Genomic DNA, 53,789 nt, shown 5'->3' on the forward strand with positions numbered 1-53,789 from the left:
AACGTTCCAGAACACATTGCAAGCACTTCACGGCTTGAGCTCGATCTACAAGGGTTTTAGTTACTGGGCCACCATCCGTATAGTCCTGGAGTAGCGGAAATGGACTTCGTCATTTTTCCGTACATAAAATCTCAGTTGAGGGGTACCTGAAGTTTTAGATTCGGATAAATAATGAAATATGCAACACGGACAATTGTGTCTAGAATAGACAAGAACTTTTTTAATGCTTTTCAAACATGTATAAGACGCTATACAAAAATGTTTAGACAGTAAAATAAAGGTGCATTTTGTTGCTGCAAAATTGTAATGCTGACGCAACCGCAGACTTGGCTGCATGGTTATAATACGCAGTTAAAAAATAACACACACACACAATAAAACATGCCATGAATTGTTCCATTTTTTTAAACTTACATTGTCCAAAACGAACTAATTATTAAACGTTTATGAAATGACGTTATTGATTTTCAACTTATACTGGTTGTTTACGAATTTATGGACATCCCTGATTTAGGCCTGAAGTAAATCAGTAATTACTTATGTCCATATTTTTACGAAATATAATCATTCTTTCTGCAAAAAAAATCATTTAGGAGAAATTATTTCCCTATACTTTCGAAAAATCTGTTTTCTTGTCAGTGCTTCGAAACGAACTTTCTATATCATATGTAAACAATCCAATGAATTCAAATGTATGTACATTTCATAAAAATCGGGATCAAATTTTGTCTGTGCTAAGAAAGCATTGTATGAAGGAAAACGCAGTTAAAATAGCTTTATAAACAATTCTAGATTTTTTCCTGAAAGTTTAATCAAAGAATAGGCGATGTGGCCTTTTTACAAGTAAGTTTGGTAGAAGTGAAGCTTTTAAAGATTATTAACATATATTTTTCTCATACTATACCCTGCTCAAAGATATGTCATTCCAGAAACACGTAATATTTCTCTTTTTTGTCTTTATATATATATATATATATATATATATATATATATATATATATATATATATATATATATATATATATATATATATATATATATATATATATATATATATATATATATTAGGGATGTCAATTTTGTGAATAATTCATATTCGAATATTCAATGACAGTATTCGAATATATTCGAATATTCGATAAAATAAATAAAATCTGGTATATTTTGAATGCATCATCCTACTCTCATGAAAGGTTTAGTGTAGGTATTTTTATATTTTAAAATAAAATTGTATGAAAACTTTTGTAGGTGTACAATAAGGGATTCCATTTTGTACTTGTCAATGTTTGAAATAAATAAGTGATTTAAATGTAGAAAAGTATAATTTTTACAAATGATACATGTGTATTTATAGTAGCTCCAAATGAGGAACCAGTCGTCTTAACTAAGGCAAGATAGTCGTATACTGTTCAGATTTCAATATGTGTAATTAATTATACTTATCAGCCTAATAAGAGATATGATATGATTATAATCTTCGATACAATGTTTTTAAAATATAAACAAACAATTCCACAGACAATTTTCCTAGGTAATTGACTAATTTCCCGATACTGAATATAAAATTCAGGATTATGTACAACCTGAGATAATCAAGTAATTTACTCATTTATTCTAAAATTGAGCCCTTTACAATATTAATTACAGACTAATTCTATCGGATATTTATTTGAATGATCAATTAAATTTGTTTTGATAAGTGTACTGTTCACGTCTTGTAGACATTCTAAGACGGTTTTCATTTCGTTGTCCTCGATTCTAGATTCGATCGTATTTAACTAATAAAAACTATGAAAGTACGTTTTGTATTATACACCTTACTCAAAACAAAATAATATAGTAGATTTATATAAGATAAGAAAATAGCAAAAGAAATCGGGCGATCGAAATTGATCGCTAGTAGATTAAACAGGGATAATTTCAGCACTGTTCCAATCAAAATTTATTAATCACAGTACTTTTTGTGAATATTGTCATTTATTAGATGACAATACATCAAATATTATCATTCTATATAATGATAACAAAAACAATCTAAGGGGAGATCCAGACAATACTGACATCACAAGTTGCTTTTATAAAATCCCTGAATATGACAAAGTGATCTCCCCTGTTACATAACTTTACAAAACTTTGACAAAATAAAATACAACATAAAACTTTTCACCAAACTATCCAAAAATGATATTTTAATATATACAAAACAAAAAAAAGAGCAGCCACCAAAGGCAAACAGAATGTTTGCAACCCCCACACAAGGAAGTAGCAACACGTTTTCTAATTTCATAGAACAAATATGTCTTAAAAACATTGCACATGACCATGTGAAATGAAGAACCAGTAGGCACATTATTATGCAAAATAAGTAATACATAACAATAAAATTAAACGGTGACATTAAATACATGTTAGGTAAGACTTTTTGGTCAAGACCTGTATTCAAAATTAAAGCATTAACAGTAATTCTATGTACACAACTACATGTAAAGGTGTAGTGAGCAATACTGTACACAGCAGTTGACTGCTGACCTGTGTGCAGTTTATAATGGAAAGGGACTAGAATATACACAGCAGTTAACTTCTGACCTGTGTTTTGACCAGGTAAAAAAGGGGACTAGGGAATACACAGCAGTTAACTTCTGACCTGTGTTGTTTTGCAACAAGGGACTAATAAAAATACTCAGAGACACAGCAGTTGACTTCTGACCTGTGTATGAACACTAGACTATGGCACAGTTGATTGAACACGGTATTTTATAAGGATCTAACCAGAGGTTGGAATTCAAACTGTAAAGCCTTGCAAGGGTATACAGTACCCGCATCGTTATTCTTTACAGGATACACGATACGATAGGATACACGCACGATACGATAGGATAAACGCACGATACGATAGGATACACGCACGATAAGACCGGATGCACGCACGATAGGATAAACGCAAAACACGATAAACGCAAAACACGATAAACGCAAAATACGATAAACGCAAAACACGATAGACCTGATAAACGATCTTCACGATAGGATAAACGCAAAACCTGATAGGATTGTTTCAAAATGCTAAACGTATTTTGACAAGACGAATTATTTCCTTGTTAGATACACTGTAGTATGATGATTTTTTAAAATTATTTACAAAGCCGCAAATCTAAATGCTTAAATATATTAAATGTATTATGATTAAACATTTGAGGTAACTATGCTTTGTACAAGAAACTTTTTTTTTTTTTTTTTTTGGTCAATAATGGTTCGTCACAAAATTAAAACTGTAATTATTTTAGGTAAATTGCACTCTTTGGTAGGAATTATGCGATTGCTTGTATAATAATTCAAATGTCGAAATTCCCTCGAATCGTTAAATTTGAATTTTAGTCGTTTAGAAACAGAGATTTTAATGATGGTGGCTCAAAAATTCCGTAGTCAATCGAAGTTTAAAACCAGGTGCAATAATTCATGAAACGCTATAAATATATTCAGATTTTAACAAATGAAACCTTATAAATTTATTATCAAATATTGAGTATATATCCGGAAGAACTCTGTTATAAATGAAATATTTGGATTCAATATCTTCTGCAAGAAATCTGTGATGTATCCAAAATCGCATTAATTTAAATTATCGGTATTTAATAATTCAAATCTTACGAAAATAATTTACTAGTCAGTTTAAAGGGGGGGGGGGGTATTTTATGATTTTGTTTTTATTTATATTATTTTTTTTTTACGTTTTAAACACGTTACTTGCTGAAATAAGCTAGTTGCGTTGACACAGGCTGTGCACTGGACTGTGATTATACAATCTCTCCTCTTTAAATATACATGTATATGTCACAAATATATAACCGGTACGAAAATTAATCATTTACATATTCCAAGTACATACATTGTATATGTATGTACATACATTGTATATGTATATATATGAAGAAGGATAACGGCCGAAAGAAATCGAATTTAACAAAATTAATAAACGTCACTAGATCATCTAGTATCCGAAAAGAATATCGCATTTCCATTCTTTTGTAATCATTCTCTGGTATTTCCAATGTCATAGGCCTGTATAGGACCCAGAAGGGAGAACGCAGTCGTGTACCTAAAAATGTTACAGTGTACCAACATGTTTAGTATAGAGTAAAATATAATGCTTATATAATATCGCCCGTCAACAATAATGTCTTTAGCCTCTTTTGTTTTCTTGTCAAAACATTTCTTTTTAGACCCCCCCCCCCCGCCCCTAAAGAAATGAAAATTCTTTCTACACAAGCCTCGCCCACCTGCTTTTCCGCGATTTTATTTTTGCAACCTGTCTGCGTTTTCGCGACTACCCTATACTGCTTTTCCGCGATTGAATTTTACTATAAGTTGTATGTTTTCTCCTTTTTTCGATACTTCCTTTTCGCGATTTTTAAATTGTCACGGTAAGTACTTTACATCAAACTGATATTTACCGGATTATCATGTATCTCCCTGTAAAGTTCTACTCGATAGTACCACACTGTGATAAAAATTGAATGAATCACATACTACACTGGTCGGTGATGCTTTAGGTGCCATGGAAATTGTTCATAACGAACCAACTCGTGGTAACAAATATATATTTCAAACGATGGATTTACGTATAGAAAGGTCAATATTTTAAATAATGGCGATGTGTCTTACTGATAAAGATAAAATATGCAAAGTCGCAATTACAGATTGCCGAGATAGAAACACAAAGAATACTGACAAAAATCTCAGTAAAGACCAAAAAAAAATTGAAGCCGGTTGATAGCAGGGAGAAAGAGTATTTACCTGACTAGCGGAAAGGATAAGTGCTAAATTAAATCCCAGAAAAGCAAAAAATAAAATCGCGGAAAAGCAATGTAATTTGTCGCGGAAAAGCAGGATTCTTTTCGCGGAAAAGCTGGTTATAAATATTCACATTAACAGAATTTATATCTAACATAGCTAACCGTATGCTAAGCTGATTCACACACAAATAAATAATAATGTAAAATAAATTTCCACAATATGACAAGCAGATTTTCGGACTGAATACCTGTAAATAATTTCTATTAGACTTTGCATTATTTGTTACTAAACTTATCTTATTTATGGCTATATCGGCAAAATAAAACAAAACTTTGTAAATTATGAAAGTCTTAATCCCACCTGAGGCACAGTCAGCGGGGGGGGGGGGGGGGTGCACTAACCACTAAAATAAAAAAAAAAAGATCCGATTAAAAAAAAATTAAAATATATATTGACTTCTTGAATATAGTCAAGTATTATATGTAATTGATAAACACTTATGAAATTAAATTCAAGGCATTTACATGTCTTGTGTATGGAAGCAAAACCGGGCGATTTCATATAAATTTTTGCATATATTGATACCCAGAAGGGTTCAAGGTAAATATTTGACACCAGGTGAAAGAGCAGTTCAGGTATGTTGATGTTGAATACACACGGGCTAAGGTGTCATGTAGGGGTAGGGGGTTGGGTCTTGACCTGACAGGAAGACAGTGTACTGATTAGGCAGGTACATATAGGTGTCAGTTCTTTAAGTACTGGAGCGCTTCCGTCTGTCAATGTACACTATATACTCAGTTCATTTCCACGCCGAAATAGGTAAGATGTATACTGATTTTTTTCCCCCGATTTTCTAAAGGTAGTAGTAAGTAAAAATGGTTAAACATCTACATTATAATATATAATTATAATTATGGTGAATTGAATAGAACATGCACATGCATTATAAATTGTAATTTATTTTTTAGTTAGACACATAAGAGAAACAAATAAATAGAAAAAATAAATAAATATGAACTACATGTACATACTTTCACGTACAGACAAAATTTGTAAATGTTATCAAGATCATGCATTACATTGTATATGCCTTTATGAATCATTTGGAAACAATCCTTTAGGTAATTGATTGTGCATACATTTAGAATAGAGGCATAAAAATTTAACTACATGTACATGTGTGTTACCAAACGATGCTTTTCAAATATTAATAAAAAAGTGCTTCTACTAGTGTTTCTGAAAAATGAATAACTTGTTATTGATTAATTCCATTATTGATAAAAAAGATAGGCCTTATATAGATGCTGATATTTTTTCAATTTATTTATTTTTGCACACATACCCACTGTTTTATGTTTCTATAATTATCAAAAGAAAGTTAATAATGGTCTACCTTTTGGTGACTCTGACTATTTAAAGAAATTATCATATTTCTATTTTTGACAAATAGTATTTCTTACAAATCGACAATCTGAATTAAAAAAAAAAAAAAAAAAAAAAAAGAACGATTGACTTGTAGACCGATTATTTTATGTGCTAAATAGACTTAAATTTCGATTTACGCTCTCTGCTTGGTTACGGCCGGTACTTGACGTTTTTTTTTATTTATTATGTATTTATTTATTTAGTAATTTATTTATTTATTTTCTTAAATTTATATACCAGAGAATCAGATAAGTTATTAATTTCTCTCTCTCTCTCTTCAACAATTAAATGGATCGTAAATAAAATAACAAAACGAAAAATGAACTCGGGATATCTCGGGTGTTTCTTCTCAAGGTAAAGATAAAAAGCGAGGGTTTCCGAATGCACACGATAAACACAAAACACGATACACGATAGAACCTGATAAACGATCTTCACGATAAACGCAAAACCTGATAAACGGAAAACACGATAGAAAACGCAAAAACTGATAAACGGAAAACACGATACGATAGGATATGATAGGATACACGCACGATACGACAGGATACACGCACGATACGATAGGATAAACGCACGATAGGACACGATAGAATTGTAAAGAATAACGATGCGGGTACTGTATATCTACGAACAGCATCAGATTTCCATCTGCCCATTTTCTGAATGCAGTTTTCAGAATAGCCTAAATATGCTGCGTGTGTAGCTGCCCCTATTCTGAAACTATGCCCTTTATAAAGAGCTGGGTTAAGGCCAATAAAGCGAATTGTATTTTGTAAGTTTTTGGTTACAAATGCATATGTGACTGGTTCACCCCCCACAAATTGAAATAAGGGACCCGATTCTTGAGAAAATGTTTTTAGGTAGAGACACAGTGCTTGAACTGGGCACATATCTTCGTTGCCTGAAGCCTGAAGGTTAATTTGAAAAAGATCATTTGTTTTATTTGTTTTGAAGTTCTTCAATACTATTGTGACTGCACAAGGTGTTTCATGTTGAAATTGAAAAGTCACATCGTCTCGCTGAATGACTTTGGATTGGTCATCTTTTGATTTGATAACAAGTTCCCCAAAACGCAAGAATGCATTTAACGCTAAAAGGAAAATGGACTTGAGTAGGATCCTTGAATATAAATTCTGTACTGATGAACTGAGACCTCTTACTAATTTTGACAATATGAGGGCAGTAATTGGCAATCTTGAATCTTTGTTTGGTGCAGAATGATAGCACCCTTGGAGAATGTTTCTGACTAAAAATGCCTCAGCAGTGTCTGGGAGATACAGTATCTTGTGCACATAGCTATTTGCTGATACATGTGAGGATATACTGCTAGGGGAATACCCCTTTGAAAAAAGTTGTGCTATAAAATTTGATAAAACTGTAACAGTAATCGGAAGGGAATCGATTGTAGGATATTCTAAGGCAAACATGTCCCATGTTCTTTTGTAAGAGGCCTTTGTACTATTCGATAAAGCAGCTGCTAGAAGTTGGCATGCTTGTGGATTCAGATTTTCAAACAGGCCTGTGGAATGTGTGTTGGCTGTCGATTTAACTGAGGCATGAACTGGAAGGCTGCCTGAAATTGGAATCGAGATAAGCGGTCAGCTGCAACATTGTGTTTTCCTGGTATATGTTCTGCTCTAAAGTGTATGTTCCATTTTAAGGTTGCCAACACAAGGCGGCGTATCAATTTCATGAGGATTTTTTCTTTGGCAGTTTGCTTATTTATAACTTGTACCACCGCCATGTTATCCGACATAAAGAGTACCCTTTTATTTTCCATCTCTTTGCCCCAAATTTCAATGGCCAAAACTATTGGGAAAAGTTCTTTAATTGCAATTTGATATTCCCCCATATTGTCTTGCCAATGAGAAACAAACCACTGGGAGTCTAAAATGGCTGCAAACCCCATGGACCCAGAAGCGTCTGTGTATAATGTGAGGTGGTTAGAGGAAAACCATTTTTCTGACAAGAAAACAGATTTTCCATTAAAAGTGGCTAGAAATGTTAGCCATGTTTCTATGTCAGCTTTTGTTTCATGAGGGAGTTCAATCAAGTCATTGGGATGTTTTACACCACAGGTCAAATCGATCAAACGTCTCAAGAAAGCACGCCCAGGAACAATTACAGAACATGCAAAGTTCAGTAACCCGATTAGGGCTTGAAGATCACGTAGATTTGTTCGGGTTTTTCCCAGCATATCTAAAAGCTTTTGCTTTACTTTCCTAATTTTGTCAAAGGGAAGACGAGCTTCCATTCTAGTAGAATCTATCTCAATGCCATAGATTGTAATAATTGTGGTCGGAGTTTGTGTTTTTGACATTTTGAGAGGAACCCCAATTTTCCTGCATAAGTAGAGGAAGTTTGTTAGATCTTTTTCGCAGTTAGGAGAATCAGCTGGGCCAATAAAGAAAAAATCATCTAGGATGTGAGACATACCCCCCGCAATGTACCTTGACTGCATAATCCACTGCAAGGCTACACTTAACTGTTCAAAAATCTGACATGAACTGCTTGCTCCCATCGGTAGACATCTGTCGAAATAAAACTTATTCTTCCAAGAAAAACCTAATAAATGATAGTCAGATGGATTAACTGGGATTATTCTAAAAGCATCTTCTATATCAGTTTTTGCCATCAAGCAGTTCTTGCCATTCTTCTGAACTAGCTGAATTATCCAGTCAATGGTATCACATTGTACTGCTGAGTTTTCTCTGGGTATGTTCACATTAACAGAATTGTCTTTCGGGTAAGATAAATCATGAATAATCCTGAATTTTCCTTGCTCAGATTTTGGTACTACTCCTAGTGGGGAAGAAACAAATGGGTCAAATGGTGGGTCTGGAAAGGGACCTGAAATGCGTTTAAGCTGTAGACTCTTTGTAATGTGATTTTCTATGATATCCTCATGTTTAATATCTATCTATCTATCTATCTATCTATCTATCTATCTATCTATATATATATATATATATATATATATATATATATATATATATATATATATATATATATATATATATATATATATATATATATATATATATATATATATATATTTATATACATGAAGATTTTTCTTATCGTCATTATATGATTATAAACAAACTGGGTTTACTTTTACATGCCGTTTTATTTTAATCATAATTGTATTGTAATAAACAGATCATTAAGTATAGACATACAGCTACATCCGTGAGTATGTTACACAGAGTATTTTTTAAGCAAATCAAGTCGACAGACAGTACAAAAATGTATATCCTTCGGATTAGAAAACAGAAAAACGTATCTACAGTATATATCTCCGATTGCATATATTTGGCACCACGGTATGAAATTATCAATGTTCAAGCGCGTTATTGTAACAAAGACAGACCTTACTTTCCAAAACCGGAATATACTATTAAACTAATACTCATAAATTACCTTAATAATATAATATTACATGTATAATACAAATTATATTACGTTCGTGGATATCCTCTTTGAAATGGATCAAACTTGATTATCTTCAACTTTTGTTACTATATGCATTGTGGAAACCTCAAGCTACTATATGTAAATTTTGCACTGTTTATCAAAAGTAAGTTTGCGTTTGGTATCTTTACGAGAAAAAAACTTGTTTTCTGTAATTAAGACATCATACATGTGAAAAGAATACAAACCCCAAGAAATTGTTTACAAAATCACGAAACAGAAAAAAAAATCTCATAAACAAGCAGGCAACTACTTTTTTTTAAATTTGTTTATTTCAGGACAAATATCATCTTGGAATTATATGACAATCAAATTTTTTAAGATGTTTTAAATTTATGACAACACACTGTGAACATCTCAGTGGCAAGAATTAATATAGAAGTAGTGAAACTACATATTTCGTTGTTTTTATTTCCTGTTTTAAAATTTGGAATGCATTTTGCGTTAATGCAAATTATCACAAGAAAACTGTTTCATTACGTCATAAAACCACAAATCTATTTCATTATTTTTAAAATACAGTTTTGTCTCTATTCTATTCTGTACAATAGGTATTTTTTCCAGCGTTAAGACTGAAGATACAAAGGCTTTAATATCTTTTCGATTATTTATTTGCTATAACCTCTATTCCTTCCAATTCAAGATGATATGTAGCGAACTTTATAACAAACAAGCAAATACTTTATTTTTGCCACATCATAAAAAAAAATAATATTGACTCATATCCTCTTGTTGATAAATATGTTTTCCAAATATATATTGGATTTACTGGTGATATGTAAATAACACTTTGTTTCACATGTCACAGGTCCAAAAAATCTAAATTGGTTCAAAGATGTTGCATTTAGCTTAAACTATATAAATGAAATAAACTGATTATCAAATAGTCGAAAATCCACAAAAGACAAAAGGTAAGATTATTTTTTAGAATACTTATTCTTTTGAATCTCTCTCTTTTTCTTTTTTACTTTTTCCCTTATAATGTACACGTGAGAAGCACTAGATATATTCTTATATAAGGTTACACTGAAACTGCTTATTATTATTTTAAGCTTTATTTCACTCTTACAAAGACGTGTTTTTCATCTCCCATACCTTTTGCAAATGCATTATAGTTTATCGGATATAAAGAAAACCGTTTATAACAATTTTATTGGTCCCTGGCATTGTGTTATAAGTATGTTTCACTTAAGTGATCAGTAGTAAAAATGAAGAGCTATATGTATACCATGTCGATTAGATTTGTGCTTTTTAATGACAATCAAACTTCTAATACAGAAAACCCCGAGAGGCTTCAATGGCATTTTGAGTTATCTGGCTTAGCTGCTCTGGAAATTTTTTTTTCAGATTTTTCACCCACTGCATACGTGAATATGTTAGCCCTAAAGCATGTTTATTCATTAAAGATAATGTACATATTTCAACATTGATTAATAATATTCTACATTATGTCCTTATGCAGTGTTACATGTATGTTTTTATCATAATTTGTAAAACTCAAGAGCCCATGAAATTATTTTGTACAATAAAAATAAATACTTTCTCATCTTGTACCTATAGATTTTTGAACAAGCGGGAGAAAGTTCAGTGATTTAAAACAAAGCACTTAGTTGGAACAGAGTCATTGCCCGATGTATTTCGCTTGCACTTTTTGTTGCAAAACAATGACGCCGCTTTTTTTATTATTATGACGTAAAATTCTGTAAAATTACATGGGGGAGGGGGGTTGCTTGGAACGGCTCAAATGCAGTCTTATTATGAAAAATACCGAAAAGTTTAATTCTTAACTTGAATTTCAAGTTCAGCTATAGAAATATGACTAGATGTAATGTAAAACGCTTTTGTACTTTTTTTTATTTTAAATTTTAGAATCTGTAGCTCCGTTTACGGTAATATTTTGTGATGGGGAAACTAGTTTTTTTTGTCTGTCAGCCTTCACAAAATATACAAAAAAATACTTGCATAAAGTAAATTTATAATAAAAATGAACAATAAAAACTTCTGTTATGTGAGTTTTGTGAATAAAATTGGTTAATATGTGTAATAAGATGGGGGAAATCAAATTATACTGGGAGGCAAGTTTCTTCGTTTTCGCCGCGTCTCCCTAGCTTTCTTTGCCGCTATTTTACAGGTTTTGCTGATTTTTTTTCTTTTGACAATTCAAAAAATAAGGTCGGATTTCCAAATTCATGTCGAAAAAAAAAATCAAGGATTTGATCGTCCAAAACGCAGAAGATCCAGATTGTATCGCGTATATTTTAGTAAGATTAACATGAAGACCTGGTCAGCCATTGTCGTCTTTGACGTCACGAAGTCATGTGATCAATATCTAAATAACTTTTTTTTAACTGAAGGGTTTTTATTTGAGTCAATAACTGTTTAATTACGGTGGTATTTCCGCAGGAAAAACATAAAATTTATAAACTCTGATCATAAAGAACGTAATACGTTTTTAATTTTCAATTCCTGTAAGGACTGATTTTTACCCATTTTTTATATTTTTATCACTTTTGATTTTTCTTTTGTTTTAATACTTTTTTGTAGGATGAGGACTGTTATATTTCTTTGCATTGTTCTTTTTACCTATATTCTGATCTTGGAAGAAGTGGAATCGAAGAGTTGGTGGCGGAGGAACTGTAGATGTCGTTGTGGTCCGAGGGGCTGTGGATGCACGTGCAGTGCAGGGAAAAAGAGGAATGCGGTAATTACTACCCACTGAAGACAGGGACTTAATTTTTCGTGTTAAGCATATCCATCGACTGCTTTCTTTTATATAATATAACATTGTCAGAGATAGCAGAATCTTATTGTGATCTTTACTACCAACCACTGTAATTTGTATAGGCAATAATATAAACATTCTGTCAATCTTGGTGAATACCGTGCTATATGCTTAATAAAAAGCAAATAATGGTAGTTTGTGTTACAAAGTAGTTTCATAATCAATATTGCTCTTTTTCTTCAAATACATGTATATTTCTGTCATCATATGAAAGATACATTTTGTAAGAAAATAAAATTTCGAAGCAAAAAAAAGGATCAGAAATAATCTTAATTTCTTTAATTATAGGAGCAAGTTGCAAAAAGATTTCCTCAACCAGATGACGGTGCTCAGGTAACTATATCATATGGATGTTAATTCTAGGAGTGACATTAAACTGTGTTGATATTTTTCTTTTTGGATAATCATAACCATTTGTCTGATTACAGCTTGAGGATTTGACCTCGGACGAATGAAGGGATTGAAAGAACACGAGTTGTTCGCTAATACATATATATTCCTTGTTTCTTTGGAAGTTCATGTAATAAAATTGAAATTACGGGGTTTTATGTGTTTTGTAATTTTACCTCATGAAAGTGATACATTGACCTAAAATTTAAAATTCATTTAGAAAATCAAGTATTATTTTTACCTTAATGTTAATATGGATTTCTCATGTGATCAAATCCCTTGAAATTTGATAACGTACCAACCCGAACTTACATCCCGATAAATGTTTAAAAAGATATCTAATAATTATATTTACACCTGTGACTGATTTATACCAACACCTGGGCACTTTTTTTTTAAATCCATGGAATAATTCCTTTTTTTAAACCTCAAAGGAATAAATTTAATGTGCCGACTTATGACATCATTGTGAAATTATATCTATCGTGTGTTGCTTAAAAATGAATTCAATGTCATGAATCGATTTTGTTAATATACAGAATTAAATATGCCTTTTTCAAATATTGAAAATATCAGGGTGAACATTTGCAAATGTAAGCACATGTACTAGTATTCCATAATATCACGAGGCTCAAAAGATTTAACTCTTGGTGCATATGTATACTTAAAAATGGAATATAAAAATAACGAAGAGTGATCAAGCTCGAATGTCCACTGAAAAAGTACAAATTGGGAGCAGAGCAAACATGTACCTCAAAGAACATCAGACAAGGGATCAGATATTATGGATGAGTAAGCATCCCCTGTTGACCTGTTTCGCCCGGCGCGTGCTCCTTGTCATGATCGGGTTTACGGGAAAATTCGTAGGTTATTTAAAGTGAAAATAATGGCCTATTTTTTTTTCTTCTAAAAACATCAGTCAATATTTGATTTAAAGGTAGATTGTACTTGGTGACAAACAGAGGACATTAAAGGTCAAGTATAATATTTTTTTGAAAATCCAAAATTATTCATTATTATCAGCCTTTGGAACAATATGAATAACATTATATAGTCTGTTTAATTTTTTGCCACCAATTACATAACTAATCGTCGTTTAAATTTACCTGTGTGACAAGTGGATCGCTTATTGTAAATCGCTTCTTTCCCTTGTTGCGTGACGTCATAAGAGACAATGAGAAATAGAAAGTACAAACTTTATATTGCTGGGTTTGGAACATTATTGTTGGCGAGATGTTGCCCTGTGCGCTTTTAACTGTACCAATAAACTGGGACAAGACATGAGTATATATTTATTTTCTAAGGACCCGAAATTGAGAAAAATATGGACATTAAATTTAAAAAGAGATGGTGTTGAACCCAATCAACATGCGACGCTATCTGAGCGACATTTTACATGAGCAATTTACAGTTTTATTAAACATAAAACGACTCACGAATTTCTTGGTTTTATTTCAAATTTATATTGTATATTTGTTTGGGTTTTTAGGATTTTCGTTACAGTCGAGTACTGTAGTAGACAAGATCACAGGCACTTGACGAATGGTTTGTGTACATTGCCTCCCCCCTTCCTACTGAGAATTTAACTTAGCAAATATACATGAATTCCTTGTCTGTCATTAATTCAGGAATGTTTTTGCATTAAAGATAAAACATTTTTATTATTTTGGGAGCGATATTATTTTACATCTTAACACAAACTTTAATTTCAACTATAATTGCCTAGAATTTCAACTCAGTTTTATTCCTGGAAATTAATCTCCGTAACGATTAACTTCCGTAACGATGTTTTTACCGAAATTTTAACTTGATATCGGATTCATGCCAGACTTCAAGAATCATACTTCAGCGTTCTATACTGAAGATCAGAAAACGAAAAATTGGTCAAATTCAGCTTTATTAAAAAAAAAAAAAAAGACTTGCTCAAGCATTAACTTCCGTAACATTACCTAAAAATCAATGGTAAAATGAAATTGATGTAAAAAGTTAACTATACCAGATTTGTGGACAATTCTTTTATTTTTCAAGTTCACTGACATGTCCGTTAGAGAATTATGACGTTCAATTTGATATTTCAAGCAATATTTTTTTTTTCATGTTTTATACCCTGAATTGGTCCCTTTATCGTAGAATGACTGATATACTGTTAAGGAACAATCTCTACAACTTGACAGAAACGGAAAATGATATAAATATCGAAGTATTGGTATGACAGACAAGGAATTGATGTATATTTCCTTAGTTATCGTGCCTAAAAAAGCTCAGTGGGGATGGGGTTATATACACCAACAATTCGTCAGGAGCCTGCGAACAAGAATTAATCTGTCCTTCCCGAGGCGCTGATATACCCATCCAACAAATCTGTGGGATGTACGTAGAGTAGTAAATGATTCAGGAAATACCATTTGCATGTTGTTCTTGTTTTTTTTTTTTTTTTTCATGGTGTACATAAATGTAAAAAGAAATCCAAAAAAAAAAAAAAAAAAAAAAAAAAAAAAAAAAAATTAAAAAGGGTGGGGGAGGGGGTAGTCTTTTTCTGAATAAAAAATTGGATATATTGAGGTGTGGGAAATTGACCTTACTGTAAAAAACGGGGAGAGGTTTGCTACCATCCTTTCATGAAAATGTAAAAGTAATAAATTACTTCTAGAAAAAAGTAAGGGTTAAATGCAAGAAATTAATTCTAGGAAAAAGTCAGGGGAGCACCCCCTCCCACGATACTTCTTGTCTGTACGTAAGGCATTTTCCTCGGATATTATACAAAGTGATTGTTCCTCAATTTTGCTGTACACAACATTTGTTTTTCTGCAGCATTTATTTTCTCTTGCTGACGGCATCGAAACACAGTTACCACATGAAATCAGAATAGATAGTTGAATATTAATTTTTTTCTTTAATCTAAAAACTAAATAAGGGTGATGTAATTGATTTTGAAATATTCATTAATGAAAGCGTCTTATGGCGTAGCCAGAATGGAAGTGAAGTGTACGCAGAGAGCGGCAGGGGGTCGGGAGGTGAGGGTGTAAGGCTCCAACTTTAAAAAATCAAAATTTTATTATTACCAAATTACTATGATCTAACAACACTTCAATTAATGTTGGGGGGTGGGGGTAATCCCCCTTTTAAATAACATTTTGAATAGTAAAAGGTAAGATTTGGAAATAAGGGGGGGGGGGAGTGGGGTCCCCCCCCCCCCGTGAAGGCACAGAAGGTTCTGCCTTTTAACAGTTATTTCATTCATTTTGTGGCAAAATAAAAATTATGCCATGTAGTTTTTGCTTACAAAATAAAATAAAAGTATCAAAAACACGTATATATACTAAATATTAACTTTTAAATCATATACTAATAGATCATATCATTCAACGGTGCGCCTGAATTATTTCTCAAAGATCTTTTTTTTTAAAAAATCAATGTATCAAAGAACAATTACAAATCAATGAATGACTTGGCAATGGTTTAATAAAGGGTTTCAAATTTTATTAGAGTCATGATAATTTTAAATTCAAATAAAAACAGTATGACACAAAATAATTCGAAACACGAATATTTGTTGGATGGGAATGATTTTTTTCCGGATCTCTCTCCCTCTCTTCTTACTTATTTGTTTTTTGGGGGTTGGGGTGGGTGATGTGTACGCACTTGCGTATTTTCATATCTAGGCAGCTACGCGCCTGGAGCCTTCGGACGAAACAGAATCGGTCGAAGAAGAATAATCATTTTCATGTACTTTCCTTGATTGGCTCAAACATGTAGAGCCTAGTATTCTTAAATGAAAGATCTACCTCTGGTATATCAACATCTCCAATCCCTAAAATTTGCCATTTTTTAAGATAATTGAGAGCACTATATATATTATATTTATACTACTTATACTATATTTATATTATTACCACTATCAGTTTCTGATGTTGATTGTCTCTTATGACGTCACAAAAAGGGGAAGTAACTCTATTGATAAACGTTATTTTTAGCGATTTTTAAACAGGTAAATAAAGAAAACAACGAGGTTTAAAATTTTACGAATATTGTGATTCCCTCTTTTTAGCTATTATTTACAACATATATCATTTACAAGTGTTTCTATTTCCTATGAATTTGACCTTTAATAAAAATACCGTAATATCCTGCATGATGTATTTTTTTACCTTCAGTTATCACTAAACGATAATGGATTTGGCAAGATTAAAATCTGCGTTGTAATTTGTGTTTGTTTTTATTTTCATAAATGATTTCATAACTGCGTGAACACGGGTTGTTTAAATAAATTAGGGGACATACAGTTATTTACGGGAAAATAGTTGTTTGCATCCAGGAATGTTTTATACATGTATTATATAAGATGATTATCGATTGATGAAAAGAAAACAGAAATCAGGTACATTTTCCAAGAAATTTAAATATAGTACATATTTCTAACTTTTTTTTTTTAATTTATTTTTTTCCCGAAATTCGAATAATTTTTAAATCGCATTGTAAGTTTTAAAAAAGACTGTATTCCAATTGACGAGAAAGAGATTTAAATGAATTATCTGTTAGTACAGTTTTGGGTAGGTGTTCCGATTTTTTAAAAAGGGGGGGGGGGCATTGAATCCTTTTTCTTTTACACCGACTTTGTGTAAGTCATTCTTCAATCAGATTTTGTGCATAGCGAGTGTTCATTAGTGTGCCACCCCACCTTTCTTGGAAAGAAACCAAAAAAGAACTATAACAGTAAATAAAATATAATAGCAAGGAATATAAACACTGCTTTATTAGCGGCATGAATTTAAACATAATTCAAAAAGAAATATCTAAATTGAATGTTATCTGAGACAAACATAATAATGTTAAAGTAAATGACAGTATGATAAAATTTAAGATGACTAAAAAATCAGCTATTTGAATTATTTAAAAGAATATATATCAAGTTTCTTTAAGGGCAGGTACAGACCATTTTGTAAAATACTAAGCCTGATGAGGTCTTGTAAATGTTTTGACTGCTTTTATATCATTATGTACGTCACCTTTCATCGAATTTTGGTTGTGTGGCTTTATTATTGATTCATACACTTCATGCAATTAAAAAATCTATTAAGGGATCATATAAATATACCAGCTTTATCAGATATTCAATTGGATTTGATTTAGATACATATATTTAAAAAGCCCCCCCCCCCCCGGTATCTAAGTCCTACATGTGACAAAACTATTTTACTGTTTATAAAGTACCTGTAATTCTTTTTGTTTGTGGTGTCGATGTTTCTTTCGGGATTCTTCATTGAAATGTTCTAAACTTGCGTTTAATTTTTTTTATATTCAAAACATCGTGTCCACCCTAACAAAAAAGAAATACTATAGTTAACTCTGGTTTACAATAGTTTACTATAGTTAACAATAGTGATAACTTTGACACTATGAAGACTTGATTTACTTTAGTAATAACTTTGACACTTTGATTAACTATAGTGATAACTTTGACACTTTGATTTACTAAAGTGATAACTATGAAAACTTTGATTTACTATAGTGATCACTATGAAAACTTTGATTTACTATGGATAAAAACTTTGATCTACTATAGTGATAACTTTGAAAAAAAAATGATTTTCTATGATGATAACTATGACACTATAGTGATCATTTGAAAACTTTGATTTACTATACTGATCACTATGACACTTTGATTTACTATAGCTAACTATAGTTAACTATAGTAAACTATAATTAACTATAGTAAACTATAATTAACTATAGTAAACTTTAATTTAACTATTGTATTATTTTTTGTTAGGGCATACAAGGTAACTTAAGGAGATAGGGGGGATGAAGGTTCGAATATAATGGGAGTTATATTTAGATACACCGTTACCATGGAAACGGGATACACCCTTTAACCAAAACAAAACGGAACTTTTGCTGCCTTTTTGCACCCCAAAAATAACTCCTCAACAGGTGTATCGTTATATGTTTACATGATGGTCACTGCTAAAAAAAGAAAGTCAAGGCGTAGACATTTACAAATGCTGATTGCAACGTATCGATGAAAAAGTTTTCTCGTAATGAAGTTTAGACAAATAAATACGAATTACAATTAGTAAATTAGGTCTTTTTTTTCTGATTTACGTACATTAACGTGCATGTAAAAACAATAAGGAGAGGTGAATGTTTTAATTCTTTTTTTTAATTTCTAATGCAAACAGAAAAAAAGACTGATTTAAAATTAATGTGAATGGAAAAAAATATGAAATAAAAGAAGTAACCCAACGGATTATTGAAAGGATATTTATTTCAAAGAAATGAATTAAAACTATATAAAAGTTAAAAAGCTTTTCTGTTAATCTCCGATGTTATTTTTTTAATCAAACCTGTCTGGAAAAAAAATGCTCAATGTATGATAAAAAATGTGTGCATGATAAATCTTTTATAATTAAATTGAAATGAGAAATTAAAAAAAAACGATTTTTATGAGAAAGAATTTGAGAAGAAATAATTTATGAAAATGAATAAGTAATTATGTAATAATCTGAACATTTAATGGTACCTAGGGAATTATTATTTATAAATATGAAGTACCTAATTAAAGTAAATCTTAAATATCATAAACGCTTTCTCGGTCCCGATACTGAAATCGGGGTTCGTTTTGGTGTTCGCTCTGGGTCCACCCGAGGTGCGCTTTGGGTTCGATCTGGGCTTACACGGAGTCATCTGCGGAACCCGAGCCATCCCGGGGTTTGGTGAAAGTCCCCTTTTTATCACGTTGCTTCTGGTGAGTACTGTACCTGTGGTAAACGTCCTAGGTTTGACGGGCGTCTGGAACGAGAATCGAATACAGACCTCGCGATCTCGAATCGAACGTCCTACCACTAGGCTATGACTGGCCTACCAAGGGGGAAAATATTGATTTTAATAAGAAAATTAGAAAAATTGAAAGGTATATATACCTTTGTGTAAACAGACTATAAAAAATTACTCAATATGTTATCAATAAATTCAGTGAATGTAATTATAACAGATTTTTATGTGAATGAACAGTGACATCTTGTTCTTTAACAGTTTTTGCCGTTATTTTATCATATACAGATATGTCATTTTTATTCAAATTACACATGAACATGAGAAAAAAGATCGAAAGTGTACACATACATCCGTTAGTATGTTACATAGAATAGTTATATCAAACTGACAGACGGTAAAAACGGATGTCCTTGTACTTTAAAAAAAATATAGAGAGAAAGAAGTACGTGATTATATGCTCCATACTGCTAATATTTGATATCAAGGTGTCAAATTATCGAAGTTCCGTCTCCGTCTCATATGCAGCAATGGGAGAAGAACATATATACTTTTCAAAACCGGAATAAACTATTCTGACTCATACGTTACCTTGATAATACGAAATGATATGGACTTTTGCGGATATCCTCTTTGGAATTGATCACACTTAGTTAACTTTTTTAACGTAATGCAGTGAAGCATTGACCAGTTATTGTAAATTTTCTTTTTTTTTTTTTTTTACATCGCAATCCTCTTTCATATAAGGAGGAACTGCCCCATAAAATCAGTTTATAGAATGATAAGAATATCAAAGAAAAGAAAGAAAAATCGTTAAGATTTCATTCCTCCAAAATAACAGACAGATTATTATGCTGAGTTTATATTTCAATTATAATTTCTCTTCATTTCTCTTCAGCGAAATTTTGTGTGACATATCCTACGGCAAATGTTTCAGGCCAGTCTGCATTTATAACTGCTAGAGGTAACATTTTAAGAAATACGAAATGAAGCATGTATATTGCATAAAACAAACTTTTATCATACGTTCTATGCACTTTGTCCAGAATTTATAACAATCCAAACTACTGACACAAAGATGTACTGGATTAAGGAAAAGATATCGCTAATAGTAAATACTTAATTTTCAAATTATAGCTCTTCCATTGTAGGTACGGTCAATTATATGGAAAGGTATAAGATTTCTTTTTAATATATACTTGAGACTTCCACTTTGTAAGTAGTTTTATTTCCTTGATGTTTTAAAGTTTTGGAACATTTTTAAACCAAAAAATTAGTTTTATAATAAAATAAAGATTTTCTTGAAAAAGATTGTACAATTACTACATTGTATTTTTCATGAGATAAGTCATGACGGATTCAATGGGATTTTGTCATCATTGGTCTAATGTCATGTAATTGAGTTGATGTTAGCGGGTGCATAGCATTTAGAATAAGTATATTTACATATTTATTATGAAGAATGTTGTGAAAAAAAAAAAAAAAAAAATTGAGTTCATGTCCTTTTTCCTTATTTTGTCCCAGCAACCGTTTGCTATTTTTGTAATTCTTTTATATTTAATGAAAAGGATGAATCAATGAAATTTTGGGGAACAAACGTATCACAAATTTGCATGTTACATTGATTTAAAAAAAAAAATCTTGAAAGATAAGAAGTAAGTCACCTTTATTTAATATTATTTTTTTTTTTAAACTTTTCTCCGTAGTATTTTATTTTCTTTTTGTTTTAATCTGGGCTATATTTCTTGGGTGTGTCAGATTCACTGGCATGTCATACCTTCAGCTATAATCCTTGTTAAGTGTTATTCTTAATTCTTTCCAACTACGTAAGTTACTGCCCTGAATGAGCTTTACACCTCACCTCTCAATGTTATGACCTTTACTTTGACCAAATGGAATAGACCATAAAACGACACTGACTCCTAGGTCAGTATGATCCTTACTTATTCCTAATTGTGCATGTATATCCATTTGATTCCTCTTTTCTATATTTAATTTATGATACGAAATATGTCTTTGATTAACAGAACCATTGACCAATGTGTTTATTTTTTGTTGGAAAGTTCTAATTATAAATAATTAATTCAGAGATTGTAAAAACTTTTTTTTCTAATCGTTGTATCAGTACAAAAATCATACAGATTGCCTTTTATTTTGTATCAAATTTATATCCTGTCTGTTTAAATTGAACTGATTTTGAATGAAATCCTTTTTTCTAAGGTTGATAGGTTATCAAATTCTAATATATTTTCAATCTAGTTCATGTTACATGTATAATTAAATTCATGTTATCGAGTAAAAATAAAAGTGATACATATCTAGTAACATATGTTGTCACAAAACTATTATATATAAAGACAAATTTTTCTTAGACATATGAAAGAGACAAAGCCAGATTGGAAAACAATTGATAAAGGTAAGCCCGGTCTTATTTTCATACTAAATTTCAAAAAAATGCTTTTCATGAAAAAAAAATTATATATATTAAATACTTACAGGCGTGAATCAAAACTCATACTGTCATGTTTCTGTATCAATCTTTCAACGTCTTTTAATATTGAAATATCCAATGACCCCTAATTGAGCTAAATTTCCGTTTGCTCTTCTTTTGTTCATAGTTCCTCAATTTTTACACTTTTCATGACATTCTTCATGTTTTAGCAATGTCTTTCATATCAATATCTTGAATTTGTTATATATTTTTACATTTCCAGTATGAAGTCCGCATTGTTGATTTGCATTGTGCTCTTTACGTATCTTTTGTTCGTGGACGAAGCGGAAGCAGGGTGGAGGCGAGTGAGATGTCGTTGTGGGGGTCGATATGGAGCTGGTTGTGGGTGCTCATTCAAAAAGAGAAATGTGGTAATTTTAACCCTCTGAAAACAAAGACTTTTCATATAATGCATACATATTAACAGCTTTCTTCCATATAATTTTTTTTTTTATTTAAGACAAATCTAATTATTCATATACAAAATGTAAAGTTTATTCAAGCTAATACATGGTTTCATACATAAATTAATAGGAACAACTTGTGAAAAGATTTCCACAACCAGATGACGATTCCCGGGTAATTATATTTTCTATGTATGATTTTGTTGGGTAAAAACTTAAATATGTCTCTATGTTTATTCACTGTATTCTACATTACAGCTTGAGGAATTAACAAAGGCATTGAGAGATTAAAACAGAACGAAATGCTGATCGTGTAAACCAATGTATTCTTGGTATTAAAGTAAATAAAATTTAATTTGCATTTTCAATTTTTTTATTGCATTTACGGAAAAGGACCAAATACATCTGTAATTCTAAGATTCATTTTAAAAATCAAAGTCAAATCAAAATTTCAATGCATAAATCTTTAGGGAGAGACATGCATAGACAAATATCTCCACATATATTCATTTATTCATTTTTATCAATGTCAGCAAAAATATCGTTGATCAGAATGGAACACGTAATCACCTTTACATTAAACATCATTTATATTAATCTTGTAATTAAAAATATGTATCATAAAATAATTGTCTCCTATGTTTATTTATTCACTTTAGTAAGTGCAAACGGAAATATAACTTTTGTACACTAAGGAAGGAACATTTTAGATATGAAATTAATATTATTAAAAAGATAAAGGAAATAGTCAGTTACAAGTCAATTGTAATGTCTTAGTATACATATTATTCAGGTTAGATCATACAACCGAAAAAAAAAAAAAAAACAGATAGATTTTATGGGAAAATTTTAACCCCATGAAGAAATCAGTAGAATATGCATTTTCAAATGATTAAGCAATAGCAACCAACAAAGGTCCACCCAGAATGCATGACCAAAGCCCTTAGGTATATATAGGTATGAAAGGTAAGGGGGACTTAAGGATGGATCTTAGTTTTGAATAACAAAAATACATAAGAGATAAAACATAAATTTTGTCAAAGTTGCGAAACTTTATTATATAAACACAGACCCCGTCGCTCGCGTTTTCTACGGAGTTCGTAGTTGATCCTTACGTCTCGGATTCGAATCCTAAAGCAGGGCGTGCAGACAGGTCCTTAGGATGAGACAGTATAAACCAATTTCACGCGTCGGTGCTGGCACGAAAGAGATCCCTTACTGCTCAAAAAACCGTAAGCCCAGAGTACAGGTCTAAATTTACAGCATTCAACGGCAAGTGGTTACTTTTCAATATGAGTGAGAAATTCACGAAGGGACGTTAAACAAACAAACATATTTACATATACACAAAAAAAAAAAAAAACTTCTAATGCACTGACACTTGGAAGATATGATTGTGTCAACCAATTAACAATATCGTTTATGTGTATTCAGGTCTGTCTTGAGCAGGTACATTTACTAAAGAGAATGTCTGCTTTAAAAAGGGGGGGGGGGGTTGCAATGGAAAGTTATTTGTAAAATATATTTCAACGCCGATTCTGATTTCTTTGTTATATCCCTCTGGAGCTTTATAAATACTTATTTACAAATAAAATAGTCGCCCGCGTGGCGCAGTGGTTAGAGCGTCTGCTCTAGAGTCGCGAAATAAGAAGTTGATCTTTACATCTCGGGTTCGAATCCTCTGTGGGACGTGGAGACAGGTCCTTTGGATGAGACCATATACACCGAGGTCCCGTGTCGCAGTAGTGCTGGCACGAAAAAGATCCCTCACTGCTCAATGGCCGTAAGTGCCGAGTATAGGACAAAATTTGCAGCTCTCCACCGGCAAGTAGCGGCGTCTCCATATATGAGTGAAAAATTCTCGAGAGGGACGTTAAACAACAAACAAACAAAAACAAATTAAATACTAAGTGTTATAAATACTTTCTAAGTTTTAACCCGAAATTGTGTTTAAGGAAGGAGGTTAAATTAGAAAGAGAGGAAAGTTTGCATGAACGAGGACTTTGAGAAATATTTCATTATTATTGCCATGCAATCATTAAGGCAATTTTAGACTAATATTTCACTGAAAAATTGATTGAATAATTGAGAAGTACGTGTATACAGTATATTGAAATCCCAATATCAATGACATTCAAAAGAACTAATTTAAACATCTTTTATTAAATGAGTAGTGACATCTTAATCTTTAAAAGCTCTACTGGCTATATACAGTATAATTTGTCCAAACCGGCTACCCCCGGTTCCAGAAAATTGGCCGGATTAGACAGAATCCGGAATGTATGAAAAATGCAGGAAAATATTTGAAATTTAATTTCGATGTTTTATTTACGAGTGCAATATATAATATATAAATAAATGATTAAAATCAATCAATATTTTGGAGTCTAGAAATTATTAAAGAACATTGCATGTCTTACTGTATTTTTTCTTTTTCGTTCAAAAAGTTTGGGACTTAACGTGAAATGTTACCAGAGTCAAAATCTACAGACTCGTATATTATACTAAGTATATCACGCGGCTCGGGTTTTGCATGTCAAAGAGCACATTCAATATAACTATAAACACAACTATTTACGATCTGATAATTATTGGCTTGAAATTTTAATTTTTATGAAAAATTTACGCCCCCCCCCCCCCCCCCAATGTAATGGCGCATTTTTGGGACGAGACGTTTGAGTTTCGATCCCGATATATATTTTGATTTGCAAATCGTGTACCTATATTGTATTATTTTTTATTAAACAGTGTGATATGGAGTTAAAATCAAGTTAAATGTGTGAGTACTTTTTTTTTTAATTACTTGTAATCTAATCTTATATTTCTTCAAGTGGGCTGTGTCACCGCCGCGTTTTAGTTCATCTCATGGCACTCATGTAAACACACGTTAGCACATCTCACAAAAGGTGTTAATTGCTTTGAAGTAACTCAGGTTATTATGCGTGGCCGGATTAGAGGAAATAATTACCTTTAATTATGAGCAGTTGGGACCAGTATGGCCGTTCGGAATACAGAATAGACAGTATCCGGTCTACACAGAATTTTTTTTCTAATACATTTATTAAAAAAGTACATGGGACTAAAATTTATAGCCGGAATGGACAAAAATCCGGAGTACTCAGAGTCCGGATTAAACAGATTTTAATATATATATATATATATATATATATATATATATATATATATATATATATATATATATATATATATATATATATATATATATATATATATATATATATATTACATCGTTATAAACGAACTCTGAAGCGTGGACGTGCAAATACGTGTACATCTCTGAGTGTTTTATTTTTTTTTCTGTGAATCAAGCCGACAGTCAGAGAAAATGATGCCTTTGTGCTAACAATAATGAAAAGAGACGTGCATGACTATATATCTGTTGCATATATTTGATATCAAGGTATCATATTATTGATGTTCCATCGTGAATGCAGGGATGAGAGAAAATATTTTCAAAAACCGGATTTATCTATATTGACTCATATTGTACCTTCATCAGAAAGGATATTCATAATGCGGATATCCTCTTTGACATTGATCGCATTTTGTTGATTTCAACTTTGCACAATGCAGAATTGATCACCTTCTTTCTTTAAATGTATTCTTCGTAAAAGTAAATTATGCATGGTGATTTAATTGAGAATAAATACTTCTATTATTTATTTTTCTGTACTTAAAATTACATAATACATTTGTAATATGTATGAAACTCGAAAGAAATCCCATACAAAAGCATTAGGGAGAAATAATAAACAAGGGAAAATTTAAAAAGTATTAAAATCATAAAAATGTAGTTGGAATAAAAGGCAAATATCATTGAAATATTGCCATAATTAAATCGTACAAATTGGTTAACAATTGTTAATTTACTATAAAATACAAGTATTCACAATATTCAAATAAACATATCCATGTAATACTGTTGAAATCCTTTTTTCCCATACAAAATATGCTGATTTCTTATTTCTTTTTTTTTTTTTCTATATTGTTGAATTGTGTAGTATTGAAGGTTGAATGTAATCGGCATTTATATTCTTTAAAGGTAACATTTAAGACTTTTCAGTACAATTAATATTCCTCATTTACTAAGTTACGACCCTGAATGCGTTTCATACGTGACTTCTTAATGCCATGATCTTGACTTCGAATGAATTAGGGTTTTTTTTTTTTTGACTGACTCTTAGGCCACGAGCAACCTTCCTAATTCTGAACAACACTACTTCATGTATACCCACCTTCTTCTTCTCTACATTTAATTTATGACATTATGAAATAATTCAAGAAAAAGGATGTGGAAACAGAACAATTGACCCATGTATTTTTAATTGAATATTTCCGATAATACACTGTAGAAAGAGGCTGTTAAACACCTTGTTTTGTAATGGAATATTAATATTTTAACTGTAAAAAATATTTTGTTTGCCTTTAAATTTGTATGAAATTAGAATTCCGGATGTGCAAACTGAAATGACTTCACATGGAATTTTTTAAGGCTTATACATGTAGAATTAATTAAAGGTTTAGCTCAATACATACTATTTGTTTTTACTTGTTACAACATGCTGCAATTTTATTGCAAGCAGATGCTGTAAAGCTCATCTATTTGGTGATACCCAAAAAAATTCAAAATGAAATCCACCGTAACATTTGTTGTTTTTTAACTATTATATATAAATGCATAAATTTCCCTTTTACAAAAGACAAAGTCAGATTGAAAAGGTAGGTTAGATATTATTTTTTTTTTTACTAACATTCAAAAAAGTTTCATGTAGTGGTTTTATTTTATGAAATTGATTCCTATGTTGTTGTTTTTTTTCTTTTGATACTTCGAGGTGTATCAAAAGATTTAGATTGCATTAACTGTTACTATCGTTTAATCCTGAAACATTCTATTGATCTCCATTAATCGTCATCTCTATGTGCCCTTCTTTCAATAATCTTTCATATTCCTCCTTTTTTGGCGCTTTTTGATTTCGGTGTTTTCATATCTTTTTAGTGGATTTTCTTTATTTGATACATTTCCAGAATGAAGACCACAGTGTTGCTCTGCATTTTACTTTTCACGTATTTTCTGTTTGACGAAGCGGAAGCAGGCTGGAGGAGACGATGGAGGGTGCGTTGGAGGCGTGTGAGGTGTAAGTGTAGGGGACTTGGATGTGGATGCACATTTAAGAAGAGAAATCTGGTAATTTTAAGTCTCTGAAGACAATTTTTTTTCATTAAAAAACATGATTATTAGCATCATCCTTGTATATAATACTGTTTTGCATGATGAGATAATTTCCCTCCAACTCTTATTATTCAAATTTAAATTTTTTCTTGTATGTTACACTGCATAATAGTAACACCGTTCACGTTTTTTTTTAATGTTCATTTTTACTGACGAATGATGTCTTTTCTACTAGATATTACATGATTTTTTTTATTCATTAAATAATAGGAACAACTTGAGAAAAGATTTCCACAACCAGATAACAATGCCCAGGTAATTTTACTTTATGATGTATGGTTTTATTTGGGGAAAACTTAATTCATATTAGTGCAATCATTAAATTAATACACTTGAGTTTTTGAAACGATCATGTGTTAGATTGTACATGAATTACATAAGACGAAGCAGAGTAAAGCCGCTAAAATATGATAACCGCTAACATAAGTACCATTACAGTTAATCGTTTCATGATATGTATTATTACAGCTTCAGGATTTGACAGCAGACGCAATGAGAGATTGAGTCAATACGAAATGCTGGTCGCTAGTACCAATGTCCACTTTATTTTCAAAATAAATGAAATTTAAGTTGCATTTTAAATTGTTTTGTTGTTTGTCCAGCTGTACTTACGGAAAAGATCATTCATGTCAAAGCTTATTTTACAATTTAAAGTCATGTAATGAAAGCATGAAAGCATAAATTACTGGGGTAAGACATTTATTCTCACATATCTCCATACTGATGCGCGCTCATGAGATTTAATTTCTTTCGGAAGTGTATACAAGATTTAAATGAGCAATGAACTATAAAGATATGAATAATGTAACCCTTTTATCAAGGCTCTAACGTATACTTGCATTTCTTAAAAACAATGTAAGTCATATACAGTATCGATTTTGATGCACCAGGTGCTCATTTCGACAAATTATGTCTCCTCAGCGATGCTCAATCCGAAACGTTGGAAATCCAAAATATTTAAATAAAAAAGACTTGAAAAAGCTGAAAAAGATGCCAAAACCTGGAGCCAAATACGTGGAAGAATCAGAGCTATGCATGAGGGAGATAATCCTTAATTTTGAAACAAATGTCTAAATCTTACCACAAGATTTAAATATATATCCGTACTTTGAAGCTAGTACCGAAGTACTAGGTTACTGGGCTGTAGAGACCCTCAGGGACTAACAGTAAAAATCATTTAAAGGGTAATCTATATAAAGATGCTACACTATTATGAGAGTCTTGATTTTTAGAATAAATGTACTATATTTAGTGGATTTTTCCGAAAGAAAAAAATAAATGTAAGTTCATAGAATATTTTTAAACATATTTTTACAACTTGAAAGAGAACATTACATGATTAGGAATAAGCCTGTAAAAATTGACTTCATAGATATTGTAAAACATTCATTTATGAATTCAAAACACAGAGGCATATGTAGCTGTTCCAAACAAATACTTTAACTGGGAGAGGACTAAAACAGGCCGTACTAGCTGCCACTCACTTCGTGGATATATTTTTATATTGAATTGAAATGAATCTTCACTTGGGTTTCTTTTTCAATCCTCACTTTGATCAACTTAAATATCCAAGTGTACTTTGACAACATTTATTCTGAGTTATCATGATCGTAAAAACGATCAAAGAAAATTCAAATTTGAAAAGGTTTTCTGAATTATGAAGCAATACAATCTAAAATAATAGCAATCGTCTTTATACTTTTTATGAATTCCTTGAAAATTTTTACCATATTAGATTATTCTCTAGAATATTAAAGTATTGGGTGATATTAAGTTTATTTACATTAATTTGCTTCATTATTTATATACCTGCATTTCATAATATTTACAAAAGTATATGGAATTTTGAATTCCAATTTCGGAAAATGTAATATATTTACAAAGTATTATGAGGTATTTAATGGTTGAAAATAGAACGCTTTGGATTGACACCTTTGTGGAAATATTATGCAGAATATTTTTTAGGCGATGTGACTCTTTTGAATCATCTAATATTCAAATATATATATATATATATATATATATATATATATATATATATATATATATATATATATATATATATATATATATATATATATATATATACATATATATATATATATAAAGCACTAAAAACCAACAACACTGTATATCCTAAGTGTCGGATCTACTAAGTAGATACAAGGTCACGGATGGAAATTTATATAAAGCACTAAAAATGACCAACGACACGAACAATAATAATTGTCAAATTTTCGGGACGACTTGTCCCTTCCTCAGGGCAAAAAAAAAAAAAAAATTAAGAAGTCATAAAAACAAAGGAAATAAAGAAACAAAAACAACTAGCACTACTACTACTAAACTACCCTAAATATTTACAGTGTTACATGTTTAATTTGAAGTTTATAAACAGTTGTGAACAAAGAAATCCGGAGCGCTATGAATTGCGTCCGGTCTATCGGGTGTACTCTGGTGAAGTGCGATTTAAATAATTGAACGAATTAATTATCGCTAATTAATTACGACAAAACAGTATATCGTACATTGTCTTATTTTCTCAAAATAGCGTAACTATACATGATAAAAAGAAATTAAAGAAAGATAATATGGAAGGACAATTTTAAAATATGAATTTGGATATATTATAAATTTGGAAATCAGATAAAAGAAATAAACAAAAATGTAAGCTGTAAATATTTGGGTAGGTTTTCCCAGAATTGCTAATTCGAATTAACGGTATATATATATATAATTATATATATATATATATATATATATATATATATATATATATATATATATATATATATATATATATATATATATATATATATATATATATATATATATATATATATATATATATATATATATATATATATATATATATATAATTATACGAGGCTACATTTCAAATGAGATTTTTTTCATAAAGAGATGAATGTCACGTAAATATTTACACATTTTCCATAATGTTTACTCCGAACACATTTGCACGTCCAAAATTCTTCTTTAGTATATGATGAATTCTTAACAATTATACACATCCTTTCCTTTAAAGAAATTTGTGCAACAATCTTTTTTGACAAAAGTAAATGATAAAATTCTATTATATGAATTAATCAATAAACATGTAAGGGAAAAAAGGGGCTCTACAAAAACAAAACGTAAGAAGATTTTTAAGAGTTTCACTTTTTTTTCAAACAATAATAAAATAATTAATCAATAATTAATAATTAAACACGTAATAATTGGTTTATCGAAATATAACTTAGAATTGGTCCTAAGAGGATAAAAAAGGGAAAGTTTGTGCACTCTACATGACTTTTGAAACATGTGTCCTATACTGACTCAATTTAATATGACACGACATTTCAAGGAACAAGAATTAAAAATATATATATATATCATCTTGACATTTTTGGATGTTCCTGTTTGCTTTGCTCTCAATTTTTATTGTTTAAATCCATATTTCATTTAATGATTGATTTAATCTTACTGAGTCCATTCCGAAATTGAACATGCAATTTTTACGATTTTGAAAATTGCATCGTACATTTAATAGAGAACGTTTCATTAAAAAAAAAATCATAAATAAAGAATTTCATTGAGGACTTTCCTCGACCATCATGATGGTTACAAATCATAAAAAATAGAATGATTTTCAAAACAAAGTTAATGAACTTTCTCCAATCTTTTATATTTCTATATTTAAGTAGAATCATCACATTCGTAAAAGATTGCATCGATCTAAACTTCTAACAAATACAATGAAATTATATTTGCTTGTACATTTTATTGACAATATTTAAGGGAGCTTATTTGCATTTATTTTGGCACATCTCTTTTCATCTCTTAATATATCGATTAGAAATCCTTACTGTAATTACTTATTACACATCAACATGTTGAATACAAATACATTCGTGCATTTACTACAATCTAAAATATCATACAACCTCCTTCTCCTCGTTGTCTTTGCAGAAATGCAGCATAAATCAGCATGTTTTGTATTTTTTATTTACCTAATTGTCATTTGAATTTGAAATTTGGAATGAAATTTTAGAGAAATATTACAAAATGTTTATTCTTTTACAATATATATCTTTCTTACAAGTGTGTGTAAAATCATAAATAAATCAATTGAAGCAAACCTTATACTTTCTGTAAAAGGGTTCAATAACAGAAGTGTTAAAATAAACATACTGAACAAATAAAAAGTTGGCAAGTCCACACAGATATCCTTATACAAGTGCATTGATAAAGATAAACTTATTGTTTAAAAACAGATTTTTCAATGTATAAGTGATAAATTCACGCTTAGAAGCTTTTAAGGCTATAATTTACTAAGAAAAATATTGATTATAAACAAATTTATTATTTGTTTTATTGAATGAAATAGATTAGAACAATCCATTAAGTGTAGACATGAAGATAGACACGTTCGCTAGTTAAACAAGATTGTTTTTGTTGATTAAGGCAACAGTTAGTAACAAGAGAACCGATGTCCTTGTGGAAAAGATATACGTAAAATGCATGACCATATGTCTGTGAAGCATGTAATTAATATCTAGCTCTTAAATTATCTAAGGTCCGGTCCATATGGACCAAAGAGAAATGGAGCTTCTTTCTATATCCGGAATACAATTATAATGACACATTTAGTGTATGAGAGACAGCCATGAAACATCCTAGAAATACTATGAATAATTGGTCAGCTGCCCTATGAAAATAGTCTTTGTATACATGTACAAGTGATGCAATTGGGACAAAATATTCGTGTGTTTTCTTTTTTCTATACCAAGCTTGTCTTTAAAAAAAATAGATTGTAGAGCTAGCGCTGTAGCTATTATTATACAAAAGCTCAAGTAAAAGTTCATTTATTCTCTCTCAAGAAAATGATCAGAAGGCAAGTGGTAGGTGAACGGTGCATACTACACTGTAAACGATGAGCACACGCTAAAAAGTTTACTTTGTATGGTATTGTGTTACTATTTTGAGACAAAAGAGAAAGCAAATTTTATTGTTTGCTTAGGAAATGTTTAAAGAGATGCAAAAAATATAATAGAGGGGGCATCCTAATTTCTACACATGTCGCATCCTTTTTCAGAGTTCAATTCACATGCTATGCTGTTGTTGAAAATATAGGATTTGTTATAGTAAATACATGTATCTAATTTTAAAGAAAACGAAACTTTGATATCGTCAGTAATACAAAATGATCTTTAATCTCTTTTGTATATTTATATTAATTGAAAGATTTCCAATTACGTTAAATGTTAGAAAAAGGGATTTAGGAATAATTCTCTTGGTTCATACATTGTGATAAACATTGCATGCATGAATTGAACCTTTCTTATACATGTGATTAAATCAACACAAGTTTTAACAACAAGAACACTTATTATTTTTCGGATGCATGATTGAACTCAAAAATGATGAAACATTGTCTTTTAAAGTATGTCTAATGTTGTGTCATACAAAATGGACGAAGAGGATAACTACTAATTTCAGTGAAATAAAATTTAGTATAAACATCATTTTTTTCGAGAGAAAAAAAATTGGATTATAATGGGAGAGGATGCAATAAAACTACATTGTATTTTAGTGTGGACTCATAATAGAGATGATAATTACTCATATCCTCTTTTTGATACATTTGTTTTCTAAAAATAGGAAAATTACCCTTGACATGTAAATTACACCCTATTCCAAATGTTCCAAAGCTATTTTTGTGCTCACAAGCCACATAACTGTCGTACATCTACCCATATGTTGCATAAATCTCCAAAGCATATAAATGGGAAGTAGATTATTATTGCCAATAATCGAAAATATTCATAGAATAAAAGGTAAGACATTTCTTAGAATACTTTTATGTGGATTCGTCATGTTAATGCATGTAGGGTATCAACTTTTCTTTTTTGTCGTAGTCTATGTTTATGTGGGGAAGGCTTCTTTCCTAATGAATATGTTTGTTGTTAGATGAAATATATGAAGATAACGAACATTATTCAGGCTCAAAAGTCCATCAAACAATCTAAGTAAAAGAACCCTCTTTCATTCAGCCATTCACATTAATTTTAATTCAAATGAAATTTAACAAAATGTGCTTTAGAGCAATAAATGTCATAATTCGACAGTCTTAAAAAAGCATCTAAAAAGAGTATTCAATAGGTAAATATGCAGTTTTAGTTCAAACACACATGCAGTGGTGAAAGTTTAAATTAGCAGGAGGGAATACTATTGTTTCAAAATTTGATCTGAACAAGTGACTTAACATCCAGAGCCTAACACCCCAGTATATTTATGACTAATGGTAAGGAATCAAACTGACACATGCGGTATGTTTCAATCTACCTAGGAAATACTCATATTTAGCAATCAATTTCTAGCATTTGAAATAATAATGAATAATATGAATAAGGAGTATGCTAATTTGCATCAACTAAAAAAAAAATAACTCACGGTGAAAAGGGTGGGGTTAGGGGTAATTCCAAAGTTAGTAATATTTTTATACTAAAACTACATCATTTGTAATGGGTTTATATATCACAAAGAACAAAAATGTCTATTTTATAGATCATATTTTCTTTACTATAACTGACAAATCCCTATATCTGCAATAACGTTCAACAGCGATCATTCATTTTACCAATTTAACCTTACTTTAAACTTAAACATTTTACATATTTGCAGAACAAATACTATCTTGAACATTAATACGGGAATAATGTTAAGAGCCATTCTCTGTAATGACTTGAACTTTTATATAGGAGCTGTGGCACGCATAGTCTCAGAATTTCTCCAAACTCTCTATGATAAAAATCTTTGATACCGTAAACTCAAATCAGGCAAAAAATGGTTGCTACGTGTCATGGTTACCATAGCAACATGTCCTAAAATTTGAAAAATGGCATTTTTCAACATCTTGAGAGTCCCACGGTTAACGTTTGCAGCAAAGCAAATAAGTGGCAATGACTGTTTCTAAAAGTTGAAGGCCTGGTGTCTTAAATGCATGATAAACATGTTTGTAAATCATCTATATCATACGTTACTATGGAAACAAAGTATTCAAAAGTAATAATTTTGTTCATTTAATTTTATAAAGTCATACACTTAAGAATAAAAACAATTATAGGTTGAAATGCAAGCAAATAATAGAGAAGAGATCCTTGTATCATATACCAAGGACAAAATATGATATTTCTTATAGGTTGGCAATGGTTGCCATGGTTTTAATACCAAGAAGGGATTTTATATTTACTCTCTTAGTGTTTTAATCTTATCCTATCTTTTTAAAAAGTATATTTCTATATAACTGATGGTCAATTTTTAAAGGCCTTGGTGTGACCCTAATTTTCATATTTCAAAAAATTCAATTTCAATTCTTTAAATAGTCCGTTGCTATGGAAATAAGGCGAAAAAGCATGCATAAAAATCTGAAAAAAACTAGTACTCTGTTTCCTTGGATATGTACCGTTATATGTAGATTCCCAAAACTTTAATAACTGATATATGTGAACAACTAACCCGACTTTCAATTTTGACTATCACCCAATCTCTAACTGGATGCAAAAAGCTGGCACATAGGGTCTAATATTGACAAAAATTAACAAAATCGAACATTTTCTCTTCTTGGTAACCATAGCAACAGTGTTGTATTTTTCAACAACCTTTATCAATATATGATATTCAACTTTAGGTCTACGAGATAAGTACTATTCAAGGTGATTCAAATAAAATGTTTCTTGATTAAAAGGTTAGTAAATTCCTAAAGCAGCAAAAAAATATCTTTTTAAACAACTAGTACGTTGTTTCCATGGTTACACTGCAAAGTAACGATTTATCTCAATTTTTCTTATGTCGTCGGTGTTGCAAGGTCATAAGGATGCATATGTGCCAGTCATGAATTTTGTTGTTTTTCCTCACGATAGTAGCATTAACCCAATTCTAGCAACAGATTTTGCATGGTGACATTGTGTTACCATGGCAACCATGAAAGTTATTTTTAGAATAATATTGCCAATACCTAAATACATAAGGTCAAATATTTTTTATTCTTTTTCTTACGTTGATTGAGTTTGATCATGTAACATCTATCATTTGTAACTATAGAGCATTTTTCAGCATCTAAAATGTATTCCAAATGTACCCATGGTTACCACTTACTTAGAGATAAATTCTAAATAGTTTCTTTAGAGCATAAGTGGCAACAAGGTGTCAGGTTTTGGGGAGAATGGTTTGTTTGTTTTTCTTAGTATTTATTAAGGCTTAATAAAGATTTAAAGTAGCTAAAAATCTCAATTTTTCAACTTTTCTGGATGTTACCATGGCAACCAAGACACATAGCAACGAAATTTTATTTGATATATGTTTCTGGTGTCAAGTTGTAATAATGGGCAAAGTTTCATCAAAATCGGTGACCATGCGTGGCAAAGAAGTTTAAGTGGTTACAGAGAATCGCTATTAATCTACTCTGGTGATTTCGGCACTGAAATACCTATTTTTTTTTATTAAATATACCTTTTTTCTAAAATATGTGTTTGCCTGATTTACTGTAATGCTTATATGTAGCACTTTTTATGTAGATGAGAGGTGTGCTTTTCTTGGTTTTCTTGTTGTCTCTTCATTGTCTGATCCAAGTGGGTGAAACCAAAGCAGCAGCGAGTGCCAAACACTGTCACTGCTGGTGGAGAAGATGTTATTGTCACCGAGATCTACAGGTGAAATATTGCTTTAGCTACAAAAATGCTTTTCAATCATCTAGCATAGTACAAAAGGCCTTCCAAATGCATGTTTCGTGCTTTCACTCGGAAGGACTCGGAAACTAGGCAAACCATTCATCGACATCTTTCATCTATTCAATATAAAAAAAGAATTAAAGAAAAATATGAATTTAAATATTCAACAGTTTCTTTCCAGGAATAAAGATAAAATGACAGAATTTATTCTTGCCTTACTACCAAAGAGAGTTATCTTTTCAATTGGTGCTAAGATTATTGTTTGGTAAAAATTAGCTTAAGAATCTAAACTGAAAAAAAAGGAAGTAAAGAAAATAAACTGATAAAAAGTTAAGTTGGGCTCAGTAACTTCTCATTAACGAAGCACTCTTTCTAGGCTATTTATAAACCGAGTTTTAATTTCAGCGAACATGACTCCGTAGTGTAAGAGCACTAATCTAATATCATAACAAAATTAAGTTTTAGAACAATGGTAATTCAAAATATATATAGTAAACGAAGAAAACAATTAGTATCATTAATTATGCTTTAGGTATCTTGATTTCAGTCACCATACGGAACATTTCTATCTGGTATTTATTTATTTAAAACACTTTCAAAATGTGGTAAATGGTGAAGTTTTATATGAAATATGTAGGGCTTTTTCTTTGAACTAGTACTAAAAGTGGATTTGTCAAAAGTTGTTTCTAAAATGATAATAGATGCATAAATATAAATTTTAAAAAAAAATCTAACCTGCATTTTAACCTGAAAATGATTTTCCTATTTTAAAGATTTTTTTTCTTCATTTTTAACTTTAATGTGAAAATATCCTTAACTTAACTAAAATTTCATTTTGATATAAAATTCTTGATAAGAGATAAAAGTTCTCAGAGGTAACACTTTCTTCCTCAAAATTTATATTCTTATGTATTTCAGAACTTTGTAAAGGATCAAGAAAAAAGAGTAAGTAAAATTGATTTTAATATAAAAATGCTATTGTTACCATTTTGGTTCCTTGAACATGAGTTTATTTGCCGTTTATCTTAGATCGTTAACAGCTCAGTACCAAATAAATTATTTTTTATTGGTATAAATATATTTCAATTAGATGGAAGAAGAAATTGAAGCAGAAGCAGATGAGTAGACCTTTCTGAGAACCGGACGGACATCTTATTTCTTATTGAGAACAAAAGGTTCCTGTATTTTTCTTTGTAAAACAATACCTGGTAGTAATTTCTGCTGTCCATTAAATAATTTTCCAGCATTCAAAGTTGCATTTCGGTTTATTTTGTTACTACGCAGCACGGTAAAGCCGAAGTGTTAAGAATTCACATGAATTTTATATCAATTAAAAAAAAAAACCATAGTTTACCCCGATCTCTATTGAAATTTATTTGGTCAATTAAATTAAAAGTCGCATGATAAATGCATCTTATGGATACTGCCTGGAGGTCATATCCCTAACAAAAATTTACTATAGTTAACTATAGTTTACTATAGTTAACTATTTTGAAAAGTTTGATACATTTATTCACTAAGAAAATTTACTCTGTAATTTTTTATGAGATTTCAAAGCTTAAAATCTCTTAAATTCAATAATAGTAATATCAAATTTGGAAATAATATGTGCATATACAAATAATATTTCACCTTAATGTAAAAAATGTGCAGGTATGAATTGAAGAACAAAAAAAAAAATGTAACGATCTGAAATCCATAGTAAACATACTTTAATTTACTATAGTGAAAAAACTTTGATACTATAGTAAACTATATTTAACTATTATAGCAAACTATTGGACTTTTTTGTTAGGGATTACAAGGGCATGCAATAGATCAAATAGAAAAGAAAACATTCACAGGATGAAATTACACCATTCAGTCGATGGACTGGTAACCGAATGCCCACTGAATGGTGACTGAAATGTCACTGAACAGATTCTTTCCCGTGACTTTTCCGTGATCTTTCAATTACCATTCAGTCGACTGAATGGCAGATGCATTTCAGTGGCCTTTCAGTTATATTTCAGTTGTATCCTTCTATTGAGTAATCGGCTTATTTTTGACTAAAAAATAATTTCACGTGGTATTAAATTTATCTATTTTCGAAAAAAAAAAATCATTTTTAAATCTTAAGTTTCCCGTTCCATATGCAGCAAAGAGGAAAATCTGTGCATTCTTAAACCGGAATTAAACTATTATGAGGCATAGGGTATCTAGAGAAAATATAATGATACGAATATATATCTTTCAGGATATCCTGTTCTATCGATGCAATACAAGCCAACGACATCTGACAATTTGTCTGAAAATAAAAAATAAGCATTTTGTAATTTATTAAGGAGAAATATGCATGATATATGTTTCTGTCATCAAAATATCTTGACAATTGCCATGAATGAGTGCCTCAAAGAAATATTGAGCAATGTTCAATCACAAAATTCAAACCAATCACAAATCAGCAAAAAAAAAAAAAAAAAAAAAAAAAAAAAAAAAAAAAAAAACAGGATAATTGCGAATTAATTACAAGAAAAAATATAATATTATCACATGTTTCAAAAGTGGGGATATGTCATGGACATTACAACTATTAGAATTAGAATAGAAGTATCAGGAAATTTAAGTGTTTTATTTAAGTCGCTTTTATTTCGTGTATTTCATTTATTCAAAATGTATTTTCATATATCACGCATTGCACAAATTTGCACGTGCATCACATGGGCAGATACAGGATTTGTGATTGGGGGGGTGGGGGGTGGATAACTTCGTTCAGGCAGGGGTCTGGGGGCCGCCTTAAGACCCCCAGTGGGTCCAGCTCCTGGGTTTTCGTGAATTTTAAGAGTAAAACCAGGCACAAAAATGGCGGTATTGATTAGTTATGTACACTATGATATTTCACTTTTTAAAAGAAAAAAACACACACACACACACACACACACATACAAAAAAAAAAACAAAACATTTACAAGGTATGTGTGTCGGGTTACTTCGACCGCACACGGGGTATTTTCGATCGATGTGCAAATACATGTATAAACGAAATTATTCGCGTCATCTCTAATTCAAAAATATATATTAATTTAAATCATTCTTTTGTAAAACATAAAAGTTTGTGAAAAAATGCTGACAAAAAAGAAGTAATTTTCAAAATGTACCTAATTTGAAGACATTAAGTGCACCAGGCGCCTAGGGACTGATTTACCAATTTGTCAAGGCATGGTACAAATGTATATATATGCGCAAGCATCTAAACCACATCTAAACAGAACAGATGATTTTTTCACTGTTCTAGAACTAGTTTCTACGGAGTATTCTTGTACATAATACTTATCCTAATAATTTTTTATACGGACGGTGGTCATGATTTTTTTTCTGGTAACAAATAGCATTGCGTCATTTTCATTGGTCGAACTGAGTTACACGCTGATGCCGTATTCATGCATGGGTAACTTCGGCCGCTTTCTGTTCAGCTGATTTGTATTTTATTTGTAAAAACTAAATACTATAAATTAAAAAGGTATGAATTTAAGTTGCAAAATTAAACATGGCTGATAAATTTCACGTCAGGAATATCCACTGTGTCTTTCTATATATACAAGATAGAAATCATACTTGTTGTTTGTGATGCCTGAAAGGGCCCCGAATTCGAATTGGAAATAAAGATTCTATCTATCTATCTATACAAGATATTTTCAGAGGTGATAAACTGATAATTCCCCGCAATGGTTTAAAAATACTCGTCCGTAATTTTTCGGGCGATAAAGTTTCTTCTTGGATATAAAATAAATTTCGCATATTATAATCGACATTGATTTGTATATGGAAATGCATTTTCTCTCTGCATAAAATAGATGTGTGTACACTATGATGGAACAAATTATTTTAAGGTATTTATGAACGGTCGAAATTAAGCAGGTGGTCGAAGTTACACCATCCTTACCTATATCCTGACGTTTAATTCCATTTATATGGGAAAATTATGAGATGTGTGTAATGAAAAAAGTCTTGTATCTATGTAAGTAAATTACTACACCATTTGATAAATAAATACATCAATCAGTGGAAGGGTTTGTAACGTAGACCGTCTGATTTTAAATTCATTTATTTACCTTCGACCAGCCTTTAAATATTGCAGTATTTTTCCTTGCATCATGATAGGAAATTGACAAGTGCAGTCTACCCTTCAAACGAAATCGGGAGACGTTTTCCGGTTTGAATAATTATGAGATAATATTCATAGCCTAGGGAATGCAAGGTTTTCAGACTTGATTTTTAAGAAAACCGATACTTGGTCATTAAATAAATTACCATTTTTTTAATTGACCATTAATTATAAAACCAAAGTTTGGCATTATTAATATTAGTCATGTCATACTTAGCAAATTTTAGGGGGGGGGGGGGGGTGCGCCCCCCACGCCCCCCGCCCCTGAAATCCGCCAGTGCATCATAAATGCTTGCAAAATCTTAATCGAAGATTTTTCATTTCATTATTAACCCCTAGAAATGCACTGTGATACTATTTTAAAATTAGTGTTTTTTTTTTTTTTTTTTTTTTTTTTTTTTTTTTTTTTTTTTTCTTCAAACTTTGTAAATAAACATGCAATAGCTAAACAAAAGTCAAATATAAGATATATTGACTGCCGTCATGAGAAAAGGGCCCTTATCTTTTGACGTCACAATGCGCAGAAAACGACGTCAAACTTGGAAGTGAGATTTTTTTTTTCGACTGCGTTTTGTGTTCACGTGTAAAGAGAAAGAAATAAAACTGGATTTTCAGGTGTAACAAAATATCAAATTGAACAAAATTTGAAGGAGACACTTTTAATTAAAAACATTTTTTTTTTTACTATTTAGAACATTTATTTATTCATCATCATGTTTCTGTGTAAATATTTTACATTACATAACCCCAACGCTACATTGAACACTTTGTCAGGTATAGAGCGATTAAAAGCGATTTCTACATAGAATGCAAAACTAAAGATTTTTTTTTTTTTCTGAGCAAGTTGCAAATATACGAAAGCCTATTATAATCAAACTACGGTAAAAAAAAATTAAAAGGCGTTATAACGCCTTTTCAAAAGGCGTTATAACGCGGAAAAAGGCGTAATAACGCAAATAAAGGCGTAATTACGCCTTTCCAAAAGGCGTATTTCTCCTTTCTAAAAGTGTTATTACGCCTTTCCAAAAGGTTTTATTACGCCTTTTGAAAAAGCGTTATTACGCCTCTTTTTTTTTTTTTTTTCAATACATGACTTACTTAGCCCACCCTGGGGGCTGATTATGATTAGATTTCTAGGAAAAAAGATTTTGAAATATGTAAAATATTTTTCAGTGTTAAACCAACTTAGTCCTTCTCTGATGCCAGACGCTTCTACCAAGGTGTATGGATTTCAGAAATTTTGTTGAAGGCTAATTGCTCATTATACCTATGCAAATACTTTCCCTGTTTTTTTACCAAGAGGAGAGAAAAATATTTTCAAATTTGACATGAATTTTTAATACGTGGCTAGCAAAGCCCAAAGCTGGTTCTGTCTATATCCTGGATTTTCAAAAGTAGAGTGATGACTTCTCTTAATATGCATGCAAAGTGCAAACAACTGTCTGCGAGATGTGCAGGAATATAGATAATACTATAATTTATAATATAATTTATAATATTAAAACTATAATCTAAATATAGCATATATAAAGATGGCTTTGGTTCAATCTTTCATATATTTACTATTTTAAAATAACGCCTTTCCATTTTTGGATACAACTCCTTTTCAAACAGGCCCGGGTAGTACGAATGTGACTGGGGGGGGGGGGGGGGGGGGCACCCCACTTTTTGGGAGAATAGTCTTGCAATAGTTTAAATATAAAAAATCATTTATTGATTGCTTGGTCCCTCAACATTTTGTTGCAGTATGGTTAAACTCGGGCAAGTCATTGCATTTAAAAAAGTTTTACCAAAAAATTAGAAAAAGTTTCCCCTCAAGTTTAGGCAGTTTATTTTTTTTGGGGGGGGGGGTGTCTTGTTTTTTTTGTTTGCTTGACAATTTTATGGGAACCCCCCCCCCCCCCCACACACACACACACCTTAAAAGCACGGGCTTGTCAAAGACATAATAATGGCCCTTCAAAAGGCATAATAACGCCTTTTTGAAAGGCGTATTAATGCCTTTTAAAAAGGCGTAATAACGCCTTTTAAAAGGCCTAATAACGCCTTTTAAAAAGGCGTAATAACGCCTTTTAGAAAGGCGTTATAACGCCTCTTAGAAAGGCGTAATAACGCCTTTTTGAAAGGCGTAATAACGCCTTTTGGAAAGGCGTAATAACGCCTTTTGGAAAGGCGTAATAACGCCTTTTGGAAAGGCGTAATAACGCCTTTTTTCGCGTTATAACGCCTTTTGGAAAGGCGTAATTACGCCTTTATTTGTGTTATTACGCCTTTTTTCGCGTTATAACGCCTTTCGAAAAGGCGTTATAACGCCTTTTAATTTTTTTTTTTTTTTACCGTAGTTTGATCCTAATAGGCTTTCGTACAAATGCGTGTATTTGACTTATACATTAAGGTATTAATTAGTCTTAATACTAAACGGTAGTTTGTAACATTTATATTTTTTAAAGAGAGAGATAGAGAGAGGGCACTCAATGTACTTATACGCGTTGATTAAAAGCGCTTTTCATTTTAGAAAAAAAGTACCGCGTAAAAATGTAGTGACATACTTTGATTTTATTCCATGTTTCATCACATCGATAAGCACAGTTAGACTACTAAGCGTGGCGTCGTTTTCAAAAAAGGGAGATATAAATGACAAGTAAAAATGTCTCCAAATTAAAAGGACATCAGTTCAAAGTTCAAGAGAATCAAAAAATAAAAAGAGAACTGAACTTTGCTTCGTTTTAAAATATAGGTACTGTGACATGAGGGATTGAACCGATTTCAACAATTGAAGCTGTGTGTGTCGGGAGGGGGGGACCTTTGAACAAATAATTCTGTACTTAGAATCAACAGGAAGAGAATATTCTCATGGAAATAAAAATAGGGGGGGGGGGGCAGTTTCCTTCTCTGCTTTGATTCTATTGGTTAATGGTTAAAGGAAGGTGCTGTGCGTATGTCCCTGATAAAAATGTAGGTTTTGCAATCGCACAAATAAAATATTACATGTGTATATAGCAAAAAAACTATAACTAAAATACTTCAAAAGCTTTTTTTGTATCTTTTTCTACAGTATTGTCGTATTCTAAGAAAGCTCAGATCGAAAAATAGTGAACGGTAAAATGTCATGATTCCGGAAAGCAATAAACCAATTGCACAAAAGTGTTAATGAATTCAAAAATACTAAGTATTTGCTTAAGAAAATAAATTTTGAATAATTATGAAGATGCATAAAATATATATATTTTTTAAATATTATTTTCTTTGTCTATTCTGTTTAATTTGTTCCGATGAAAGTCAGCTTGAAATGAATTTGCATATACAGTTGATGTGGATGTGGAACCCCCCCCCCCTCCCCCCGAACATAACTCTATGTTGAAGAAAATTACAATTAAATCGATGGTAATGTTTTTCTTGAAATATGTATGAAACAAAGGAAAAAATTGATTAGGCTGTTCAGAAATTATTTACTTCCGATAAATGACGATATGACGAAATCTTTTGATAGAAAAAAGTACTGGTAACAAGTGGTCATGGGTGTCATTCAAAATGATCTGAAAATTTTCAAAATCATCAGCCGAATTAATATCAATCGCAAACTCAAAATAGAATAAAGAAATCTGCACGTTGGGAAAGATGAAAAATAAGAGCACCAGTGATGATTTTAGCGAAAAAAAAGATATGGGTATTCATATACATGTACAATATATTTTGTACATGTAGCTGCAGATCTGTAGCTCGTTATTCTGCATGAGGAAATTGAGTGGAGGACCGGAAAGTTACGTACATTGCCACGCATTGAAAAAAAATATATGCAGAAAAAAGTACACTGTTACTTGATTTATGTCTCTGTATATTTAATCTGCCAGCTCAAAATATTACAAACCACGAATTCCTTACATGCATTATAATTTTATTGCATGATCTTCTTAGAAATATGAGGATTTATTCAGCCAAGAATAATCATATTCTCGAGGTCTTAGCCCTGGGTGGATACGAATTTTACTGCATTGCTGATTTAATGTTTTTATTTCCCTCATGATCATGATATGAATTGTTTATTTTATTGAAAAAAAAAAAAAACAAGGTTTTAAAAATAAACACAAAATTTCAAATTCGACACCACTTTCAAATTCACTTTTATTTTTTAAAAACATCAATTCAGTGCCTTCCATATTTTCTACCCCTCTTTTTTAGCATTCATATTGGAAAGGAGATCGCTATTTTCGTCACTGTTTGGTATATGTACCTATTCTTTTATTGTCAATTTTGCTGCTCTTCGAATGTTTCGTTTTTACAAACGTTTGAAACGTATTGTGGAAAAAATGCACGAGGTTTTCGAATTGGATGACTACGACGAACAGCGAAGCGACGAGAGGGAATTATGAGACACTGTCACGTAACTGTCTGGAACTCATCACATAATGCGTTTATAGAACAGTTAGAATAAGGTATAATAAATTCTTTCACTACTTCTTCAATTATGATGATCGTGAAATATGTAAGGAATTTAAAAAAAAAAATGACCATTAAAAAACATACGAACCTCTCGGCTTTTATTAGCTCAAACATGGCACATGGCTGCCGGCTATAATTCTATATCCGGCAGGTGAGAATTATTATCTGGCAATATGTTCGAACATATTGCCAAATCATTCCAACATAAGGGACCATTTATTACAGACACAAGCTCTGTATTTCTTTTTTCTTTTTGAAATTAGATTAGTGGCTGTTTTAAGCGAGGTACAATTTGGTGTGTACGAGTGTAAGTAGCGTCGGAAAGGGGGGAATGTTTGAAATTAAATTCTAACAATTAAAGTTAGCAAAGGAGGGGGAAAAAGAAAAAAAAATAAGAAAAAAAATTAAAGAATCATTTATAATTTCTTTCGATAAATTGTAATTTTCTTGTAAAAAAATTTTTCAGCGTAAGCAAAGAAAATGCTTTTGGAAATAGAAAAAAAAATCAATATATGATTTTCTACGCACTACGGATTAAATTTATTTGAAACAATTTTACACAACATAACGTGTGTGGATATTTGTTCAAATTAAAATTCGTTGATGATACAGAGAATACATGAGGTTTTATTTGGGTTGGTTATCCCCTTTCTCCGGGATATCTGTGTAGTTTTTTTTTAATGTACAACATAACGTGTGTGGATATTTGTTCAAATTAAAATTCGTTGATGATACAGAGAATACATGAGGTTTTATTTGGGTTGGTTATCCCCTTTCTCCGGGATATCTGTGTAGTTTTTTTTTAATGTACAAGTGCCTTATATATTCTTTTAATTGAGAGCTAGAGTATCATATATTAAAAATATCTAAAGTGAAATAATTGTACAGTACATGTATTATACGTTCAAATGAATATAATCCGTTTCTAGATCATGTCTAGACACCCCCTCCTTTTTTTATATTACTGGATCTGCTTCTAGAACTCTACACTGTACACGTAAGAACAAACTTAAGGCAACTTCAGGTTAAATATTGACAATATACATGTATTTGCTTGGAAGAAGAAATAAAAATTATATTGTCTAGAGTTTGTATGTGTTATTAAGGTTATTTGAATAACGCATCTGACGTGATTAAGTCTTTAATGAATAACGTCAATGTTGATTTGAAGCGCCTTACTAAAATGAGCATAAAACCGTGAAAAAATGAGATAATTTCAAAAGTAATATATATTTGAAATCAGGAAGAGTTTGGCTATCAAAATTTACAAAAAAGTCTTTTTGTGAAATTTTGACCTTAAGGGCCCTTTTCTCCTGACGGCAGTCATATATTTTTCTTTTTTAAAACATCTGCATAACAAGTATTTTTTCTCCAATCCTTCAAGTACGATTTAAGGTACAACAGTTTGAGAGAGAAAAAAAAAACAAAAACATTTGGATCATTTCTTTGCCATACCATCTATTCCTTTCTTTCCAAGATGAGTAATCTCTTGAATATGAGATTTACTACATAATGAGATTTTGAACATTTGCTAAGCTCATGTGAGAAACGTCATTTCTTCAGGATACTGTAATTTGTATTTTTAAAAAGTTCTTACACGTATTATGTTAACTTTCACCTTCTCTACCATGGAAACTCTTCTCTTTTTTTCTTTTTTTTTTTCTTTTTTTTTTTTTTGTATAAATATTAAATCTGTTTAGGTTTTATTTTAATCAGTTACTTTTCTATTGCCTGGTACGTGATGTCTGACGTGTTGTCATCCCTATGTCAACTGCTTTAAACCTTTTTACTTGCGTTAGCATCATCGAATTCCAATGAAAAGTGTATGCTATTAAATTCTGGCCTACAAAACTCTCATATCTGGTAATACAATAGTTATCACATATGTTATCGTTGCAAACAACTATATGCAATCTGTTGACCTTAGCCTGTATTTTGATACCTTTTAACATAGTAGACACAAATAAATGACGTTCGCTAGAAAGCATAAACATCTGTTCCTGCAACTGAAGCATGATCTGAAAAAAACCTGCTTTAAATAAAGAAAATATGTGTATGCGCATTTTTCTTTTTCGAAAAAAAAAAAATCCCATTATAACATTTAGGAAGCGGACATAATAACACGCAAGCAAATGTTTCATTTTGGCCTCAAAATAAAACTGTTGAAGACTCTTATCCTCTTTTTTGATAAACGTGTTGTCTAAAAATATGAATTTAATCCGTAACATGTAAATAACACCGTGTTCCAAATGTTACAAGGCTACATTTCTGCTCACATGTTATAATTGTTGAACTGGAACCAAAATGTTTCGTAAAGCTTAAGAGTATATAAATGAAAAAAAAGATACTTAAAGCTATATTATCGAAAATCTACATAGAAGAGAAGGTAAGACTTTTCATAAAATACTTCCCTTTCTGTTTTGTCATGTTATTTCATATAATGTACATGTAAGTAACATTCCACATGAATTAAATACGATTGCAACGGAATTATATTTGAACAATTTGAAATTGCTCCTCTCTGATCCCCTGCTATAAACGGTTTTTACTGTGATACTTATTTGTAGTATTATTTTATGCAGATGAAAGGTGTGCTTTTCTTGGTTTTATTGCTGTCCCTTCATTGTTTAATACAAGTGGGCGAGACCAAACACTGTCACTGCTCTATGAGATGTAAATGCCACCGGGATCTCAAGGTGAGATAGTGTTGATCTTGTCACCGGGATCTCCAGGTGAAAAAAAGGTTGATTTTGTCACCAGAATCTCTGGTAATATTGTTTTTGTCTTGTCATCGAGATCTCCTAGTGAAATAGTGTTGATCATCTCTTTGGGATCTTTAGGTGAGATATTGTTGATCTTGCCAAAGAAATCTCCTGGTGAGATGGCGTTGATCTTTTAACTGGGATCTCCAGATGAAATTGTTTCTTTCGCAAGAATATCTAAAACACATGAAAATGAACACACTGTTATATTAGTCGTCGAACTAACGAAAATGATAAATCAGTTGTCTTTCACTACCTTAGAGCTATCTTACTACCTGGAGCTATAAGATCCAAGTGTTGTCAAAATACCTAATAGCATTAAGAAATTGTCGAAATATAAAAAAAACAAAAAAAAAAAACATTCAATTTATTAAAAAAAATGCTAAAATTATATTTTAAAATATGTATATAGCATTATATATGCCTTTCGTTTTTGATAATATGAATTATTCTTTTTTATCTAAAACACAAAAGACAAAAGGATCTTTATACATATCATGGACAATTTGACAACAACAACAAAAAAAAAAAAAGAGAGAGAGAGAGAGAGAGAGAGAGAGAGAGAGAGAGAGAGATAGTACAACATAAAGGAGTTATTTCCACTGTTATCAATTTTTATACCAAATTTTCAATGTTATAATGAAATATTACCTCTTGATCTTGAAAGTAATATGATCTCTCTTGATTATTTTTTTTTTCAGAACTTTGCAAAAGAGCAAGAAAAACGAGTAAGTAAATTGAATTAACTATGAAAACGTGTTTATAAAAAATTATATGGTAGGATTTTAATTTTTTCAGAACTCTTCAGTTCAGCATGATGTATACATATTTTGCTTTGATATAAATATTTTTCATTTAGATGGAAAAATATATTGAAGCATCGGCAGATGAGTAGTCCATCCTGAACAATGGTCGAAAATTCTTATTTCATCAACGTATACGAAATGTCCATGTGTCTTTTCTTTTAAAGAAAATCTCGAAGTATTATCTTCTTACTAATAAACAATTCTCTAGCATTATTGTCGCCTTATGTTTTTTTTTTCTTTTTTCTTTCTTTTTTCCGTTTTCCCGATCATGACAGGAGCACACGGCGTATGTGACCGGGATGCTCACTCCTTCATGGCACCTGATCCCACCTGATGTTTTTGGAGGTCCGTGTTTGCTCTGCTTCCGAATTGTATTGTCTAAATGGACATCGAGGTTGATTAATATAATGTTCCTTATCTCCATATTTCATATAAAAAGTTACTTCTAAATCATTCATCGAACATATTTGTAATGTCACTCCCTTTGATAAACATTGTTTAGGATATAGGGATAACACACAGAAAATCAAGCTCAAATGTCCCTTGAAACAATACAAATCGGGAACAAAACAAACACGGACCTCTAAAGCATTAGAGGTTAGGTCAGGCGGTCACATCCGACCTGTGCTCCTTGTCATGATCGGGCAAACGGAAAAATCCGTTGACAATTCAGTGTATGACCTAACAATTATGAAACGGTTTCGTTTGAAGTCAACTGGCAAAATGTTAACGTCAGGGACAACAGCTTTCCGGATATCCTTTTAATATTGTCTGGAGTAACAACATTAGGTTAATCTTAAAAATAGCAGCATTAGTCGTACACTCAATATATACACCTTCCATCCTTCCAAATTACATTAATTCCTTTATTTCCTTATTAAAAAATCTGAACTGTTATAAATTTTAAAAGATGATTTTTTTTTTATGTCACGTTTAAGTTTATGGTGTTTGCAGTAGCAACAATAACAAAATGGCTTATGAACATAAAGCTGCAAGATAAAAAAGGAAGCATTTTTATATGGTTTCTGACTAAATGAAAGAATATTTCCTTTAATATCATTTATATTTAGAAGTTAGGAATTTAAAAGATCGTAGTTTTTATACCTTCTCATAACTGTACAACTTTCCATATAAGCTGAGTTAAATATCTTAAAGAGACTAAAATCTTGTCGAAACAGAGGAAATTTTCTCCTTTTCTGCTTCTCAGAATTCCTTCAGAATTTTTGAATGTTGCTATCATTTTTAAAGCATCAAAATCTCAAGGGAATCCCATGCAGCATTTGAAATTAATAAATAATAGATAATAAAAAGAAGTTCTAAAAATATTAAATGAATATGACTAACCAATATGACTAATAAGCATTCTAACAAAATATAATAGGTTTTGAAAGCTTCGTAACTTTTTAACAGATTTGAGCAAGAAAAATGTTTTTCTCTCTCGTTAAAAGATCAAAACATTTTGTTCTTGTATCATTTTTTGTTTTATCGTAACTTCACCCTATGTGAAAAAAAAGAAGAAAAAATGTAGAAGGTATATAGAATAACTTATTTTCCTTGAAAAAGTATGACAAATAGAGGAAAGGGGGAGTTTCGATAAGGCGGTTTTTCGGCCCCTCAAGAAAAATAATGAAATTGTGATATGTTGTAGATAAAAGCGTTATCTTCCTTAAAATATGAAAAAAAAAAAATTATACTGCACTTTTTCTGGTCACGTGATAATTAAAAATTTAAGTATACCCTCTTCCCTATATTTTTGGAGGGGTGATATTTAAAAGGGGTAATGGAGTTTATTTAACGTCAAAATCATAAATGAAATATTACGAATGTGAATAAAAACATCAAATAACCAATTTCATTATATGAATTTACAGAAAATTAATGATATTTATTTTATTTGAATGCGTTTTAAGGTGCAAGATTTTTCTCGTGTTTTAATTGTAACTCTTCTTTCAAAGAGGATGAATGTAACATATAAAACGTATATGAATAATAAAGACAGGAATTTTCAAAAAATGAATTAATCGACAGTTTATACTTAGACTGAATAACCAACATTTAACATTTTCCCGTACGTAGAAAGGCAAATGTAAAGGAATATAGACAAGAGATAGATAAACTTAAACTGTCATTGACAGGTGTTTGACACTGCTTGCAACGCATTTTTATCAACTAAAGTTATTGTGCTAAATATAGTATTAATAAAATGTACAGTAATTTCATTAAATTGAATTTAAAAAAAAAATCTTGAAATTAACAGATTTATTTCGGAATTCGGTACGATTAAAAAATGCAGCTATTTGTATTTTTAAAGTATATTTAAAAGAATCATACTGCAATGTACATTGTATTTAATAATACCAGTCAAAATATTTTATCAAGATAGTAATTATTAGTCCCATGCCGGTGAAGCCGGAGGGGTCTATAAGTTTCCGCATCGTCTGTCCGCCTGTTTGTCCGTCCGTCTTTCTGTCTATCTGTCAGTCTGTTCCACTTAGTTTTTTGCACTTTTCTCTAAACGCTTGCAGATATTGAGCTGGTTTTGGTATTTATAGTGTATCCTGATGAGAAACAGAGTTTGAAATTCAAGTTTGAATTTCGTTAAATTCTGCCTCATTGATTTTTGACGGAATATTACAAATTCAAAAAAAAAGGGGGGGGGGGGGTCGGCGTTTTTTGTTTTGTTTTGTTTTTTTTTTTTTTTTAAATCGCATATATTGAGCTGATTTTTGTTTTGGTATATGTGTTAAACTTGGGTTATAGATCAAGTTTGCATTTTCTTTCGCTTCAATGATTTTTTTAAATAGGGCATTTTCAATTTTTTATGGAAACCAGGTTATACTTGGTGTGCCGATAGTGGACTATTATTGCTACATGTAATGCAGTGCTTACAGAATGTATGAATAAATAGCCAAATGATAAAAAAAAACTAAAATACATTGAGTGCATGTCTTCTATTCATTCTTAAACTTAAAAGTATTTACGCACATAAAGAGGTGCATTATGTTTTCAGCAAAAATGAGACAATCCAGGCAAGCGAGGACCTACATGTAATTCCTCGCGCTTCCCAACTACCTTTTGATGCTTTTGTTGTTTTACCAACTCTAGTCACTATTTGATTTTTTAGACCATAGCCGCAATTTGTAAATACCAAATGTACATGTTAAATCATATCCTGCAGAAACGTACAAATCAACATCAACATCCAGTCTTAAAAGTAATCTACGCTCCGTACATATAGACCACACGGAAATATATGTGAGCCTTCTCTAACAGATTGAAGCGATGAGAATTTCTATTCAAAGGAATGGCTATAACCATATCCATGATAAAGAACGTTAATGAATGGACTAATTCTTAAACTTCTCTTTAGTTCAGTCAATCATTCGGAAAATGTAAAATCCGGCATCTGTTACAGTTCTGGTAATGTCTAACCCTAAATGCATCATCGGTGCATACTTCTTCTAGATAGGGATTATAGTTACATGAAAATGAGACATGTTCCAAAATATATACCCTGAGCATTCATCAAGAAATGTAAGTCAGATCTAGCATCTGAAGGAAGTCTGAAAGTGTGCATCCGAAGATGCATCATGAAGCACGTCTTCTCAACAAGTGCTTATGGCTGCACTGCTCCATAAACATTAACCTGCTTTAAAAACATTAACCTGGACATTCTTTAACTGAAAATGCAGCATCTAAAACCCTACAGATGACAAGAAAACACACTAAATCAGGCGACTCTGATGATATGAAAAAAAATGATTAAAACTTTTAATAACCTATACGCCTATAACGATGGTATTACAAAAACTCCCCCAATTTCGTGTAGGTGAGCTAAATATGTGACGTTAACGTTATACGCGAGCGACGAAATAAGTAGGGAAATAACTATAGGATACGATTATGTTTTCTTATTTAATATTTTCGAGAGTTCTCTTTGGTTTAGTAAAAATATTCTACTTTTGGCTTAGTATTTTAACACGGTGTCAGAACAAGTAACCAGGAGTTTCTAATTTTAGATATGTAAATTTTAGACAATTTTCAATTTTTGGATATGAAGTGCACACGCGACACTCATCATATTTTAAGATATTAGTGTGCAGAGTATATCTAATTACTGAGCAAAACTAGGTGAGTGTCCCTCATGCACTTCATATTCTAACCATCGATTTATAAATGCCACCCTCTTATATTTTCCCATTAGCCTAATGTTAAAGCATTTGAGGGTACATCTAAGAATGTGCCAACTACGGCGTGAATTCATCTCATATAAACTCTTTAAATATAAATAACAAAAATTAACATATATTTCTTGAATTCTAAACCAATTTTGAAAAAATAAAACGAAATTTATTTTTATGAAAATAAGTGGGCCGATAAGCGGCCTTATCGAAATTCCCCCTTTGGGTAAACCTATTTCTATTTTAGCTAAATTTATTTTTATCCAATTTCTGGAGCATCATCTGATAGACTGTATATCTTATCTTTGTATGCCAAAAGAATATTTTATTTTTGGAAATAAAAGTAGGCATCATATGATTGACAACAGCAATTTTCGAGTTTTAATGTCAAGGAAAAAGAAATGACCTTGACCTAGTCTTGCTTCTAACATAAATGGATCAAATTTAATCTTAAATGTATTAATACCATCACTTCTGATTTTGAGTTATTGTTTTCTTGAAACATTGAAAATTTCATTATTCTTTTAATACAATAACTATGAGAAGGGTCCCTCCTCGTTTACCGCCAAAGGGGTATAACATTTGTATACGAAAAGGTATGCTTTTACACATTATTAAACGGAATTATTAACATGTGAGGGAATTTAATATTATATAAGCAGCAAATGAAGAATACATTTAAAAAAAAAATATTCTTGTAGATGAGATTTGCATTCAAAATATTTCTCGTATTGTCCTTTCATTACCTATTCCAAGCATATAATATAATTTTATTTTTAAGATATATTGTTCGGTTGCGATCTTCAGTAAAAGAATCCGAAATGTTCCCATTTTCATTTATTTTCGTCATGCATAATTATCATATTCTTTTGAGAATTCAATATCATTAATCAGTTAATGTTCAGTATGACTTATGATCTCAAGATAAAATAGAAAAAAAAA

The 53,789-nt window shown here is 31.0% G+C and overlaps 1 protein-coding gene and 4 long non-coding RNA genes across 5 annotated transcripts; 4 read left to right on the top strand and 1 right to left on the bottom strand.

Moving 5' to 3' along the window:
• Window positions 1–7,723: 7,723 nt before the first annotated feature.
• On the bottom strand, window positions 7,724–11,000 carry LOC133178848 (uncharacterized). The gene is made up of 2 exons (XM_061313524.1): window positions 10,925–11,000; window positions 7,724–9,072 (listed from the first exon to the last, which is right to left on the bottom strand). The coding sequence occupies exons 1-2, from the start codon at window positions 10,998–11,000 to the stop codon at window positions 7,724–7,726; spliced, it is 1,425 nt and encodes a 474-aa protein (XP_061169508.1).
• Window positions 11,001–12,246: 1,246 nt separating this feature from the next.
• LOC133178830 (uncharacterized) lies at window positions 12,247–13,012 on the top strand. The gene is made up of 3 exons (XR_009720044.1): window positions 12,247–12,397; window positions 12,767–12,811; window positions 12,907–13,012. It is a non-coding gene; the product is annotated as an uncharacterized LOC133178830 (long non-coding RNA).
• Window positions 13,013–27,608: 14,596 nt separating this feature from the next.
• Window positions 27,609–28,370, top strand: LOC133178831 (uncharacterized). Its single transcript, XR_009720045.1, has 3 exons — window positions 27,609–27,743; window positions 27,999–28,043; window positions 28,263–28,370. It is a non-coding gene; the product is annotated as an uncharacterized LOC133178831 (long non-coding RNA).
• An 8,054-nt stretch (window positions 28,371–36,424) lies between these two features.
• Window positions 36,425–37,766, top strand: LOC133178833 (uncharacterized). Its single transcript, XR_009720046.1, has 3 exons — window positions 36,425–36,496; window positions 37,433–37,459; window positions 37,605–37,766. It is a non-coding gene; the product is annotated as an uncharacterized LOC133178833 (long non-coding RNA).
• A 9,953-nt stretch (window positions 37,767–47,719) lies between these two features.
• LOC133178834 (uncharacterized) lies at window positions 47,720–48,879 on the top strand. The gene is made up of 3 exons (XR_009720047.1): window positions 47,720–47,794; window positions 48,562–48,588; window positions 48,720–48,879. It is a non-coding gene; the product is annotated as an uncharacterized LOC133178834 (long non-coding RNA).
• The last annotated feature ends 4,910 nt before the right edge of the window (window positions 48,880–53,789 follow it).

This window comes from Saccostrea echinata, unplaced genomic scaffold (genome assembly GCF_033153115.1).
Source record: "Saccostrea echinata isolate AGI-Se365-2 ecotype Australia unplaced genomic scaffold, CSIRO_AGI_Sech_v1 ptg000003l, whole genome shotgun sequence".
Classification (NCBI taxonomy): domain Eukaryota; kingdom Metazoa; phylum Mollusca; class Bivalvia; order Ostreida; family Ostreidae; genus Saccostrea; species Saccostrea echinata.

Coding starts and splice junctions, on each gene's coding strand:
- LOC133178848 (XM_061313524.1), bottom strand. CDS start 11,000: ATGCCATTGAAGCCTCTCGGGGTTTTCTGTATTAGAAGTTTGATTGTC. Junction 9,073..10,924: donor GCACAAATCTAATCGACATG/GTATACATATAG, acceptor AACGCATTTCAG/GTCCCTTTCCAGACCCACCA.